Here is a 56280-nt window from a genome sequence, read left to right on the forward strand (position 1 = left end):
GACCCTCAGCACGTGTGACGCACAATGATTCAATATCAGCTCAGCTTTTCCATCAATGAACCCTTGTTGTGATGGTCTGAGAATCAGTGTATGTTATTCACATGGGAGCATATGCTCTATTCTGTGCCCGGGGTGCGCCTGTCAAACACAGTCAATCATGTTCTACCCACTATCAAAGTATTCATCAAAAACTTTTAACATATTGCCATGTTATTGGTAGATGCTCCATGTGTCATTCCTTTTGCTCCAAGGACAGTTGTTTTCAGTTTCCTTGCTGCCACCATGTTGTAAGTGTGTGGGGATTTGGATTTGTACAGGAACAGGCCCATTGGCCCACCATGTCTGTGCTGACCATGTTGCCATTGCAACCGAATCCCATCTGTTGCTTATGGTCCATATTGCTCTATTCCCTGCCTATTCCGGTGTCTATCTAAATGACTTATACTTTTCTAACATATTTGCTTCTACCACCTCCACTGGCAGTACACTCCAGGCAGCCAGCATCCTCCATATAAAAAAACTTTACTTGCAGGTCTCCTATGAACTTCCCATCTCTCCCTTTGAACCTTTCTGCACTAATATTTGATATTTCTACCCTATCCATGCCTCTCAATTTTACCTACTGTGTTTCTATCAGTCTCCGATGCTCTAGAGAAAACAATCTCAGTTTGTTCATTCTCTCCTTATAGCTGGTACACTCCAGTCCAGGCAACATCCTGGTAAACCACTTTTGCATCTTTTCCAAAGGGTCCACATCCTTCCTATCGTGTGGGGACCAGAACTGCAAACAATACTTCAACTGTGGTCGAAATAAAGTCATATAACTGCAGCATACTTGTCAACTTTTATACTCAGTGCCTCAGCTGATGAAGGCAAGCATGTTGTACAGGATAAAATGTGAGGCTGGATGAACACAGCAGGTCAAGCAGCATCTCAGGAGCACAAAAGCTGACGTTTCGGGCCTAGACCCTTCATCAGAGAGGGGGATGGGGAGAGGGAACTGGAATAAATAGGGAGAGAGGGGGAGGCGGACCGAAGATGGAGAGTAAAGAAGATAGGTAGAGAGGAGAGTATAGGTGGGAAGGTAGGGAGGGGATAGGTCAGTCCAGGGAAGACGGACAGGTCAAGGAGGTGGGATGAGGTTAGTAGGTAAATGGGGGTGCGGCTTGGGGTGGGAGGAAGGGATGGGTGAGAGGAAGAACCCGTTAGGGAGGCAGAGACAGGTTGGACTGGTTTTGGGATGCAGTGGGTGGGGGGGATGAGCTGGGCTGGTTGTGTGGTGCAGTGGGGGGAGGGGACAAACTGGGCTGGTTTAGGGATGCAGTAGGGGAAGGGGAGATTTTGAAACTGGTGAAGTCCACATTGATACCATTAGGCTGCAGCATTCCCAAGCGGAATATGCGTTGCTGTTCCTGCAACCTTCGGGTGGCATCATTGTGGCACTGCAGGAGGCCCATGATGGACATGTCATCTAAAGAATGGGAGGGGGAGTGGAAATGGTTTGCGACTGGGAGGTGTAGTTGTCTGTTGCGAACTGAGCGGAGGTGTTCTGCAAAGCGGTCTCCAAGCCTCCGCTTGGTTTCCCCAATGTAGAGGAAGCCACACAGGGTACAGTGGATGCAGATTACCACATTGGCAGATGTGCAGGTGAACCTCTGCTTAATGTGGAATGTCATCTTGGGGCCTGGGATAGGGGTGAGGGAGGAGGTGTGGGGGCAAGTGTAGCATTTCCTGTGGTTGCAGGGGAAGGTGCCGGGTGTGGTGGGGTTGGAGGGCAGTGTGGAGCGAACAAGGGAGTCACGGAGAGAGTGGTCTCTCCGGAAAGCAGACAGGGGTGGGGATGGAAAAATGTCTTGGCTGGTGGGGTCGGATTGTAAATGGCGAAAGTGTCGGAGGATGATGCGTTGTATCCGGAGGTTGGTAGGGTGGTGTGTGAGAACGAGGGGGATCCTCTTAGGGCGGTTGTGGCGGGGGCGGGGTGTGAGGGATGTGTAGCAGGAAATACGGGAGACGCGGTCAAGGGCGTTCTCGATCACATCGTCTCAGCCTGCTCCTGCCCCACCGAACTCATCTCCACCTATCTGGACTCCATTTTCTCCCCTTTGGTCCAGGAACTCCCCACCTACGTCCGTGACACTACCCACGCCCTCCACCTCCTCCAGGACTTCCAATTCCCTGGCCCCCAACACCTCATATTCACCATGGACGTCCAGTCCCTATACACCTGCATTCCGCATGCAGATGGCCTCAAGGCCCTCCGCTTCTTCCTGTCCCGCAGGCCCGACCAGTCCCCCTCCACCGACACTCTCATCCGCCTAGCCGAGCTCGTCCTCACCCTCAACAACCTCTCTTTTGACTCCTCCCACTTCCTACAGACTAAGGGGGTGGCCATGGGCACCCGCATGGGCCCCAGCTATGCCTGCCTCTTTGTAGGTTACGTGGAACAGTCCCTCTTCCGCAGCTACACAGGCCCCAAACCCCACCTCTTCCTCCGGTACATTGATGACTGTATCGGCACTGCCTCTTGCTCCCCAGACAGCTCGAACAGTTCATCCACTTCACCAACACCTTCCACCCCAACCTTCAGTTCACCTGGGCCATCTCCAGCACATGCCTCACCTTCCTGGACCTCTCAGTCTCCATCTCAGGCAACCAGCTTGTAACTGATGTCCATTTCGAGTCCACCGACTCCCACAGCTACCTAGAATACACCTCCTCCCATCCACCCTCCTGCAAAAATTCCATCCCCTATTCCCAATTCCTCCGCCTCCGCCGCATCTGCTCCCACGATAAGACATTCCACTCCCGCACATCCCAGATGTCCAAGTTCTTCAAGGACCGCAACTTTCCCCCCACAGTGATCGAGAACGCCCTTGACCGCGTCTCCCGTATTTTCCGCTACACATCCCTCACACCCCGCCTCCGCCACAACCGCTCTAAGAGGATCCCCCTCGTTCTCACACACCACCCTACCAACCTCCGGATACAACGCATCATCCTCCGACACTTTCGCCATTTACAATCCGACCCCACCAGCCAAGACATTTTTCCATCCCCACCCCTGTCTGCTTTCCGGAGAGACCACTCTCTCCGTGACTCCCTTGTTCGCTCCACACTGCCCTCCAACCCCACCACACCCGGCACCTTCCCCTGCAACCGCAGGAAATGCTACACTTGTCCCCACACCTCCTCCCTCACCCCTATCCTAGGCCCCAAGATGACTTTCCACATTAAGCAGAGGTTCACCTGCACATCTGCCAATGTGGTATACTGCATCCACTGTACCCGGTGTGGCTTCCTCTACATTGGGGAAACCAAGCGGAGGCTTGGAGACCGCTTTGCAGAACACCTCCGCTCAGTTCGCAACAGACAACTACACCTCCCAGTCGCAAACCATTTCCACTCCCCCTCCCATTCTCTTGATGACATGTCCATCATGGGCCTCCTGCATTGCCACAATGATGCCACCCGAAGGTTGCAGGAACAGCAACGCATATTCCGCTTGGGAATGCTGCAGCCTAATGGTATCAATGTGGACTTCACCAGTTTCAAAATCTCCCCTTCCCCTACTGCATCCCTAAACCAGCCCAGTTTGTCCCCTCCCCCCACTGCACCACACAACCAGCCCAGCTCTTCCCCCCCACCCACTGCATCCCAAAACCAGTCCAACCTATCTCTGCCTCCCTAACCGGTTCTTCCTCTCACCCATCCCTTCCTCCCACCCCAAGCCGCACCCCCATCTACCTACTAACCTCATCCCACCTCCTTGACCTGTCCGTCTTCCCTGGACTGACCTATCCCCTCCCTACCTCCCCACCTATACTCTCCTCTCTACCTATCTTCTTTACTCTCCATCTTCGGTCCGCCTCCCCCTCTCTCCCTATTTATTCCAGTTCCCTCTCCCCACCCCCTCTCTGATGAAGGGTCTAGGCCCGAAACGTCAGCTTTTGTGCTCCTGAGATGCTGCTTGGCCTGCTGTGTTCATCCAGCCTCACATTTTATCTTGGAATTCTCCAGCATCTGCAGTTCCCATTATCTCTGAAGCATGTTGTACACCTTCTTTACCACCTTATCCATTTCTGTTGCCACTTTCAGACAGCTGCGGGCTTGCACTCAAAATCCCTCTGTATATACATGCTCCGAAGTATCCTGCAATTTACTATTTGTGTTTTTCTTACATTTGACCTCCCAAAAGGCATCATCACTTCACAGTTGAGCAGATTAAATTGCCAGCTGCTATTTCTCTACCATCATTTTAACTGATCTATATCCCGCTATATTCCTTGATAACCTTTGTCACTATCCATGACTCCACCAACTTTCATGTTGTTTGCAAAGTTGCTAAGCAGACCATCTGCATTTTCATTCAAGCAACAATAGGGGTCCCAGCACTGAACTTTATGAAACAGCATTGGTCACAGATCTCCAGTCAGAACAACACTCTTCCACAGCTACATTTTCTCTTCTGTCACCAAGGCAATTTTGATTCCAACTTGTCAATTCACCATGGATGTTATTCAACTTAATCTTCTGTATCAGCTTACTCTAAGGGTATTTGTCAAATGCTTTAGTAAAATCCGTGCAGATAATATCCAATGTTTTACCCTCATCAATCGTCTTCATCACTGCTTCAAAAATCTGAATCAAGTTTGTGAGACAAGGCCTCCCCTGCATAAAGCCAGGCTGATGATCCCTAATTAAGTCCATTCTTCTCAAAATGTATGTAAATTCTATCCCTAAGAATTTTCTCCAACAAATTCTCCAGCACCCACATGACCTGACATCACTTCCTATGATATCATTAACTAACCTATTGACAGTTGTGTCCACATTCTCCACCTTCAATTTTGACTCTGCCCACCTCCGACGCACAGGGGAAGCAGGATGTACAATCAATGAGGTGTACAGCAGCAACTCACCAAGGCTACTTTTACAGCACATTCCAAACACATCACCTGGACCAGTTCAACAGACAAGGGTAACAGATGCACGGGAATATCACTGCTTGCATGTTCCCCTCCAATAGACAAGACAATAGACAATAGGTGCTGGAGCAGGCCATTCGGCCCTTCAAGCTAGCACCAAATCTTCCAGCTTTTAAGCCATAATGGCTTTCCTTCACTATCGTTGGATCAAAATTCTGGCACTCTCTCTGCAACAGCATTATGGCTGCAAGCACACCCACACATACTGCTGGAGTTCAAGGGCACAACCCATCACCTCCTTCTAGAGATAACTTCACAGAGGCTGGTCTCCTGTCACCAAGTCACCTTTTATTTACACAGGAATAATCATTGACTCTTGGACTGCCTCTTCAGAGTCAGCTATCAGAGTGTCAGTATCTCTGACACTCCCCTTTTATCGGTCAGCCAGGGCTTCCTGATTGGATCAGATTAATAGCCCCAATTAGGGAACTCGTTTTCTATAAGGTCGAGCTGGCTGATCGCACTACAATCGCTCCAACTTTCTGGGGCAACCAGGGATGGACAACACATCCTGCCCGAGTTAGCAACTCCAGTATCACATGTCAAAGTAAGTATAATCAATATAAGCTAGCATTCAGAATTTTATCAAACCTTCCCAGTAACCAATTGTTCATGGGTGTTCCAAAACAGTGAGCACTTTCAATGAACTGGGAAGGGACCACAAAGTAGAAGTGTATTTTAGGGACAGTGGTTTGTGTTTCTATAAAAACATGTCCTGGAGCAGCATAAATAATGGTTTATGAGTGATAATCAAAGCAGTGTAGCCTACTTAGAACCAAAGCACTCATGCACTCTTTGGTGTGCAGATACATAGATCCCTTAAAATGGCCACCCAAGTGGACAGGGTTGTTAAGAAAGCATATGGTGTTTTGGCTTTCATTAACAGGGGGATTGAGTTTAAGAGTCGTGAGATCTTGTTGCAGCTCTATAAAACTTTGGTTAGACCGCACTTGGAATACTGCGTCCAGTTCTGGGCGCCCTATTATAGGAAAGATGTGGATGCTTTGGAGAGGGTTCAGAGGAGGTTTACCAGGATGCTGCCTGGACTGGAGGGCTTATCTTATGAAGAGAGGTTGACTGAGCTCGGTCTCTTTTCATTGGAGAAAAGGAGGAGGAGAGGGGACCTAATTGAGGTATACAAGATAATGAGAGGCATAGATAGAGTCGATAGCCAGAGACTATTTCCCAGGGCAGAAATGGCTAGCACGAGGGGTCATAGTTTTAAGCTGGTTGGTGGAAAGTATAGAGGGGATGTCAGAGGCAGGTTCTTTACGCAGAGAGTTGTGAGAGCATGGAATGCGTTGCCAGCAGCAGTTGTGGAAGCAAGGTCATTGGGGTCATTTAAGAGACTGCTGGACATGCATATGGTCACAGAAATTTGAGGGTGCATCCATGAGGATCAATGGTCGGCACAACATTGTGGGCTGAAGGGCCTGTTCTGTGCTGTACTGTTCTATGTTCTATGTTCTATGTTCTATGCATCTGAGAATTGCCTAGTGAAAGGAGCAGAAATGTTAGGATTTCTCAGCAGATTTCAAGATTGCTTCCATTGAGAGGTGAGGAGTGGAGAAAGAGACAGGAATTTGCTTGGGGGAGCATCTTTCTGCTCTCTCTGTCATTACAATACTGGATGAAAGGACATCAGAACCGAGGGACATGATCACATCATTAAACTAATTTCACATTGATGGATCTGCAACTTTACTCAACTTACACTCTGCAATCTGGACGAGATGGTAGTGTTGGCATAAAGCCATTAGTGTAGGAATCAAGTAGGACTAGATCAATGCTGCCTCACAGCGTGAGGGAGCCAGGTTCAATTCCACCCTTGGGCAATTGTCTGTGTGGAATTTGCACATTCTCCCGGTGTCTGTGTGGGTTTCTATCAGGTACCCTGGTTTTCTCCTAGTGTCCAAAGATGTGCAGGTTAGGTGGATTGGCCATGCTAAATTGCTCATAGTGTTCAGGGATGTGTAGCTTAGCTAGATTAGCCATGGGAAATGCAGGATTGCAGGGATAGGGTAGGGTGCTGTGTCTGGGTGAGATGGTCTTCAGAGGCTCAGTGGTGACTCAATGGGCCAAATGGCCTGCTTCCATTCTGCAGGGATTCTATGATAATGCTCTGAAGACAGTGGTTCAAATCACACCATAGCAACTGGTGGATCTTAAATTCAGCCTGGACTTGACAGAAAGTCTCAGTAATGATGAAACAATGACTGGTTGTATAAAACTCACTAATTTTTTTGCTTGCGGAGACAGTAATGTGTTCAACACTTAACCACAAACTGCCCTATTGCAAGTCAGTCAGTTGAAGATTGCAAATGCGGGGCACTGTCAACATCTTTCATATCCCAGGAAAGAAAAGAATAAAAGAAATGCCTGTCTGCCTGCAACAAAAGAAGAAAAAAACTTTAAATCTTAAACCATTCAATGCTCACAAAGATCCCTGTTATTCAGAGTTGTTTTCTGTTTAATGCATGTGTCTTGGTCAGTAAGTGTTGAAATGGAACATGTCTCTGTCACCAATGCCTATAGATTACAGATAGTCTTCAGGCCTCATTTGATGACTAGATGTGTACTTATTCTAAATCTGTAGATTGATGAAAGACATATAAACATACAAACATGTGAATTAAAAGCAGGAAAAGGCCATTCAGCTCCTGGAGCCTAACAACTATTCAATGAGAGCACTGTTAAACTCCACATGCTCACTTATTCTCAATAAAGATGGATTGCTTTGTTAGTCGAGAATCTTTCTATCCCTGACATAAAAATATTCAATGACTCTGCTTCCTCTACTCTTTGGGAATGGCACTTCTCATACCTTCAGGGATAGCAGCAACGTGTTGCTCCATTAATACTACTTTACAGCCATATGACCACATAAATAATGCTAAAAAGTTGATTTGACAGTGAACAATTTTTACACTTCTTCTCCGTAGAATGGCTCCATATAAACCCAGTGCTCTGTAATCAGATCATGACAATCTTGTTGCTTTCACTTCTTTATTCTAAGTTTCTTTAAAACTAATCTCATTACTAATCTAACCAACATCCCAGTTTAGGTGTTCCACCCTTAACTGTTCTTCCCATTTGTCTCTGGCTGTCACATGCCCTCTGGTCACTAAAGCTGACGTAGCAAATTTGTTTTTATTGCTGGTGCCTATCATTTCCTTTCCCGCTCATGACTCCTTGCTTGTCCAGCAAGTTCCCTCTGCTTCAAATGTTGAAAGCTGCTTTCAGCAGCACTCTTTCAACGTAGCATTCAGCATTTTTGTTCAACTGCGAAACCAATGTTAAATTGCGAGGATGTGGTGAAGTTAGAAACAGGGATTAGATAACTTCAGGAGGAGGAGAAACCAGAATGAGGTAAGGACTTCTCATTGTCAATAAATGTTAAGATGGACAAGCACAGCAGGTCAGACAGCATCCGAGGAGCAGGGAAGTCAGCATTTCAGGCTATCCTGACAAAGGGCTTTGGCCCGGAATGTTGATTTTTCTGCTCTCAGAAGATGTCTGACATGCTGTGCTTGCCCAGCTCCACATTTGTTGATTCTAGCTTCCAGCTTCTGCAGTCCTCATTGTCTCCAAGGGCTTTTCATTTCCTGGGTCAGGAGTTAGCAACCAAGATTGTTGATGGAGAAGGAGGACAAATGATGTCTAGGAGAGGTGGCCTAGTGATCTGATTGCCTACTTTCTGTGTTTTTCAGGTGCTAAATGGCCTCCTAGATGTCATTACAATATGCAAAGAAAGCTATCCACCTTTACTGGTGCAGACAATAAAACGGGAGTCTAGGGCTCCTGTCTGAAATGGGTGAAGGCTCTTTACGTCTCAAATAATAGGCTTACTGCTGAGGATAGTTGACAGTCAACTGCATTGCTGTGGGTCTGGCGTCACATGTAGGTCTGACCGTATGTGGATGGCAGTTTTCCTTCTTTGAAGGGCATTAAAGAGCCAGGTGGGGGTTTCCCCAATAATGTTTTCATGTTCAGCATTAGGTTCTTCATCGCAGATATTCTTTTGTATTGAATTCAAATTCCACAATCTGACGTGGTGTGATTTGAACCCATGTCCCCATGATGTTAGTGAGGTTTCTGGATTAATAGGTCTAGTGATAATTACCACAAGGCCATCACCTCTCTATATGGGTAAATGGTGTTCATTCCCTCAAAAATCTCACTAATCTATTTATTTAATACTCAGAATACAACTTGCAGTTACAAATTACTATGAGTACATCCACACTCTATCTTCCTTCTGTTGAACTGAGAATGGAGTGAATCATGTGGTTTCATCCTGCTCCTTGACTTAATTGGCATATCTAACTCTTAAAGTAACACAGCTCTTAAAATGATAATGCTCCATCCTCCTTTTTCCAATTGCAAATTGTAAGAGTCAATATAACATTCTGGTAAAATCAGTGTATGATGACAAATCTTTGCATGTGCTTGCACCCTTAACATTCACACAAAATGGCATCACTGCTGAAAATTTGAACTCACATGCATATTAGAATCTGCAGAAATTCATGTGAATGTGCATTTAAGTTGCATTAACCATGCATATATAATAAAACCCCTTCTTTGGTGGTATCAGCAGATGGTAACATATATATGGGGTGGCACGGTTGCTCAGCAGTTAGCACTGCTGCATTACAGTGCCAGGGGCCCAGGTTCAATTCCGCCCTTGGGCAACTATCTGTGTAGAGTTTGTACATTCTCCCCATGTCTGTGTGGATTTCCTCCAGGTGCTATGGTTTCCTCCCACAGTCCAAAGATGAGCAGGCTAGGTGGAATGGCCATGCTAAATTGTCCGTAGTGTTCAGGGGTGTGTAGATTAGGTGGGTTACAGTGGGGCGGGTCTGGGTGGGATGATTTGAGATTCAGTGTGGACTTGTCGGGTTAAAGGGCCTGTTTCCACACTGTAGGGATTCTACAATATATAGGTCTAATCAATGATTACTGAATTAATATTTGGATCCCACATCTTTATAACATATCAGTGATGGTCATCACAGTTATCATAACTAAGACTGGCTTAATATTGCAGATTTATAAATTTCATCAACTGTCATGATGGGATCCGACCCATATCCCTAGAGCATTAGTCTGGGTCTTGTAATGACTAATCAAATAATGTTATCACTGTACCACAGAATCTATTTGTGACCATTATTTGAACGCCAGTACCAAGATTGGTTGTGATTTTGCTGTTAAACATTTAACCAGAATTTAATGCCCATTTTCATAGATTTTGTAGAATCCCTACAGTGTGGAAACAGGCCCTTCGGCCCAACAAGTCCGCAATGACCCCACCCAGACCCATCCCCCTATAACCCACCTAATCTATACATCCCTGGGCACTATGGGCAATTTAGCATGGCTAATCCGCCTAGCCTGCACATCTTTGGACTGTGGGAGGAAACGAGCATGTGGAGGAAATCCATGTTGACATGGGGAGAATGTGCAAACTCCACACAAACAGTCACCCAACAGTGGAGCTGAGCCTAGGTCCCTGGTGCAGTGAGGCAGCAGTGCTAACCACTGAGCCATGGTGTCTCCCCTTTTTGTTACCCCTTTGTATCAAGAAACAAATCACTTGTTTTCTGAATGGTGCTGCCTTATCACAAAGTCCAAAATGATCTGGTGGAGAGGCTGAGACCTGAATCTAGATCAGGCCCAGGGAGTTTTGTCGTTTCTGTTTCCATTTCCTTGCAATATCCACCGGAAGCTGGTCCCTGTCATTAAAAGAAAAGATTGTGCAACTCTCCATTATTACTTTCCCCCCATATATTAGCCAAGCAACTCAGTCAGGTTATTCGTGAGGGTTGTTAGGTGGCCATTTTGAAGAGCTGGATCTTTGCTCATTTGGTTGCTATTAAAGTTGCTGATATTCAGGCACTCTTCTACGATTCCCCTAATAAACCCTCCAAAGCACCGGAGTTTTGGTATCCAGACATCATGCTGCAGATGCGTATAAATTCATGCCTCCCTGGTTTAATGTGCTTCACAGGAACATGAGAACATAAGAAATAGGAGCAGGAGTAGGCTGTCTGGCCCATCAAACCTGCTCCGTCATTCAATAAGATCATGGCTGGTCTTTTCGTACACTGAGCTCACTTACCATAACCCGTAATTCCTTTACTGTTCAAAGATCTATCTACTTTTGACATAAAAATATTCAACGAGGTAGCCACAGCTGCTTCATTGGGCAGGGGATCTCACAGCTTCATAAGCCTTTAGGTGAAGAAGTTTCTCCTCAACTCTGTCGCAAATCTGCTCCCCTTTATTTTGAGGCTATGCCCCTTAGTTCTTGTTTCACCCACCAGTGGAAACAACCTCCCTGCTTCTATCTTATCTATTCACTTCATAATTTTATATCTTTCTCTAAGATCCCCCTTAATTCTTCTAACTTCCTGCGAATATAATCCCAGTCCACTCGACTGCTCCTCAGAAGCCAACCCTCTCAACTCTGGACCCAACCGACTGAACTTCCTCTGCACCCCGTCCAGTGCCAGTCCATCCTTTCTCAAGTAAGGAGACAAACACTGCATGCAGCACTCCAGGTATGGCCTCACCAGCACCCTATACAGATGCAGCATAATCTCCCCATTTTTAAGCTCCATTCCTCAGCAATGAGGGACAATATTCTATTTGCCTTCTTAATTACCTGCTGCAGCTGCAAACAAACACTTTGTGATTCATTCACAAGGACACCCAGATCCTTCTACACAACAGCATACTGCAATTTTTCAACACTTAAATAATAGCTCAACATTGTACTCCATTTGCCAGAGGCTTTCCGAATCACTTAACCTGTCTGATGACTTTCACTGTCCTCTGCACACATTGTTCTACAACTCACCTTAGTGTCAGCTGCAAACTCTGACACACTACACTACATCAATTTCACATAGATTCATTGGAACTTCTGGCACAGAAAAAGCCCACACAGCTCAAGTTTCATTGTCATTCCCTCACACTCTAAAACCTCAGGCAGGCAGGCATTGCTAAGAAGGGTAGGCCAATTTCTATCAGGGCTAAAGGTACTTGTGGCGCAGATAGCACCTCCAGGCACTTTGCTAGTAACTTGGGCTCTATGAATAAATATTGTATTATTGCATAGATCTTAGGGCAATGTACCTTTGAAGACAGATCCATACATTGTGACATGCGACTTTTTAGTGTAAAGGTCCATGTCTTCAGTAAATAAATCACTGTTCAATCACTGCAATCAGTTATGTGCCATGTTAGAGTCAGGTAATATAGCTAAAACATCAGTGAGGATAGAACCCAGACCATGAGTAAGTTTGAGATCTATTAGAAGTGTAAATGGTTTGCATTGTTGATAATGTTCAAGACACCTGTTTCAATAAGAACCATGTCCTCGGGGTAAATGCTACATGGGTGAACATGCAGGGAAGTTTACAGACCTTACCACACTGGTAAGAACAAAGAAAAGAACAAAGAAAATTACAGCACAGGAACAGGCCCTTCGGCCCTCCAAGCCTGCGCCAATCGAGATCCTCTGTCTAACCTGTCATCTATTTTCTTAGGGTCTGTGTCCATTTGCTCCCTGCCCATCCATGTACCTGTCCAAATATATCTTAAAAGACGTTAACGTGTCTGCGTCTACCACCTCCACTGGCAACGTGTTCCAGGCACCCACCACCCTCTGTGTAAAGAAGTTTCCACGCATATCTCCCTTAAATTTTCCTCCTCTCACTTTGAACTCATGACCCTTAGTAATTGAGCGCGCCACTCTGGGAAAAAGCTTCTTGCTATCCACCCTGTCTATACCCCTCATGATTTTGTAGAGCTCAATCAGGACCCCCCTCAATCTCCATCTTTCTAATGAAAATAATCCTAATCTACTCAACCTCTCTTCATAGCTAGCACCATCCATACTAGGCAACATCCTGGTGAACCTCCTCTGCACCCTCTCCAAAGCATCCACATCCTTTTGGTAATGTGGCGACCAGAACTGTACACAGTACTCCAAATGTGGCCGAACCAAAGTCCTATACCACTGCAACATGACCTGCCAACTCTGTACTCAATACCCTGCCCAATGAAGGAAAGCATGCCATATGCCTTCTTGACCACCCTATTGACCTGTGTTGTCACCTTCAGGGAACAATGGACCTGAACACCCAGCTCTCTCTGTTCATCAATTTTCCCTAGGACTTTTCCATTTACAGTATAGTTCTCCCGTGAATTTGATCTTCCAAAATGCATCACTTCGCATTTGTCCGGATTGAACTCCATCTGCCATTTACCTGCCGAACTCTCCAGTCTATCTATATTCTGCTGTAATTTCTGACAGTCCCCTTCACTATCAGCTACTCTGCCAATCTTAGTGTCATCTACAAACTTGCTGATCAGACCACCTACACCTTCCTCCAAATCATTTACATATATCACAAACAACAGTGGTCCCAGCACAGATCCCTATGGAACGCCACTGGTCACAGGTCTCCAATTTGAGAAACTCCCTTCTACTACTACTCTCTGTCTCCTGTTGCCTAGCCAGTTTTTTATCCATCTATCTAGCACACCCTGGACCCCATGTGACTTGGTAGAGGTGTATGGCCCAAGAAGTGACACCTTGGTAGCAATAAGAGGGCATTGAAAGCTTGTGGTACCTAGTGGATACTAAAAAAGTGATAGAAGCAGTGGCAGTTGTCAAGAGTTCTTTTTCCAACCATCACTCACCACCTGCCTGAGTTTAGCGATGAACTAACAATCAAGGCTATTATGTTGCGATGCATACTACAGCACAGTAAACCCAAATGAGGAGAAATGCTTGTGAGCTCTCTGTATCAAGGTATCACTGTGTTTGATTCAATAAACAACAGTTTTGCAAAACAACCAGAAGAGCTCTAATCTAGCAAAGCCCCCTTCTCATGGGCAACCAAGAAATGGGCAATGAATGCTGGCCTAACCAGTGACACCCATGTTTCTCAAGTGAATTAAAAAATTCCTATGGTGAAGTATAGCCAAAAACACCATTCTAAAACAAATTAAGGCTAGGCTCATAGATGAGTATTTCTGAAACTCTTAACCAATTTCCAAATTCCTATAGACTTGCAAGTAAATATCATTGAATTTAAGCTGTTCTCATTCACTTTGGTTATAAACAAGCAGAGCAGATTCAGCAAATTGCAGCTGATGATCTCCAAATGGAAAAGCTCACAAAGATCATCATCAATGGATAGCCTGAATACATTCAGCAAGCTAGTAGGTTCTTCCTACTTATTTAGAGGCAAACTGTCCAGGAATGTAATTTTCAAAAGCAAATAAACTACAGGTTTTACACTGGCATACGCTTGACAATATGGGTGCAGAAAAACAAGAGATTGACAATGTAAATCTATCTATTCACCCAGCATCAAAACATCGTGTGGAACATGTCAACTTCACCACCATCAACCTCAACAGGAGAGGATCTCTTATTCTGCATATGATTCCTTCAGAGCTGTGGTGCAAGATGAGAACTGATATTTTCTGTGTCCAAAAACACATTAGCATACTGGTGGCTGACTATCTCACCAAATACCTCGTTGTACAAAAAAAAGTGCCTCTGGCACAACAGTCACTGACACAATAAATATTCAGTGTATTGTTGTTCCTCAGCAAGTTATGTTTCACAGTGCACTAGTGCACCCTTCCCAGACATATACAGGAAATGGGATTTCCAGAACATTGTTTCATTGCCTCATTATCCTCAGCCTAACAGTCTCACCGAATGTACTACTCGTATGGCAAAATCCATGATAGTTAAGTGTGAAGTGCCAAAATTATTGGATAGATGAATTAAATCTATGTGCCTCTCCTCAAATTCACCTCCACTGGCAGCTCTCATATTTGGAAGACAGATCCATAAAATTTTTCCCTCCTATACTCTCACTGTTCAACTGCACACATGTGTTGCATGGTTTTAAGGACAGGAGAAAAAGTTACGACAGCATGCAGACAGCTATCTCAATTTGAACTAGGCAAAGCATAAGACTTCAAGATTTTTCGGTGAAATCATGGTTTCTGGAAAGTTACAACATCATTATGTCCAAGACCTCATATGATGTTGAGATAAACAATGTTTAAATCCTAAAAAGAAACGGAGACATACCTGAACTGTATAAGATCAAACCTCTTTACGTGGGATGGCAACTTGGATACTGAAAGTATCGTACAAGTTGACAACTGTGTGTCTATGACAATGATTCACATCCATCCACAACGACAGCACACCACAGGGTGAAGCTATACAGCTGAGTCATGATAACTGGTCATGTCATACATCTGCCAATAGTTTATCTTAACTTGTAGAGGCGATGTATCTATGTGTATCCCTGTACCTATTTTTTAAAGGGAACTGGGTGATATTGCATTGTTGTGTAGATCCCAGAAAGGCAGTGTAGCTTTAATAAAGTTAGATAACATCTCAACATAGAATCCCTACAGTGCAGAAACAGACCAATCAGCCCAGTAAGTCCACACCACCACTCCAAAGAGCATCCCACCCAGACCACCCCCCATAACCCTGCATTTCCAATGGCTAAACCACCTGACTTACACACCCTTGGATATTACAGGCAATTTAGCATGGCCAAACTACCCAACCTGTTCATTTTTGGACGTGGGAGGAAACCAGAGGACCTGGAGGGAACTCATGCAAACACAGAGAGGATGTGTAAACTCCATACAGAGAGTCACCTAAGGGTGGAATTGAAACCAGGCCCCTGGCACTGTGAGGCAGTGGCCCTAACTGCTGAGCCACCGTGCCATCCACATAAACATCCCCATGTCTCCTTCAATGGACATAGCACTGTACAGCCTGTAGTCATTGCAGTCTGCTCTCGTAGTGTCATAGTCAGGTAACGTAACATCATAGAGCCATAGAGTCAGACACCACAGAAACAGACCCTTCGGTCCAACTTGTCCATGCCAACCAAGTTTCCCAACCTAAACTAACCCCACTTGCTTGTGTTTGGCCCATATCTTCCTGAACCTTTCGTATTCATGTACCTATCCAAATGTCTTTTAAACACTGTACTTGCATCTGCATCTACCACTTCCTCTGGCAGTTCATTCCACACATGAAGCACCAGTCACTTTTAAGTCTTTCTCCTCTCACCTTGTCAGTACACATAGTGCCAACACTGTCTTTAAGTCTTCAATGGTCTAACAGTATAAACAGTTAGTTTTATTTATAAAGTTCAGGACATCTGCTTCAACAAAAATGTGCCTGCCGTAGCTGAATAGCTGGAGGTATGTGGAGAGAATGAGAATTGGATGAGGGTGGCCTTAGTGTGAGAGGGTGAGATGGAGTACCTGGGGTTAATTAGATCAGGGAGTGTTGCTGGGTGAATGATGAGTGCCTGGTGCATTGAGAAGGCTGTCACTGTAGTGGTTAGGAGAGGCCATGAATTCACTGAGGCTACCACCCATGCCCAGTCACGTGACACCTTATGGTTCAGTTTCTCGGGGCCAGACTCAACAGAGTTGACCCTTCTGGACACTTTCTGTTCCCACTCCCCTCTAGAAGAGCCCAGGTACCAGTCTTGATATCTCTCCCTCTACCTAAGACCACAGGTAAAGCTTTCTGCAACTCATCAGTCAATCTGGATTCTTCTTTATGGCCTGGCTTCATTTTATGGTATTTTCCATTGTGACAAACCTTTTCTCCACATTGTCTTTAAGAGGCAGCCCGCCATTAAGAGGAAAGGATCTGTAGCATTTGAATGGGGAGCAATGTTGATATGCTTCATGTGCTGTGTGCAGACCAGACCAGAAGACTCAATCTTCCCATATTCCCTAGTTTTTTTAAAAAAAATCCTATTACATAGGATGTGGGTATTGCTGGCCATTGTCCATTCTTCATTGTCCCAGAGAACGTGGTAGAGAACTAGCTTCCTGATCCATTCAGTCTATCTAATAGCTGAAGCAGTTTTCAGAGGGCAGTTAACAGTCCACCACATTGCTATAACTTTGGAGACACACGAGACCAGGTAATGATGACGGATTTCCTTCCCTGAATGGCACCATGGCTTCTTCATTAAAAAAATAACAAAGCCATCAATAATGCTTTCAGCGTTACTGGGATTAGCTCAATATTGCAGCCGTATCTTGTGAATTAAATTAAATTCCACCAGCTGGTGTGGCAGAATTGGAACCCATGTCCCCATATCATTCAGATGCGGCCAATGCGACAATGTGAACTGTGCCCCCCCCTCCTCCTACCACACCGACTCCCAGAAATCTGGGTAGATAAGTCACTGGCTCAGTTTCAGGAAATAAAAGTAGAAAATATTGGAAATTTCTTGGTATTTGTGGAGAGAGAAAAAAATTAATGCTGCAAAGTCTGTTACCTTGTTTTGGAACCGTGGAGGATTTCCAGCATTTTTAAGTTTTTTTTTCAGATTTCCAGCATCCACATTATTTGGATTCTGCTGGTTTGAAAGTCTAGCTTCAGCGGGCAACTTTGGCCTTAATTGCCGATCTCCATACGTGAATTTGCTGAGAGGTGCAAAACAAGAGAGATCTGCAGATTCAGCTGCCAAGCACCAATTAGGGGCAATTCTCATGGGGCAATATATGCGGGCTCCTCAGTCACTTCTACTGAAGGTGTGGAGTGGCATACAAAAGCTCATGCAGTTGAGGGGTGTGGAGTTCAGGAAGCAAGGGAGACGTTCTGTGTTGCAGTACTGACGGTCCTGGTGCAGAAGGTGCAGAGGAGGGCTGGGATGTCCAGTATTCAGAGAAGAGAAGGAACCCACCTCACCCTCCTGCAGCAGCTGGCTTCCCAACCTCGTCCTGACCAACAGGGAGCTCTTTAGCATGATGTCAATGATTAAGCTCTCTCACTCTGTCTCTGTGAAGTGCTCAGAATGTTGGTGACACTTTCACAATCTCCTAGAAAGTCAAAAGCCTTCTCCAAACCTCCTACAGCAAGCGAGCAGTGAAAGGTGATTGGATTTTTTAACAAAGCTTCCAACCCTCAGCTGCAACAGATTTACTGTACTTAGCGAGACAACTGTTAAGATATGCCATTTGGTGAAACAGTAACTTCCTTAATTCAAGACAATATGAATATCATTCCATCCTGGGCCAGCAGTGGGATGGGGCCTTGGGTAGGGATGCTATGATTCTTACCAAATAAGCTAGAAATCTCAATATGGAAATCCAAGCAAGTATTTGACAAATCTAGCTTGCTGCTTTCTCAGAATGGCATCCATATTGGACATTGGGCACTAAACCCCATCTCATGGCTCACTCCATGGCCATTCATAAGCCACCCCCATCAATATTGGCATCAGATATGGGCCAACCCAGTTATAGGAAAGATATTATCAAGCTGGAGAAGACTTAGAAGAGATTTACCAGGATGTTGCCAAGTATAGAAGGTTTGAGTTATTAAGAAAGGCTGGATAGGCTGAGACTTTTCTCACTGAAGTATAGGAAGTTGAGAGGTGACCTTATAAAACAATGAGGGGTATAGATAGAGTTAATGGCAGTTATCTTTTGCCTAGCATGGTAGATTACAAGACTAGGGGGTATATTTTTAAATTGAGAGGAAGGAGATTTGAAAAAGACATGAGGAGCAAGTTTTTTGCAGGAAAGCAGATCTCCTGACCTAAATCACAGCGGAAAACAGGATTTTTTTTGGACAATCATAAGTTACTCAAACCAGTGTTTTATGCAAGATATATTCAAGTAACTAAATTCAAAGTCTCCAGTTGCTGTGAACTTGTGATCCAAGTCATTAGTCCACACGTTAGGATTATTAGTCTGGCAACATAATCAGTACCTTCCATCCCTTTATGAATGAGAAATACTAGTGCAAACTCAAAATGAAGCACAAATACAGCCATCCATTAGGCTCTCTTCCATTCCCTTGACTTTTTCTGAGTTCAGATCCTGCAATCTTAACTAACTTTCTGGCATTGCCTGCACTTCCAGCCCTTAAAGCATTGTGCCTCCCATTTCAGAATGCTTTATCTAATGTCCCATTTCACAGAAATAATCATAGAATGGTCCCAGCACAGACACTGGCTGTTCAACCCATTGTGTTTGTACTGGTCCTCTGAGAGACCAACTCTGTTTCAATCTGCTGACTCTTTTTTCTGCAGCCCTACAGCATTTCTACTCTTAAAATAATTACGCCATTCTTCATTGAAAGCCACAAAACTGAATCTGCCTTCACCACACTCTCACGCACTATATTCCAGATTCTACCTACATGCTACGTAAAAAGCCTTTTTCCTCATTGTCATGTTTCATTCTGTGATCAATCACTTTGGTGCACTCTACCTCTTGCCACCTCACCAATGGGAAATGTTCCTCTCAGTCCACTCGGTCCAAATTGTTGATAATCAAGAGCTCTATTAAATCTTCTCTCAAACTTCCCCTCTTTAAGACCAACCCTACCGCCTCCCTATTTTCAACCAAGCTTGCCGTGAGGCCCTGTTTATTGAGATCCTTGAAGGCACAGCTGTTTATGAACTGATTTCCTGGGAGAACAGTGTTTGCTCCCTAAGTTAAACTCATTCAGCAAGTATTGGAAATATCTAAAACAACAAATGCATTGCACAGGACATCTGGTGGTTTAGCAAATATCTTGCAGGAGGACTTTTGCGTGCTGTTTTTAACCACTTCCCTTTTAGATCGAGTAACAAATCAGAATAGTTCTAAAATGTGCAGTATCTGCACACCATTGAATAATAATGAAAGCTTCAAAATCACTCAGCAACTATGATAATAAAGTTGTTAAAGACTGAGATCGTTACTTCACATTGATTTACTGTAAAATCTGCAGCGTGGCTACAAGAACTATCATCAGAAACTCAAATACAAATTCAAATGCAGAAATCCTTCCCTTTAAACACCCAGTGTTTGGCTTCCTGTTGTTTTGACACATTGAAAGTTGTGGATAAATTTGTCAAGTGTGTTTGCCAGAGCATGAGAGTGTCAGATAGCGAAAGGGCACACTATATTGGGGAAGGGGGTGGGATGTGGTGGGTGTTGTGGTGGGGAATAGTGGGGTGGTGGGGGAGGGTTGTGGCAGGGAACAGTGTGGTCCCAGTAGCAAAGAATACACCATGAACAGATGTTGGAAGTAAGTTAAGCATTTTGAATATTTATTTCTACTTCCATTCTCTAATATGCCAAGGCTGAAACTAAGAATGTTCTACATATGGAATTGTGAGCTTTAATCAATCAGCAAGGATCACAATATTTTGATAGTTCCCTGTGTGCTTTGTCTGCTTCCCAAAGCTTTCCCCTCCACCTCCAGCCTTATTCAACAGCCTCAGGTCATGCTGGCTAACAGATTCCACAATCAGCTTCCAGCAGCTTCCAAGTGACAGAGCATCAGCAGACAGTGAGCACGCCAGATACTCGAACCTAGAGACAGTTTTGCTGTCCTTACGCACTGCAGAGGCAAGAATTAAACACAAAAGCTTGTCAGTGTTGACTCTGTGAGGAATCTCACTTCTCAGTCAGACGTGCCATGCAGGATTAGGCATTGTTGTTCCTGAGGAACATGCGCGAAGTTAGCCACGACAAACTGGATTTACTGTACATTGAAATAAACAGGTCGCTCACGTTGTGGAAGTGCAGAGAATTCAAAATGCAAGCAGGCCTACTGATAAAAAAATTAGGTGGTCCTCAGGCTGACGGAAGCACACTTAGGGGGAGCGTTCATAATTAGAGAATGGTGCACGGTCGATAGTACTGGTCTTCAGGCTAATGGCTTGGCTGTCCTTCAAGTGAATGATAATGATTCATCAGTATTTTTCGACAAAGGACAGGGCAGTTCCACCCAATGACCTCATCAGTAGTCATTTCTCAACAAACATTGCTGAAGCGGATTGTGTCGCACTGATCTTGAAACCTGGTGGATGGCGGGGGAGGACAGCTGAGAGAGCAAGGTGGTTACTTACGCCTGTTTCTGGAGAGGCAAAGCCAATAAGCACAATGCTGGCAGCCACAATGTCGTTGCAATCCTTTACCCTTCCTCCCACTCTTCTCACCCTGGACCTCGCACTAACTCAGCGGGAGGCACCGGACTGTTTGCGCTCCACCATGGGCGCTCTAAGGTCAAACAGCAGTGCCTGGTCTCTCGTTATCTTGGAGCTCACCCCACCCCCACTGGACCAAGGCTGCTGAGCCAGTGTGGGCAAACAGTGTGCAATAGTTTCCCCACGTTAAGAAAGAACTCTCACACGGGATCCTTCCATACGCTCAGGATAAAGTTCGGAACCCGGAACATCAGGACCCTTATGACTGGTGACACCAGGGGGAGCGCCACGCCGCCACTCTTGCTTAGGAACTCAGGCGCTATGATACTGACATTGAGAGAGCAGCTCCAGTGCTGTACTGTCGCATGTGTTGTCTTGTGAGTGATGTTTGAAGCTAATGCTCCATATCGGCTCTCTTCTGTGAATATAAAAGATTTCATGTTGCATTTTGTAGAAGAGCAGGGAGTTCCCCTAATATAAGCTCTAGTTAGGCCCCATTTAGAATACTGTGTCCAATTTTGGGCCCCACACCTCAGGAAGGACATACTGGCCCTGGAGCATGTCCAGCAGAGATTCACACGGATGATCCCTGGAATGGTAGGTTTAACGTATGATGAACGGCTAAGGATCCTGGGATTGTACTCATTAGAGTTTAGACGGTTGAGGGGAGATCTAATAGAAACTTACAAGATAATGTATGGCTTAGAAAGGGTGGACGCTAGGAAGTTGTTTCCATTAGGCGGGGAAACTAGGACTCGTGGGCACAGCCTTAAAATTAGAGGGGGTAAATTTAAAATTGAAATGAGACGACATTTCTTCAGCCAGAGTGTGGTGGGCTTGTGGAATTCATTGCCATGGAGCGCAGTGGAGGCCGGGACGTTATATGCCTTCAAGGCAGAGATCGACAAATTCTTGATCTCAGAAGGAATCAAGGGCTATGGGGAGAGTGCAGGGAAGTGGAGTTGAAATGCCCATCAGCCATGATTTAAATGGCGGCATGGATTTGATGGGCCAAATGGCCTTACTCCCACTCCTATGTCTTATGCTCTTATATCTTGGCTAATACTTACCTGTTGATTAATACTAATGTTAACCAGATTACCTGACACGTATCACTTTGTTATTCATAGTCATGGAGTCATACAGCATGGAAACAGACCTGTGTCCTCACTGACTCTGCCACAAAAGTAATTGCTTGGCAGAGAATTCCTCCACGGCGTCCAATACTCCTGTAAAGCGCTATAGAAATGCAAGATTTAAAAAAGAAACACGTACATTAAATGAGGGCAACCACACACATTAAATAGGCTGGGTTCAGGACTGATCTAGCAGCTTATAATTGGGCATCTGTGAGATGCTGAGGGTCATCAAAAATGGAATTATATCCACTACAACCTGTTTTCTCAGTCCACCATTTCTGCCAAGGTAGGATACCAATCTATGTTCGGGGAGATGTATGGAACAGAATGCCAAGAACCATATCAGGTATATCACATATTTAGGAGTTAACTTGGCAACAAGGTACTTCATGCATGTTGTCAAAGTGAAAGCAGCATATTGTAGACAAATCTAAATCATCCCATGGGCAACCGGTCACTTCAAATATCTGTAATTCTATCATATTTCACAGCGTTTGATTAAACAGGGCTTGGGAGGGCCGAGGCTCCCTGAATGTCTGCATCTTCAATGATGGCAAAGCCCCGCAGTTGAGTTCAAAAGGCTGGGTGGAAACATTTACCGTCATCTTCAGTCAGTAGTCCCAAATGGATTAATTCCCTGGATTGGGGCCAGGGGTAAAGTGGGGAGAGAGGGAGAGAGAGAGAGAGGGAGATAGCACAATAGGAATGATTCTGTACTTCTTGGAGTTTAGAAGAATGAAGAGTGAAATGAACAGAATTCTGAGAGGCTATTCTACTTGGCTCAAGAGCCCGAAACTGCAAACCATTTTCTGAGAATAAAAGACTACTCATCAAGGACTGAAATGACGAGGGACATGTTTACTCAGATAATTATGAATTCTCTATGCCAGAGGGCTATGAATACTCACTGAGTGCATTCAAGGCCAAGAGCAGCTGATGTTTGCCCTCTAATGAAGTGAAAAGATCTGTGGATTAGGCACCAAAGTGGGTTTGAGATTGAAGGCTCATTCATAACCATATAGAGAGGTTTGAGGAACTGCACAGTCTATTCCTTCCCCTATTTCTCTTTTCATTATCTCAAAAATAGCTGATCACCCTTGATACAGCAAGGCTGTAGAGGTGAAGATTGTGCTCTAGAGCTAGTTACATCTTTCGCCAAGCTGTTCCAAGACAGCTACAAAACTGTTGTGTATCCAAAAATGTTGCCCAGATACATCTATTCATAAAAGGAAGGACCAATGCAATGCAGCCCTCCCATCCGTTTACTTTCAATCATCAGAAAATTGACATACTGCTCCTGCACTGTTTTCAACATTGCTACCAAACACTGTTTCCTCACCAATAACCTGCATACCAGTGCTAAGATTTGGTTTTGCCAGGATCCAGATAGAATCATAGAGTCATAGAGTATCGAAATAGACCCTTTGGTCCAACTATTCCACGCTGACCATGTTTCCAAAATAAACTAGTCCCACGTAAGTGGGTTTGACCCATACCCTTCCAAACCCTGAATAACGGTTCAAAAAGCAGGGATCGTAGATTCAAGCTGAGTCACAGAGCTTTAGAGAGGACGTGAGGACAATCTATTTTCTCCCGTGGACGGTGAGTGCCTGGAATTGACTCCCTAAGTGCTGTAAGCTGCAGGGCTATGTACTCTGTGCAGGAAGATGGGATTAGAAGAGGCCTCTGGGTTGAAATGGACAAGATGAGCCCAAGGCCCCCCCTCTGTGCTGTTTCACTTCTCTGGTTCTATTGGAAAGGAAATGGTAAGCTGGGCATACAGAGGTTTCAAAGGGATACAGGGAAGTTAAGTGAGCGGACAAATGGAATATAGCATGAGTTAAATGTAAACTTTGATGGGAAAAATAAAGAGCAGTGGAGAGCGATTGCTGAACTCTCATGTACAGAGGGATCTGGGTGACTGGGTATGTGCATCACAAATAGCTCTTCTTCTGTTTTGGCCAGCCCAGAGAGAAAAGCAGCAATGTTTGGAAATGAAGGGAATGTTTTGAAGTGTACAGGATGAATTAGATTTCTTTCACACAGTGTGCGGGTTTTACGGTCTGCATTGTTATGGCCCCCCCCACTCTGAGGCTGACGGGTTTGAGGTAGAACCCAGAAACAGGGTTGCTGCAACACAAAAGCAGTTTTAATCGCAAAATGTTGGTATGCAAGTACAGCAAGTAATCAGGAAGGGCAGTGGAATGTTAACATTTATTGCAAAGGGAATGGAATGTAAAGTTTAGGAGTGTTTTGCTTTAGCATTGAGCATGGTGGGGGAGATGATAGAGTTGTAGTAATGTCACTGAAGAAGGGTGACTGGACTCGGATTGTTAACTCTGTTTTCTCTCTCCACAAATGCTGCTGGACCTGCTGTGTTTCGCCAGGAACGTCTGTCCTCCTTTCAGACCCTCAGCACCTGCATTTTTATATTTATCCAAATAATTATAGTAACCCAAAGAGCCAAGCTAATGCTTTGGGGACAGGGGTTCAAATCCTTCTGAGGCAGCTGGTGGAATTTAAATTCAGCTAACAAACCTTAGCTGCTTGGATACAGAATTGGCTGGCCAACAGAAGACAGCGAGTGGTAGTAGAAGGAAAATATTCTGCCTGGAAGTCAGTGGTGAGTGGTGTTCTACAGGGCTCTGTCCTTGGGCCTCTGCTGTTTGTAATTTTTATTAATGACTTGGATGAGGGGATTGAAGGATGGGTCAGCAAGTTTGCAGACGACACAAAGGTTGGAGGTGTCGTTGACAGTATATAGGGCTGTTGTAGGCTGCAGCGGGACATTGACAGGATGCAGAGATGGGCTGAGAGGTGGCAGATGGAGTTCAACCTGGATAAATGTGAGGTGATGCATTTTGGAAGGTCGAATTTGAAAGCTGAGTACAGGATTAAGGATAGGATTCTTGGCAGTGTGGAGGAAGAGAGGGATCTTGGTGTGCAGATACATAGATCCCTTAAAATGGCCACCCAAGTGGACAGGGTTGTTAAGAAAGCATATGGTGTTTTGGCTTTCATTAGCAGGGGGATTGAGTTTAAGAGTCGTGAGATCTTTGTTGCAGCTCTATAAAACTTTGGTTAGACCGCACTTGGAATACTGCGTCTAGTTCTGGTCGCCCCATTATAGGAAAGATGTGGATGCTTTGGAGAGGGTTCAGAGGAGGTTTACCAGGATGCAGCCTGGACTGGAGGGCTTATCTTATGAAGAGAGGTTGACTGAGCTCGGTCTCTTTTCATTGGAGAAAAGGAGGAGGAGAGGGGACCTAATTGAAGTATACAAGATAATGAGAGGCATAGATAGAGTTGATAGTCAGAGACTATTTCCCAGGGCAGAAAAGGTTAACACGAGGGGTCATAGTTTTAAGCTGGTTGGAGGAAAGTATAGAGGGGATGTCAGAGGCGGGTTCGTTACACAGAGAGTTGTGAGAGCATGAAATGCGTTGCCAGCAGCAGTTGTGGAAGCAAGGTCATTGGTGTCATTTAAGAGACTGCTGGACATGCATATGGTCACAGAAATTTGAAGGTGCATACATGAGGATCAATGGACGGCACAACATCGTGGGCTGAAGGGCCTGTTCTGTGCTGTACTGTTCTATGTTCTATGTTCTATGTTCTAACAAGGTATAGACATGGATGAACACAGTAGGCAAAGCAGCATCATAGGAGCAGGAAAGCTTGACATTTAGAAGGGTCTTAGATGTTTCTTAAGAAGTGTCCAGGCCCAAAACGTCAAGCTTTCCTGTTCTTATGATGCTGTTTGGCCTGCTGTGTTCATCCAGCTCTACACCTTCTTATCTCAGATTCTCCAGCATCAGCAGTTCCTACTACTCATTGCACACACTGACCACTTTGTGTGAGAAAAAGCTGCCCCTCATGTGCTTTTTAAATTTTTTTTCTCTCACCTCAGAATATGTCACCTAGTTTTATATTCTTCCACTCCCGGGAAAATGCTCTTGCTATTCATCTTATTTATGCACCTCATGATTTTATAATTCTCTGTAAGGTCACTTCACAACCTCCTACACTCTAGTGAAAAAAATACCAGCTGATCCAGCCTATTTTTATCACTTAAACTCTTCAGTCCTGGCAACATCCTGGTAAATGTTTTCTGAACCCTGGCCAATTTAATACTATCCTTGCTATAACAGGGTGACCATTACTACACTCAGTGTTCCAGAAGAGGCCTCACCAATGCCCTGTACAACCTCAACATCTCCCATACTTAAAGGTCTGAGCAAAAAAAGCAAGAGTGCTCGACACCTTCTCAACCACCATGTCTACATGTGGTGCAAATTACAACAAATTATGTATCTGAACACCTAGGTCTCTCTGTTTTATGACACTACTCAGGGTCAGACCATTAGCTGTATAAGTCACGCCTTTGTTTTACCAAAATGCAATGTCTTGCATTTATCTAAACGGAACTTCATGTGCATCTCTTCAGCCCATTGACCCAATTGATTAAAATTTCTTTGTAATCTTAGATAACCTTCTTTATTGTCTACCGTACTACTAATTTATGTGTAACCCACAAACTTACTCCCAAAATGCCTCCTATATTCTCATCCAAATTGTTTATAGAAATGATAAACAATTGTGCACCCGATGCTGGTCGCTGCAGAAAACCACTGGTCACAGGCCTCCAGTCCAAAAAACAACCCTCCACCATCACCCTCTGTCTCCTACCTTCAAGCCAATTTGTATCCAATTGACACAATCACTCTAAATCCCATGTGATTGAGCTTTACTAATTAATCTACCATGCAGGAACTTGTCAAAGGCTTTATTAAAGTCCAAATAAACAACATCTATGGTTCTGCCCTCATCAATTTCTTTTAATCACTTCTTCAAAAAGCAAAAACCCTGAAACACGATTTACTTGTGCAAAACTCTGCTGACTATCCCTAATTAATTCTTGCCTCTCTAATCCTATCTTTCAGAATCACCTCGAAAACCTGCCCACCACCAACGTCAAACGGACAGGTCTATAGTTCCCAGGCTTCTCTGTAACATCCTTTCTTAAATAAAGGCACAACATTAGCCACCCTCCCGTCCTCTGGTATCTCACCCGCAATTACAGATGGTAAAAATATTTCTGCTAGGGACCTGCAATTTTCTCCCTAACTTCCCAAAATGTCCTGGATACATTTGATGAGATCCCAGAAAATTAGCCACCTTTATGTTTTCTAAGACCTCTAGCAGTTCCTCTTCTGAAATGTGAACTTTTTTCAAAACGTCAATATTTAATTCTCTGGTTCTCTAGCCTCCCTTTCTTTCTCGACAGTAAAAACTGATGTGACATAGTCATTTAATGTCTCTCCCATCTCCTAAAGGTCAACACAAAGATGATCTCGTTGATGTTTAAGGGGCCCTACTCTCTCCAGTTGCTCTTTGGTTCTAAATGTACTCGTAGAATCTCTTTGAATTATTCTTGACTTTATCTACCAGTGCTATCTCATATCCCCTTTTTGTCTTCCTGATTTTCCTCTTAAGAATACCCTAAAACTGTTTATACTGTTCAAGAGATTAATTTGATGCCAGTTGTCTGTATCTAACATATATCTTTTTTTACTCTTGATTAGAACCTTAGTATCTTTATTCATCCATTATTCCCTAATCCTATCAGTCTCTCCCTTCACTCTAACAGGAACATAATGCCTCTGACGTCTTGTTATCACACTTTTGAAAGCCTCCCACTTTTCAGCTGCCTTTTATCTGTGAATAGTCTACTCCAATCAACTTTTGTAAGTTCTTGTCACATACCATCAAAATTCACCTTAATCCAATCAAGAACTTTTACTTTTATGGAAGGTTTATCTTTTTTCCATAACTATTTTAAAACTAGAATTATGATCGCTAGTTTCAAAGTGTTCCCGTACTAACACCTCAGTCACTTGCCCTGCCTTGAATTACAAGAGAAGATCAAGTTTTGCTCTGTCCCTAGGAGGAACATTTACATATTGATAAAAAAATTCCTCCAACACATTTAACAAATTCCTCACCATCTAAAGTTTAATAGAAAGTCAATGTTTGGAAAATTAAAATCCCCCTACTATTTACAACCCTATTATTTCTTCTATAGATCTGAGATATCTCTACATATTTACTCCTCAATTTCCTTCTGATTATTAGGGAGCCTATAGTACAATCCCATCAGTGTGATCATCCCTTTCTTATTTCTAATTTCAACCTACACATTTTCACTGGACAGTACCTCAGAAATTACAATAGTAATATTTCTCTTAATCAAAAATTCCAGTTCCCCACATTTCTTGTCTCCCTTTCTATCATTCTTATAGCATTTAAAACCCAGCCGTGTCCTTCCCTCAGCCAAGTTTCTGGAATAGCTATGACAACCCACATTCCGATATGTGTCCTGACATCGTCAGCCTCCCTTGTAAGACCTCTTGCATTGAAATAAATGCAGTTTAGTTCTTCAGAGTTATCTTCTTGTTACAGCCTTGGTTCTTGTGGGACCAAAAGAGCTAAAGGTACCCATGTCATCAAGACAACATTTGATCGAGTGTAATCATGGGGAAGTAAAACTGGAATCAACAGGAATCAATGGAAAACATCATTTGGTGGCTGAAGCCATACTACAATCTGAACAAAGAATGATGTTTATAGTTCTCGGAAGTCAACCATCTCAGCGCTAGAATGTTAGTGTATTGTCCTGAGTCCAACCGCTTTCAACTGCTGCGCCAATAGCTTTTCTCTCATTATATGGTTAGAAGTGGGGATTTTTGCTAACAATTCAATAGGCATAGAGTCAAAGAGACGTACAACACAGAAACAAACTTAATCCACTCCCATTTACCAGCGTTTGATCCTTATCCCTCTAAACCTTCCCATTCACGTGCCCGTCTAGGTGCTTTTTCAATGTTGTAATTGCACCTGCCTCCACCATCTTCTCTGGCAGCTTTATCCACAAGCGGACCACACCTACATGAAAAAGTTGCCCCTTAGGTCCCTTTTAAATCCTTCCCCTCTCACCTTAAACCTATGACCTCTAGTTTTGAACTCCCTGGGGAAAAGACCTTGACTATTCACCCTATCCATGCCCCTCCTGATTTTTAAAATTTCTATAAAGTCAGCCCTCAGCCTCTGACGCTCCAGGGAAAATAGCCCCAGCCTATTCAGCCTCTCCTTGTAGCTCAAACCCTCCAAACCCAGCAACATCCTTGTAAATCTTTTCTGACCCCTTTTAAGTTTCACAACAATTTTCCTAGGGCAGGGAGGCCAGAATTGAATGCAGTATTCCAAGAGTGGTCTCACCAATGTCCTGTACAACAGCTCCCTTTGCAATGCTTCTTCTATTAGAATTGTGCGTGTGTGTGTGTGTGTGTGTGTGCGTTTGTGTGTGTGTGTGTGTGTGTGTGTGTGTGTGTGTGTGTGTGTGTGTGTGTGTGTGTGTGTGTGTGTGTGTGTGTGTGTGTGTGTGTGTGTGTGTGTGTGCGCGCGTGTGTGTCTTCTGATGAAGGACCACTGGACTCAAACTATTAACCTTGTTTTTCTCTCTACAGATGCTGCTAGACCTGCTGTGTTCTCCAGCACTTTATGTTTTTGACCTGGATAACAATGTGTTGACAAGTGGTGAATTGCATTTGAGCCAGGCTAATACCTTTTTGAACAAGAGCATCGAACCACCTTCCTTTCACTGTCAACAGAAAACCATTGCCGAATTTCCACTATCAAGATACTGGGGCTTACCATTCACCAGAAAACTAACTAAACCAGCCACATATTTGTGACTGGTATAAGAACAGATTAGAGCCTTGATGCTTTGTGGTGAGTGGTTCACATTCTGACTCCTCAAAGCTTTTTTTTCTCATTACACAGTTAAGAAATTTGATAGCATCTCTACTTGCCTAGATGAGTGCAACTCCAACACTTAATAAGGTCAACACCATACAGAACATTGGATTCTGCTTGATCTGCATCTCATCCACCAGATTAAACAACCACTCCCTGTACCACTAATGCACAGTAACAGCAGTGCATACCATCTAAAAAAATTTACTTTCCCACCTGGAAAGACAAAGACAGCAGATACTTGGAAACACCACCACCTGCAAGTTCCCCTCCAAGTCACTCACATCCTGACTTAGAAATATATTGCTGTTCCTTCACTGTCGCTGGGTCAAAATCCTGAAACTCCCTCTCTAAAAGCACTGTGTGTTCATCTATGCCACGTGGACAGCAGCGATTCAAAAAAACAGCTCGCCACACTTTTAGCATGTTGTTTCACAATAAGTTTGGGTTCAGAGTTAAATTGGTGACAAGGCAAAATCAAGGCCATCTTCAGGCTTAGACGTCAATCTGGCACTGTTGTATGTTACCACATATAGCCGTGTTGAATACAAATCATGAGATATATTAGTTTGTAAACAATAGTTAAATAAAAGCACTCAAATGAAAGCAAATTGCTATGAATCCAAGATTTTTAAAAAATGACAAAATGGCAGAGAAAGAAAAACTGAGTTGACATTTTGATTCTGGCATGGCTCTTTCTTTCAGAATTGAGAGGGTGATTTCGGAAACTGGTATTTTCTAGGCTGTTGATAGAGGGAAGGAGGACTGAGTGGAATAGGTTGTGGGGTACCCAGAGCAAAATGAAAAAAAAGGGCGCTATTGGTAGTAAAGGAAACATACGGATATGAATTTAAGAGGATAGATATGAAAAACAAGAGAATAGGCCCACTCTGCTGAAAGCAAAGCCAACAAGACACAAACAGAAAATGGCTGGACAGGTAGGGGTGGTGGTGTATAATCAAAACGGAGGGCACAAGTCCTGCTGTAAAGTCGTTGAACTGAAGGGGAAGTCCTAGAGGCTGTAAAATGCCTGTGCGGAAAGCAAGTAATGTTTCTCAAACTTATGTTGAGCTTCATTGGAAGATTGCTGCTCACAATGTAGCCTTCCCAGGTTGCAGTGTACCTAGGGACTGTTCTAACCCCATCCACATTTGGTATTTATACTCAGAGACTTTGTGACGCCATTGCAAGATTGCTCCAGAGTCCTCACTTAACAACAACCACCTTATCAATGGCAATTAAGGATAAGAACTTAAGAACTAGGAACAGGAGTTGGCAATTCAGCCCCTCAAGCCTGCTCCACCATTTAATATGGTAGTGGCTGATCTCATCTCAATCGCAACTCCTTTTTCCTGTCAGTTCCCCATAACCCTTCAACCCATTTCTGATTAAAAATCTGCCTACCTTTTTCTCAAATTTATTCATTGTCCTGCCATCCACCGTACTCTGGGGTAGTGAATTCCGCAGATTTATTACGATTTGACAAAAATAATTCCCTCTCATCTTCATTTCTAATCTGTCACCTGTTATCCTAAAACCATGGCTTCTCATTCTAGATTGTCCCACAAAGAGAAATCCGTGTTATTTCCGGTATGTCAAACCCTGTTAGCATTTTATAAAACTCAATAGATCTCCTCTCATTCATCTAAACTTGCGTGAGTATAGGCCAAAACTGATCAATTTCTTTTTTCATCTCTGGAATCAATTTAGAGATTTTTTTCTGAGATTGCCACCAATATAATTACGTCCTTCCTCAAGTTTTACAAATGCCCTGTACAGTTGCGTCTACATTTCCTCATTTTTAAATTTCTTTCCGTCAGCAATAAGTGCTAAAATTCTACTTGCGTTTTTTTTATTACCTGCTGTGTCTACGCTCTAGCGTTTTGTAATTCATGCAAAAAAGAAACCCAGATGCCTCCATCAAAGCATTTTGAATTTCTCTACATTTAGGTCAGAAGTCGCCTTTTCATTCTTCGAACCAGAAAGAATAATCTCACACTTATTCAGATGCAACTACACCTGCCAAATTTTGGCTCATTCACCTAACCTATCCATATTCTCTCATAAATTTCTTGATTCTTTGTTACAACTTACTTTCCCATCTATTTTAGTGTCATGTGCAAATTTCACTTTAGTACATTCTACCCCCGCATTCAAGTCATTAATATAGATTACAAATATTTGAGGACCAAACCATGTGATGACCATTACTTACAGCCTGGCAACCTGAAAAGGACCCATTTATGCTTACTTTTTGAATTTCTGATGGTTAGCCAATCCTCCATCCAAACTAATAGATTACCCCTTACCCCATATGAATTTATTTTGCATGTTAACCTATTGTGTGACACCTCAACAAATGTCTTCTAGAAGTCCAGATGTACAACAGTTACAGGACCTCAATTATACAGTTTGCTTTTTATATCTTTGAAAAACTCAAACACAATTTGCCCTTCATAAAACTGCGGTCAACGGACAATAGTTTGTAATATCCCCAGTGAAGTTCCACATTCCAAGAAGATATTTAAAAAAACACCTCTTTATTCATATCTTTTTCTTTAAGTACCTAGCTACGGTGCTGTAAAGATGGGAGCTATAACTTCCCCTCTCTAGCAATAACTGCAATATGTTTATAAAGCTAAGGATTTTTCGTCCATTTCGTTCAACAACCTAACCAAGGTGTTCTGCCTTAAAAGATTGCACACATATATCATTATGTCTCCCTGTTTCTACACTGTTGTACTACTTCAATTATGTTGTTGCTCCTCTTTTTTTTAAACGCCTCTTTCACACTTCTCTGCATTAAATTTCATCTGTTTGTATGTGGGTATTTCTCTAGTCTGTGTCTTCCTGAAATCCATGACTATCTTCACCACTGTTTGCTACATTTCCAAGTCTTAAGTCAGCTGCAAACTTTAAAATATTACCCTATATACTTGAGCCCTGTATAATCTGTCAAAAAGAGCACTCATCCTAATATTTGACCCTTGGGAAACACCAGTGTGTACATCTTTACAATCTGAAAAGACACTGCTCACTACTGGTTACTTTTCTGTCCCTTAACCAACTCCATAGCCGTATTGCCTAGTCCCTTTGATCACGCAAGTTAAATATGTTAAATGCTTTTGAAAGTCCATTTAGGCAACATCATTTGCACCGCCTGAATTAATCCTCTCCCTTATTTTATTGAAAGCTCAATTTAGTCAGACATCGTTTAGCTTATACAAATCCATCCCAGCTTTAATTTATGTCTTTGGTGTAATAATTGATCCTGTCTCAGATTATTGACACTGGAATTTTCCCTGACACTGACGTGAGATTGATTAAATTTCGTCATGTCTTCCTTTTTTGAAAAGGAAGGTATCATTTGTAACTCTTAATGTCGCTCCAACAGCTGAAGAAAATGACAAGATTATGGCTGAAGCTTCCACTGTTCCCAAACCTATTTCCTTCAACCAACTAGCATTCAAATCTGGCCAAGCAACTCTTCTACTTTGAGATAATAAAATGTGAGGCTGGATGAACACAGCAGGCCAAGCAGCATCTCAGGAGCACAAAAGCTGACGTTTCGGGCCTAGACCCTTCATCCTGACCATATTCACCTAGACCATATTCTCCTGAGATGCTGCTTGGCCTGCTGTGTTCATCCAGCCTCACATTTTATTATCTTGGAGGATGAAGGGTCTAGGCCCGAAACGTCAGCTTTTGTGCTCCTGAGATGCTGCTTGGCCTGCTGTGTTCATCCAGCCTCACATTTTATTATCTTGGAATCTCCAGCATCTGCAGTTCCCATTATCTCTTCTACTTTGAGAGCTGACAGCCATTTAAGGACCCACCTACAATCTAGCTGTATCCAACTTCTCTAACTAAAGCTTGACTGTGACATTTGCAGCATTTTATTATTTTGTGAAGACAGATGAAAACCACTCATTGAATAATTTTCACAACAAGAGATGCCTTTTTACTTGCCGTACAACTGTTTTATCCTTCCTTTGAATAGACTTTTACTATTTATTCATTTGTAAAAGGTTCCAGTGTTCATTTTCATGTACCTTCTAACTTTTATGTTAGTCTCTAACCTTTTCATACAGATTTTTTTCCTAGGGCCCTCTTATTTTCTTTACTAGCTGACCAGAATACTTTGTGATAACAAAGTGTAGAGCTGGATGAACATAGCAGGCCAAGCAGCATCAGAAGAGCAGGAAGGCTGACGTTTCGGGCCGAGACCCTTCTTCAGAAATCTTTGTGTCCTGCTTGATTTCCTGCTGTTCTATGAAACTATACATATGTCATAAGCCTACATGCTCTGTTACATGTTGTCAGCCATCCTGGGGGCACCGGCTTTGGAGGTCTTTCCACTTTGTGAGAATATGTCCAGCCTGTTCACAAACAATCTGAAGGCTTCCCTTCATTGCTCATGTACTGTTTTACCTACCAGTCTTTGATTCCAATTCACCTGGGACAGGTCCCTTTCCAACTCACTACAATTAATGCTCTTCTAATTTAGTACTTTCACCTCTCATTATTCCTTGATCTTTTCCATAATTACTCTAAGCATTGTGATTGTTGTTTCCCAAAATTCTGCTCTGAAACATACTCTATACGTTCTCATTACTATTCCTAGAACCAGATCCAACACCATTTCCTTCCTTTTCTGATGAAGGGTCTAGGCCCGAAACGTCAGCTTTTGTGCTCCTAAGATGCTGCTTGGCCTGCTGTGTTCATCCAGCTTCACACTTTGTTATCTTGGATTCTCTAGCATCAGCAGTTCCCATTATCTCTGTTTCCTTCCTCGTTGAACTGGGAGCAGACTGACTGTGAAAGTTCTCTAGTACGCCTTTCAGGAATTCCTCCACCTTCTTTACACTTTGCATTTTTCTCCCTCAGTATGGAAAATTGAAGTCCTCATTTTCCCAACTCTACTGCTTTAACACCTACCTGAAAAGAACACAATTCTAGATTGCAAGTAGATCATTAGTTTGCTTGAAACATGGAAAATATTGGTAACAGTCCGACTATATTTCTTTCCACAGCAGAAAATCAATGAATTCTGCTTTTAATCCCCATTACCATATTTCCAAGGAGTTTCCACATCTGTGTAGGTGTCCTGTGTTGGTTGCTTCTTGAGACGCTGTTAAAATATTCCATTTTACTGGCGCAAATTTGCTTTACTAGTGCTTGCTGTTCCTTTTATGGGCTCAGTCTGAAAGCAGTCAGGCGTAAGCTAGATTTACTTGATGCAGTACTCTGTATTCCTTTTATTCAGTGTCAGCCACAGATTGCTGCTAGTTTCACTGTCTAGTTGGGGCACAATATTCTCAAAATGTTCTTTCGTTTTCAAAGGCTGCTATGACTCTCTTACACCCACATGAAGTCAATCTGTAAACCACTAAGCTTTTCTCAGTCACGCCAGGAATATTACAAGTCCAAGTAAGTCCTGAGCTGGTTAACAGAGAGAATTAAAAATGCCGGGCACAAGAGCTGAGGCTGGTTCTAGCCAAAGATTAATTCTGAACTCAGAATTACTGCAAAATGGACATGATTCAGTGTGCTATGCAGAAGGGAGGATGACGGAAACATTTACAAGAAAATACTATTCAAAAAGACATAGAAATCAGACATTATCTGAAAACGAATCCAGCAGAATGTTGCAGAGAATCACCCTCCTGACTTACGAAGAAGACTTCTGCCAAGAACAACCAAATTCGAAGGGCAAGGCGCAAAAGGATGTGGTTAGAATTTCTAGTGTTATCAAGCGTGTTAGAAGACATATTTATACAAGGCTGGCCGAGGTGTACCCATCCACTTTCTGGCAAGCTTTCCAGTGAGTAATATGCCGTAAGTATACCTATGTATTTAGAAACAATCTTTTCCAATTAAGCACCTGTCTGTGTTTTAGAAGTTGGCTTGACATGCAGGTTTTGAGTGACAGGTTTATCTAGCCCCCATTTTCAGTGAGCTGTAAAGACTCGAGAAGGCCTGGAGAAAATGCATGCACAAAGACGATAAGAGTATCATCGATGTTATGCAATACACACAATTGGCAGTGCCACCTTTTTTGAATTTGTAGATTGAGACATTTTCAGAGGTTTCTGAACAAAAATGGAATTAACTCGAACACAAATGCTGTAAAACTATGACTAATTCAACAGAGTGAAAGAGTTGAATTTCAGGGGATGCCAGGAGCAGAGGAGGTCTGTTAGAGAGATTAAGGCTGGAGAGATGACTGGGAGTAAGAAGCGGTTGGAATGAAATTAAAAGAAAATTAATCCTGAAGTTACATATTTAACTGGACTACCTCAGCAGTGAAACATACAGCTATATCATTAGTAGCATAATTACTTAATTTGTAGCATAAAAATCATGCAAAAACGTATCATTAAAAAGTAGCTGCAAAACAATAGGTTTATCATCTCGGCTGCCCTTTTGTGAGCTACAAAAACAAGACAAACCTTCCACCCACATGCGTTAGGTCAGTTATTCAGGCCATTGAATCTCAAATTGGTCAGATTGGTAGTTTGTCTGATACCAGATTATTTTGCCGAATGAGCTTCAATTTTTACCAGCCTTTCAGACTGTTGGCTTCACTTTGCCTGTTAATCTCACTCGGCTGATCACTCAGTAGGTATTCTGCCTTTGTTGCTGTACTGGATGAAATTAATTCTTAATTTATTACTTGTTACAAAGGACAAACATCCCATTCACACAAAACTACGCATCTAATTGAAGAAGCGGCGGAAGCAATTGCTTAACTATTGTTGATCCACTTGGGTATGGGTTGGGGATGTTGGAGGATAACCTAGATTAAGACAGCTAATTTATACTGTAAAGGAATTAAGCATGGAGTTACAGTAGATAGTTATTTTCCCTGAACAAAGGAATTGTCAAGTTTATTGAAGTGCAATTTATGCAAATAATATCGATTGCTGACCAAGGTTAATTCAACAGATATTTTAGTGTTTGACAGCATCCATCTGTAATGTCTCGGGCTGAAGCTTACAATTCACAATCCCTATAAAAATTGACAGTTGATGAAAAGTGCTGATGGGTGATTATCGACAAATTTTGAATAATTGTTGAGATGGAAATCATTGAATCCTATGGCAAAGAAGGAGCCATTCACACCACAGTGACTCTCCCTGCAGTTTAACAGAGCTAACCAGTAGCTCTTTTCCCCACTCAGGCCTGTAAATTTCTTGTTTTCCAAATCCAACATCCATTTTTTAAAGTTGCTGTAGATTGCGCTTCCACCAGCCTTTTATTCAGTGCAGCCCAGCACACAACATGAGATGTGAAATACAATGGAAAGTAGAAGAAAATGGTATAGATTGAATGCTTCAAGAACCCGTCCCAACGTTCCTATCTTTGCTATTTTAATTAAACTTCTCTCCTGTTTATGAGCACCTGCAAAGGGAGCAATTACATATGTGTAGTGAAGAGATAGCTTCAAGACACTGTGCTATCTGAATATCCAAGCTTATAAGTGATTAAGTAGCCTGTTGGCATAGAGTCATTCAGCATGGAAGCAGGCCATGCTGACCATAATGCCAAACTAAACTAACCCGACTTGCCTGTGCTTGGCCCATATCCCTCCAAATATTTCTTACTCACATACTTATCCAAATGTCTTTTCAATGTTGTAATTGCTCCCACATCTACCACTTCCTCTGGAATCTCACTCCATATATGAATCACTCTTTGTATAAAAAAGTTGCCCCCATGTCTTCTTTAAATCTTTCTCATCTCACCTTAAAAAATGTCCCCTAATCTTGAAATCCTCCACCCTAGGGAAAGACACCTGCCATTCACCTTTTCTATTACTTTCACGATTTTATAAATCTCTATAGAGTCATCTCTCAACTTTCTGTGCTCCAGTGAAAAAAGTAGGAACCTATCCAGCCTTTCTTTATAACTCAAACCCTCAATTCCTGGCAACATTCTGGTAAATCTCTTCTGAATCCTCTCCAGCTTAATAATATCCCTCCCATAGCAGGGTGACCAAAACTGGACACAGAAGAGGCCTTACCAATGTCCTCTATGTCTACATGACATTCCAACTCCTACACTCAAGGTCTGAGCAATGAAAGCAAATGTGCTAAATGCCTTCTCTATCATTCTGTGTACATGTGATACAAACTGCATAGTTTATGTACCTGAATCCTTCGGTCTCTCTGTTTTCTTTGTACAGTAACATCAATTTCGAAGATTTCTAACCTCATGTGATTGAAAGAAAGTGGCTGGACTCTAAGCATTCTTTCCCTTTACAGAATTAACCAAGCCATGGATCTGGACCACCAGAAAAGGTTTAATCTCTGTGAGGTTGACATGAGCGAACAGGAGAATATGATGTCTCTGGCGATCTACATTCCCACCTTCATCCTGGGACTGCCTTTCAACCTCCTGGCACTCCTGATATTTTGCTGCAAGATCAAGAGATGGACTGAAACGACCATTTACATGAGCAACCTTGCCCTGGCAGACATCCTGCTGCTGTTCTCTCTTCCTTTTAAGATGCTTAACCAGGATGAGGGCTGGCCCTTTGACGTGGCCTTCTGCTCCTTTGTGGAGTCACTGTACTTTGTCAACATGTACGCCAGCATCTTCATCATCACCTCCATTAGCATTGATCGCTATGCTGCCATCATTCACCCTTTGAAGGCCAGGGCTTTTCGGTGCCCCCGAAACACCATGCTCATTTGCCTTGTCATTTGGGCCTTTGTGTGGTTGGGGAGCATTCCTGTCTATGGATTCCATGACAGCCCAGAATCCACTAACTCCACCATCATCTGCTTCCATAAATTCTCTGATAAGTCATGGAACCCGGGTCTGATCGCCTTTGTGGAGCTGCTGGGCTTTGTGATCCCAATGGCTGCTATGGTCTTTTGTTCAATCCAAATTGTCAGGAAACTGATGCAGAGGCAAAGTGAGGATTCCGGAAACTGCCAGGCCTGCATCAGAATTATTGTTGCCAACCTGGCTGTCTTCATTTGCTCATTTGTGCCCATCCACATTGGCATCTTTCTTCAGTTTTTAGTGCGGCAGGACATCATTGGTCAAGATTACTGTTCGACACGAAGAAGTATTAGTTTATTTGTTCAAGGAGCCATGTGCTTAGCCAATGTCAACTGTTGCCTAGATGCCATTTGTTACTATTTTGTTGCAAAGGAATTTCGGGACCAAGGCTTACGCACCAAAAGATCATTGGTTTCCCTTTTCTCAGTTAATGATGTGAGTGTTTAGCCAGATGCAGGACATCTTGTATCATGAGATTTGTGTCTTCTTACACACTTTGCCTTTGGCATTTTATTGGACAGTACTCTCATCGATTATGTGGTTAGTTCATTGTACGCTCCAGCCTATTCTGCACTTTCTCAGTGGGAAAAATGGTCATTCACGTAGCACTTTTCATAGTCTTAGGGAGTCCTAAAGTGCTTTACAGCTGACTAAGTCTTGAAATGAATTCAAGATCTGTGATCGAAGACAACCAGTTTGAGTGTTGTTGGTTGTGGGGTAAATATTGCCCAGGAGCTGGAACAATGGGAGAACTACCCTGTTCTTTTTTGATTGCACCATGTGTTAATTTAAGTGTTGATGAGAGACTGGTTTAACATCACAATCTGAAAGATGACACTTTCGGCAGTGCAGAACTCTCTGCGTACCGAGCTGGAATGTCACTCTAGGTTTAATGTTCCAGTCTTTGGATTGGGATTTTCTTGTCAATCTCTTGTGGGATGTGGGCATTGCTGTTAAGGCCACCATTTCCTTCTGATCTCTAATTGCCATTGAGAACAATAGTCGTTCCCAAGAGACAACCTATTGTTGTGCTTCTGGGAATGTGTCACAATGTAAGGCAGTGGGTTTCCTCTCTAAAGGGCATTAGCGAAGCAATTTGGGTTTTTATTGAATCAATTCAATTTATTAATTAGCTGAATTTAAATTCCACTCACTGTCATGGAGGGATTGGGATCTGACCAGATCATTGACCTGGGCTTCTGCATAACTAAATCCAGTGACATTCTTACTATGCCACCATTCTTTGAACTCTTGAACGCAGGAACAAGGGTACTACCTCTTAACCTCGGAATGACATCATAACCCCACAGCTCCAGCTCGCAGCCATGTGGATGGCTATCCCTTGCACTCCTAATCATTTCTGTGTTCTGCACAGTTCTTAACTGTAGGTACAGTGGGCAATGAGGAGGTGGAGTATGAATTTTGTGAAATGGTCAATCCGCTGTGCGTCCAAAGCTTCCCTTGCCCTTGATGCTGTGAATGTCTGTGAAAGACCAATGGAACAAAATTGTATTGTGATGCCATTGTCTCTGAACATTAGTCGACAATAAAGTGACTGTGAATTCAAAACGCGCGTACTAACTTCGTTTGGAGACAGGTGTTAAGTGAGTTCAGACTTTCAATCTGCAAAAATAACAGTAAAGGCAAAGCAGGAAGTACATTAATCTCAATCTATATCTTGTTGAAAGAGTCACAAGAGTTGTTTTAGAAATGAATTTTGCAGATTTGATAAAGTTCCTTCCAAACTGTCTCTGGGGTCAATTTTCTTTAACATTTTATAATCTGCTCCAGCTCCTTTTATTTTGTTCCATCTCTTAATGCTGGCCGTGGGCTTAAAGATTATTCCTAGGGCAACATTTAATATTTGGAGGAAATTCCTTTGGCTCCTTTCAAAGTGAGTTGTTGACCCACTTGCTTTAAATAGGCAGAAGCTTCTATTGACAAACGAGGCCCAAGAATAACAAGTTTCAGTTTTATTTTCTCAAACAAAAAATGCATTTTATTCACAAAGTTTTCCAAATGTACTTTACAGTAACAGTTCAAATTCACTTAACTTAAAGTGCAATGCATTTCAATGTCTTCCAATACAGTGCGAGGAACTCTGAGGTGTTTTATGACACTTACAATTATATTAAACGTGTGATAGGCTATTGTGGCACGGTGGTGGCATCCCTGGGTTGAAATCTGACCTCCCCCAGAGGTCGTCATAACGTGTCTGAAAAGATTGATTCAATGAACAATGTTTCTTGAGAGTGGGGGATTTTACACAGGCCCAAGATCCTTGGTGTACCCTAATGGGAGGCACTTCAAATGTGGCTTTTCCCCATTTAGCCTTTGTGGATGCTGCCCCAGGCTTTAGTATATCCCTCAGCATGTAGTCCTGCACCTTGGAATGCCAAGGGCCCTTTTGACAAATATTATAGGGGAAAATTTCTAAGCATTCAGACGATGTACCAACATTCCTCATTTTAGTGTAATGTTGTGCATTTCATGAAACCATCAGCTGAATCATTTGGTTATTGGTGGAACTATAATCCATTGCCTCCAAAATGCAAATTAGGCATCGGTTCCTAGTTCCTGTTGGAAGAGCTTGTGAATCAGTGTGTACTGGGTTAGGGTGGCATTGAGTTAGCAATGGTACCCCAGATAGTCAACTTGGTTGCCAGTATGCACTCACCCATGTGGACTTGAGCGTTTCAGTGAGGGTCCCAGTAGATGTAGGTTCTGATGGAATCCAGAAATAATACTTGTAAGTGTCAAGTCCTCCTCACCCAGTGAGCAATCTGGCCAGTGGTTTTTGACGGGATTAATCTGTCAGCCAAAATACAGCCAGCTCTGTAGCTGTGATTTGTAGTAACCATATTAGGCAGAGTTCTTGGAATGGTTCAAGCCATCTGATCAGGCCTTTGAGCTGTGAGAGGTCCCACTGCTAAAATTTGCCTCAGTTCCTCCAAGGAGGAGGAGAAAGAAATGGCCAGCAGCTTGCACTTGCACAGCTTCTGTAGTGGAGAGAAATGTTGGGAACTGCTTTGAATTAATCCTGCCAGCGTGTTTATCTTAATGAAGATAGGTTCAGTGAAAATGAGAGGTCTGATTTTACAGTGGGCCTCCACAGAAATAAGTTTGAAAGTGAATCGAGTAGTTAATTGTGAACAGACTCCCAGATCTACATGAAGAAAGTGGGCTGAGGGGTTTAAACTCTGATTCTTAGCAGCTTCCCATAAATTGAATGATAATCAAAGTGTATGACTTTATTGTACACCCATCGATTTACAGCAGATATCAGCAGTTTAGTCCTCACTGAGATCAAATGCACAAGGTGCTGACAATCTAACTTGGCTGTACTTCTGAGAAAGGCCTCTATCCCTCTTCTTTGTAAAGAACATACATGTAAATAATATAGGAATACAGAAATAGGAGTAGGCCATATAGCCTCTTGTGCCTGGTTTAACTTTCAGCTGAGTTACAGCTGATCTGTATCTTAAATTATTTACCCGCCTTAGTTCCCTAACTCTTAGTAACTTAACAAACAAAATTCTTTCAATTTCGGTTTTGAAATGCTAATTTGAATTAAGTAGTAAATACCTGGCAGCAGGATGATTGCAGTTCATTTCTCAATGCAATGAATAGCAGACAGAAAAAGCTACACTTAGCTAATTCTGATACATGGATTGCAGTGGTTCGAGGAGGCAGCTCACCACCATATTCTCAAGGGTAACTAGGGATAGGGAATAAATACTGGCCCAGCTAGTGATGTCCATGTCCCATGGGTGAACAAAAAAAGAAATCCGGTGTCTGGAAAAATAAAACAGATTTAATGTTTTGGATTGTTTGCTTCCTGTTCTGAGGAAGGGTCACTGGACCCGAAAACATTAACTCTGATATTTTCTTCACAGATGCTGCCAGGCCTGCTGAGCTTTTCCAAAAACTTATGTTTTTATTCTTGTTTCTGATTTACAGCATCCACAGTTCTTTCTGTCTTTATTTGGAACATTAATTTGTTTGTGTCATTGAAAATCAGTTATTGCATTATTGCCCTACCTTAGATACTGCCTTCACAGTTTTACTCAGTTTCAAGTGCTATTGACGGAAGAGAGGCAGAAGGCCACAAAATGAGAAATACATAAAAGAATCTGTCTTTTTAAACATTGAACAGCAGCAATGTGAAATTAGTATATAGATCCTTTTTTTAAATTATTAACATTATTTTATCTACACTAGAAGTGATGAAATGTTCAGGCCTACATGAAAGAGGAAAATGACCAAGCTAAGACTTAAAAATGCAAACAAAATAAATCTTGTGCATGTGCAAATTCTGGATGTACCTTTGTGATGGTACCTTGAGTATCATGCACTTGCTGGTATGCAGTGCATACATTGCCATAACAGTAATGGAAAAAGTAAAACTTGTTCTAGCCAGTTGAATTTAAACAAACAGAGCACAAAGCAAAAACAGAGTTTAGTGATTGCCAAACTCAGAGATAGTCATTAATAATGATTCAGTGCTCCTTGCTAGAATTTAAATGGGGAAACTTTTAGAAAGTACTTTAGGAAAGAAATCAAGTCATAATGGCAATAGATCATGGCAACTGTGAATGATCCATTGAGATCTTGTTGATGTTAGTGTTACTAATTCTCAGCACACTGAAGACAAGTAGCTATAGATGATGTCAAGAGTTACTCAAAATCAGCACTCACTTCCCTGAAATACTTTTAAAGCTATCATTTTGATAAAAGCCTTGTTTCTGTCAGACCTAATGTCCTTTTTCTGCGGGTATCACTGGCTGGGCAAAAATTTATTGTCCATCTGTGTTATCCCTGATAAGGTGGCGGTGAGTACTTGACCTAAATGAATCACTGCATGACCATATAGTGTGGGTACACCCATGAATTTTATTTTAGCCCGTTGATGTTTGATGAAACTCAGTGGCTTGCTACTCTTAATGACATCTACCATTTCATTCCACATTTTCAATCAAGTGAATTTAAGTTACCCAACTCCCATGGTGGATTATGAAGACTGAATCTCTTGAGGCAAGGTACAGGAATGCTATAAGTGAAGGTGCTGCATGTATGGAATGAGCTACCAGAGGTAATGGTGGAGGCAGGTACAATTACAATATTTTAAATATGGGTGCGTGAATAGGAAGACTTTAGAGGGATACGGGCCAAATGCTGGAAAATGTGATAAGATTAATTTAGAATATTTGGTCGGCATGGACGAGTTAGACCATAGGGTCTGTTTCCATGCTGTACTTTCCTGAGACACTAAGCGTGCTCTGATCACAGTGCACTTAGGCAGCATTAACAACAAAAGCTGCACCAAGATGCATTCAATTTCCCATGCAATCTCACCAGCAGACTCATGTGCCTTCTTTCAGTGCAGCTGCTCAGTATTTATATGTTAGTAAACTACAGTAGTGAGAGGAATAGTGATGGTCCATGAGATGCGATGATGATCATGGTATAAATTTCAAACGCTTTGGATGAAGTGGAAGTTAAAAATAAACAAAGTAGTAAAATGTGAGGTCAGTAAGAAAAGAACCAAAATAGTCAAGCCTGGAAATGATGAAGATATGGATGTGGTGGCATAAGTGTTGAGATATGCAACGTTATGGGCCTGAAAGCAGCTTATTCCTTTGTTGGAGCAAATGCAGATTTGAAGTTTAAATCAAAGCCTAACAGGGCACCAGATTGCAGAGGTGTTGAATCAGACAATCGTTAACTCACAAAAAGAGGACATTTAGCCTTAGTTCTGAGGAAGGGTCACCGGACCCGAAACGTTAACTCTGTTTTTTTCCTTCACAGATGCTGCCAGACCTTCTGAGCCTTTCCAGCAACTTCTGTTTTTTTTCCTGATTTATGGCATTTGCAGGTCTTTCGGATTTTATTAGGACATTTAGCTCGTCGTGTTTACACTCGCACACTGTAAGAGTAACTTACCTGCCAATTGTTTTCTCTTTAGACGATTATGGAAATTTCCTCTGGAAACTACCAGAGGGGTATAAGCTGCCTCCACCACACTCTCATGCATTCCCTTCAGAACCTAACTACATTCCAGAATCTAACCACTGGCTGCATGAAAACTTTACTTCTCAAGTGTAATTTTTTTTATTCTTCACTGTATATCAGTGCCCTCTGGCTCTCCATTCTTGCTAATGGGATCAACTCGACCAATCTGATCAGTCCTGATGCTTAATTAAATCTCCTCTCAAACTTCTCTTCTCCAAGAAGGAAGGCCCCAGCTTCTCCCTGCATTAATCAGTATGCAATAAGTGTATTGTTTAATCTTTGTTTTATCAGAAGAGAGTACTGTGTATGATCTGGTTTCATGGAGTGTGTGATGAGACGGTTGTTCACTCCCTGAGCTAACCTCATTCAGTAAGCCTTGAAAATATCTAAAACAACAACTGCATTGCACAGAAACTGAAGATGAAGCCTTTGATCTTGCTAACAATTAGTTTGAGAAAGTCATGATACATTGAAGATCAGACGTCAGGAATTGAGAGATGGTGTGCTAAGGCAGATTCCTCAGCAGTCAAAGGAAAAGTAGGATGGATGAGGAACAGGAGAGGACAGAGGATAACTCTTTGGAAAACACCACAAGAAATGTGCATTGATGTGAAGATATGCATTTGCTGCAGGTTCTGGCTGTTATTAGCCTGGTAAGAATGGAACTGACCAAGGTTTAATCCCATGGAGTGAGAAGTAAAAGGCAGCATTCAAGGAAGACGATGAGGACAAATGTGTTAAGAGTGAAGATGAGGAGGTTACATACAGAGCATGTCACAGGCAACTTTAGCTCAGACAGTTTCGACGCTGAGGAAAGGGTCAGAGGTTTTTAAAAAATTTATTCTTCCATGGGATTTTGACATTGCAGGCAAGGCCGCCATTTATTCCTTATTCTTAATTACCCCTTCAGGCCTTCTCAGAGGGCAAATAGGACTCACCCACATTTCCGTTGTCTGGAGTTACATGTAGGTCAGCCCAAGTAAGAACAGGTTTCCTTCCCTAAAGGACATTGTGAAGCAGATTTATTTTTATGTCTATGATCACACAGTCACTATTAGACTAGTTTTTAATTGCAGACATTTCACTAAATTGAAATTTCACCATCTGCTATGTTACGACTCAAATCTATGTCCCCAGGTCATTATTCCAGGCATTTGGATTGCCAGGCCAGAAAAATTGTAAGTGTAGCACCACCTCCCCTACTGATTGACCTGAGTGAAGAAAGTGGGATGGAAGTTTACGCGCAGTGTGTTAGAACTGCATTGCCAGTTCCTGCAGGCATGAGGCTACACCGGCCACACCTTTCACAGCACACAAAGTGCAGCACGAGCATCCCTGATGTTTCCTAAAAGGCTTAGAATCAGCACTATTCTGACAGCACAGAGCCAACCAGCTGATGTAATGCCAAGGATATAAATTTGGGCCGTTGTCCCAGGATCCAGTTTGAAGCTGCAAGGTGCACCCTGCAACTGACAATTCTACTGGGCCAGGCAATGAGCAGTGAGGGCATTTTTTGTTTTGGAAACAATGCCTTTTGTTAACTATCTGGCAGAATTCTGTGGAGTTTCTGGAGGCCTTTTGCATTGAACTCCAGATTGGCTGTAGCTGGTTGCTGCATCTTCACCGAGGGGGCAGAGGAGTAAGTGACCTGTCCATATGAAGGCTGCAGTGCAGTGCCTCTGGGTCTCCAGAGCACAGGAAATGGAGCAGAAGTTGCACTGAGGCCAAATTCTGCACAATGCTCTTTGTTCATGCCGGAATTAGACTCCTTCATGATGCTTGACACGGACACAAGGCTGTTCTGCAGGCTACCCAGTATCTCAGTGTGCATGCCAAGCCACAAAATAACCTTTCATCCCCCAACAGCTCTTGAGATTTCCCAAAGGTCTACTTATTTGAATTTGAGGACAATGTTTTTGTTTTTAGGGGATCTTTTCTCAATCTCACTGGAGGAGGCAGATTCAAATATGACTTTCAAAAGGCAAAAGGAGAAATTGATTGGGCGTCAGGAAAAGGGCATTGCTGAGTTGATATTGCAACTTAACTTTGGATGGCACGTTAGCTTAATGGTTAGCTCTACTCCCTCACAGCACTAGGGACTCGGGTACAATTCCACCCTCAGGTGACTGTGTGCAGTTTGCCTGCTCCCACCAAGTCTGGGTGCGCTGGTTTCCTCCCACAAGCTAAAGATGTACAGATTAGTTTGATTGGCCATGCTAAAATGCCCATAGTGTCCAGGGATGCGCAGGCTAGGTGGATTAGTCATGGGATATACGGGGTTACAAGTCTGGATGGGATACTCTTTGGAGGTTTGGTGTGGACTGAATCAGCCAAATGACCTGCTTCCACACTGGAGGGATTCTATGATTGCACTCAGCGGCGTGTATGTGACAGGCAATATAGCCAATTCTGTGCAGAAATCTTTCTATGATTGTACCAAATACTGATGGCCAAAGGCTTTAAATAAACACTTAAATAAGCTGAGATAACAACGTGTAGAGCTGGATGAATATTCCATGGCCTGCTGTGTTTGTCCAGCTCTACACCTTGTTATCTCAGATACTCCAGCACCTGCAGTTCCAACTATCACTTAAATAAGCTGGAACGCTTTAAAATCTTGCAAAAGCCAGTTGAAAGAACAGTGCAAGTCAAATATGGACTGAGCAGTCTAACAATATCAGTAGTTTAAAGGCTATGAAAATGATGGTGCCCAGTTGCTTACAGTAGGCATAATGTTGGAGCTTGTAATGGCCCACCAACTCTCATTACAATCTGGCTTTCTATCCTAATTCCTGTAAAGGACTCTATTCACTTTTGCAAGTTTCTTCATTTCCATCACATATGTTCTGACAATGCCACATTCCATCGCAGTCCTTCCGAAAAAGTTCCGCTTTTCTTCCTTCTCTCGCATGGTTGAGATGTCCCACATCCAGCCTTTCCACTCTCACCTCTTCATCTTTCATTCATCAAACATGAAAAAGTTCTTCCCGTTTTACCAAAAGCTCCACCAGCTTTCACATTGAATGCATCATCTGTTGGCATTTCAACAATTTGCAGGGTGGTGGCATTGCTATGATGTACATTCAGCTTTCTGGAAGAGGGAGTGGAGCAAGCTTCCTTGTCTTGCAGGTTTTCCATGCTTCCCTACTTGTCTGCTTTTTGACTGGAGAAGTAGAAATGTGCATCTTGTAATGTCTGTCACGTTTATATTGCACATCAATGTTGGTCTCACGCTATCATTGCTGTAAACTGTTGATGCCAAAAAATGGCACGGGCTATGTTTAAATATTATAATTTCACTAAATTATTCTGTTAACTGCTAAAATGATTGTGCGTTTGACACTCTGCAAGACAAGGAAGGTTGCTCCACTCCCTCTTCCAGAAAGCTGAAGGTACATCATAGCAATGCCACCACCCTGCAAATTGTTGAAATGCCAACAGATGATGCATTCAATGTGGAAGCTGGTGGAGCTTTGGGTAAAAAGGGAAGGACTTTTTCATGTTTGATGAATGAAAGACAAAGGGGTGAGAGTGGAAAGGCTAGAAGTGGGAATTCTCAACCATGCTAGATAGGGAAGAAAAGTGGAACTTTTTCGGAAGGACTGCGATGGAATGTGGCATTGTCAGAACAGATGTGATGGAAAGGTTTGATGGAGCTGTTAAAGAGGGAGAGATGTTTTAGTCCTGTTTACAGGTGGGCAGTGAGTAGGTTTCTGACACATTTTCAAGACTAATCCCTGTTTTCTCCAGAACTGTAGTAATTTTTTTTATATGGAGCCTCGATATTTGCTGTGCGGCTGCACACTCAGGTTTATGCACAATGTTAGCAATATAGGAAGGGCTGGGGAAAGGCTGTTTTGCTGATCCAAATGTCCATATCAGCTCAAGGAACTTTACAGCACCGGGATAAAAATTACAAACTGCCATGTTTGGAAAGTAAGTTAGAAACGAATGATGGGGATGTTTCTAAAATGCCTTAAGTACAAAATGCAAATTTTTATTTCTGGGTGCACCCGCGATGTAGTGCTAGTGTCCCTCCCTCTGGAAAGGGAGGTTTGGGTTCAAGTCCTACCTGCTCCAGAGGTCTGTGCTTAACATCTCTGAACAAGTTATATGGTAGCTATCCAAAGTCAATTTCTAATTTTGAGTGATGTGACAAATTGTCACGGGAACTATATTTAATTTGTGAGCGGCTGAGAGGACATATTAGAGGCTCTTCTATGCGGACAATTTTTGTCGGACCTTTATTCTTCAGATAATACTTTTTCAAAGTTTAATCAGAAGTTGGCAGGGTCTCATCGGAGACGCGCTGTATGATTCAACTCTATATTTTGCTGTTGTCAAGCAAATACCACGTCTTGATTCTACACTGGACAAAACAGCCTACTCATGTTCCCAGTAATTAAGTACTTTATCTTTTCTGCGCAAACCTCAGATCTTGCTGACTACCCCGGCCTCACTTTGCACACTTTACCACTGTCAGCATTTACTAAGATTTTAATGGAGACAGGTCACAGAACAGCCATGATCTCATTAAATTGCCGAACAGGTTCAAGGGGGCTGAATGGCCCACTCCTATTCCTCTGTTCCATATGTTAACCACAGTTTAATCAAAGAGTAAGCAGAATTTACTGTCTCACACTATTTAGTGCATTTATATTATCTTCATCCCTGAACATTTTTAAAACAAGCACTTTGGTATTATTTTGCCAATGGGAATTCTGCTGGCTGAGTAAAAACAAAAACTCTGACTTAAGGAGTTTGAGACACAAGGAAGGCTTTGAGACAATTCCAAGTGTTTCTGGAAGAAAATATTGCTTAAAAACACTTTTGTGCTACGGAGGCCTGTTCTGTATCCTTACATCATTCAAATCCATCATATTTAAAAGTAATTGTTTCTGAGACAGTGGGAACTGCAGATGCTGGAGAATCTGAGATAACAAGGTGTAGAGCTGGATGAACACAGCAGGCCAAGCAGCATCGGAGGAGCAGGAAAGCTGACGTTTCGGGCCTAGACCCTTCTTCAGAAAAGGGTCTGAAGAAGGGTCTAGGGCTGAAATGTCAGCCTTCCTGCTCCTCTGATGCTGCCTGACCTGCTGTGTTCATCCAGCTCTACACCTTGTTATCTCAGATTTAAAAGTAACATCATCACCACCACCTACAGGTAAAAATGTGCTACTACAAGCCTACAATTTTTAAAGGGGTTGTAACATACAACAATAAAACAGTTCAAAGACAGCTAGGACACAAAAGCCCTACACCGCAATAAAGATCTTTACACTGGGAGTTTAGACGACAAAAAGATGGAAAGCAACATGTAACAAAGGATTGGCATCCTACTGAAACTTTGTCAGACTTCAGTTCTTTAAAGAAAATACAAATCTTTATTGATCTTCAAATGCCTGGGTAGAGAATGACTTACAGTCAAACTTCATTTTACTCTGGACACTGAAAGATTAAAAAGAATAAAAAATTTTGATATTTCTGACAATGAGTGCAAATATCCTGACCAATATTTTAAAATAAAACAAAAGGTCTGTGGATGCTGATGGGTCACTGGACTCAAAACCTTGACTCTGCTGTCTCTACACAGATGCTACCAAGCCTGCTGAGTTTCGCCAGCAATTTCTGTTTCAGGTTTTAGAAGATCAACTTAATGTTCGAGACAATTTCAGAATATTTGGGCTTGAGTTCATGTCAAACTGCAAACCAGGCAGCTGAAGCAATCTACCAACTTGTAAGCTAATGTTGGTGAATAGATAGGGAATGTGATTTTACTGAACCATACTTAGCTGTAAGGCTGAGATCAGAGATAATGGGAACTGCAGATACTGGAGAATCGAGATAACAAAGTGTGGAGCTGAATGAACACAGCAGGCCAAGCATCATCTTATGTGTTCATCCAGCTCCACACTTTGTTATCCTAGCTGCAAGGCTGATGGGACATGTCATTGCCTCTACACCTGAAAAAAATGCTTCAGTAGTGCACTTCTGAACAAACCTGTATGAAGAACATACCATTGACACTCTGCCAGAAAAATGCAAATTTGAAGCAGTTATAGCAAACCAGCAGGATCTACAAGTTCTTGACTCAAGAATAGTTATTGCAGCCACTTATTCAATAGAACATCCAAATCTTGTGTGAGATGTAGCTTGTCTTCTCCGCACCACAGAGACACTATTGGAGAAGTTGAGGCATTTACCTCCATCGACATGATATACACCCCCCCAAAAATGGGACAACATGCACTACGTGCCAAAATTGATTCTGTTGCAAATTCAAATATCATCTCCTTCACTCATTCCGCAAGACACACTGAGGAAGCTGGCATGATGTGCTGTAGTCCATGCAAAATACACTAATCATTTACAACAGGTCTGATGGCCCTATACATTGTCATTTATAACTTCTGAGATGACAGATATCATCTTACATTGTCAAAATTAATGGACCAGCTACCATTAGTCTGCCGGCATACATTCTATGTTTTGCTGTGTTCTACAAGGTAGCAAATATCAGTTTCAACATGAAAAGATTCCAGACTGCAACATTGAGTTTGCCTATGACCTGGCTAACGTTCAACTCTGCAGGTTTGATTGTATTGGCATTTTGCAAAGTGATGCAGTGTTAGACCTGAAAGATGTGGTCTAACCCAGTACTGACGCTTCTCGTTAGTGCAGCATTCTCATTCAGGAGAAGATTAAACTGGAATTAGATTCTATGGTACAAAACAACATCATTTGGCAAGATGGATATCATATTAATTGTTGCTAGGAAATTGACACATTGTATTGTAGTGCAGGCAAGGTAAGCAAATTGCATTTAACAGAACTGATGTCCCATGTGTTAACATTATCTAACTTATTGCAAATACTCTCCAGGTGAGGTTCCCCAATTTATAATGGCTCCAGTCAGGATACCCCAAAACATTAAGTCCTGGGCGAGATGGAATGATGTGGCTCCCATTCTTTATTCACTCACATCCCGCTTCCCTTTCTCATCACACCCCCACACCCCCAAATACACAAGAGCTCCTTCCCTTATGGACCCTTTCTCTCAGATCCAAATTAATTTTTGTTTTAAAAGGAGCAAATTTATCCAGAGATAACAAGGTGTAGAACTGGATGAACACAGCTGGCCAAGCAGCATTAGAGTGGCAGGAAGGCTGATGTTTCGGTAGGCCTGAAATGTCAGCCTTCCTGCTCCTCTGATGCTGATTGGCCTGTTGTATTCATCCAGCTCTACACCTTGTTATCTCAGGTTCTCCAGCATCTGCAGTTCCGACTATATCTGAAACAAGTTTATCCAGTTTTTTTTAAGTCAACAACAGAGTGAATTTCTTAGTTACTAAATGTAACAAGATCTAATAATGCAACATACCTACCCACATATTTGGAGTAAGAAGTGAGCCCAAAAGTAAAATAAAAGTTATTAGTGTACTGATTAGTCTTTGAGTTTTTGCGAAGAATAGTGAGTAGAAAGTTGTGGCCATCACACTGGATGTTACAAGTTTGTCGGTGATGGTTGAACTGTTGATTTTTAGGTCCTTAACTTATTTGCACATTGACTGAAATTCCTTTGTCCTGGTTCGTTTAGACAGTGGCTGGATGGCAACGCTCAGAATGTGTGTGAGAGAGAAATTTCCTCTTCTAGCTGCAGTGTAAAGTGTTTGATGGCTGTGATAAAGCTGTTATCTTCTCAGCACATGTTAATACATCAGGTCACTGATACACTCAAACCAGCAGCTACATTTGCTTTTTAACCCCTTTTTTAAACCCTACCCTTCATAGGGTAGAAACACAAACATGTTGGTAGAAGATGGCTTTATGAGAGACGGGGCCAGGTACTTAGCTTTTTTGTTTTTTCTTACAAAAATAGAAAGTGCTGGAGAAACTCAGCAGCTCTGGCAGCATCTAAGGAGAATCCCCATCATAGTCCCCATTACCGCCTGTCTTGTCTCTTCTTCCATGGCTTACTATCAATGATTCCTTTGTTCCTCTCTCTCTGAGTTCCATCTCCACCCATCAGCTCACTCCTTTCCCCACCACCTGTGGCCATCGAGATAAACATCACTTTTCCCAGATAAGATCAGTTCTGAAGAAGCATTAGTGGATTTGAAACTCTGCCTTCTTACCACACATGCTGCTACTCTTGCTCTGTCACGATTTCTGTTTTTATTTCAGATTTCCAGCATCCTTAGTTCTTTATTTCATTTTATCATGTTATCTCTTCCTTCTTAGCATTTCTATTTGAAGTTTTCCCGACTCTGCACAGTATAGCACTCTGTACAATCCATGGCCCACCCAGGACTCAGCCAGAGAGTCACTGAATTTACAATCACAGTCCTATTTTGAAAAAAAATTAGGATTAAACTTTCAATATGCACATAGGTACGTTGTGTGCTGATCCATTGTCATGAAAACCTCAAATGCAGATTCTGGAGCTGGGCACCTGAAATCTTTTACATAGGTGAAATAGATGAGCTTTATATTTTCGGTCTGCACACATGCATGGACCATTATATTATAATGACCTGTGAGGTGAAAAATCCATTAGTTGCAACATCAAAGATCAAAGTTGCAACATTGATTTTGTATGTTTTTGCTATTAGTCAAGGACAGTGAATTCAGATGGTGACCAACTACAAAGCTCCAGAAGGTCACTATTGGTGGGTTGTCTGAACACATCTAGCAAGTCATAGATTCACATGGTTGTTCAGAGGTGAACTAGGAGTTTCCATTATTGTAATCTTCAAAAGCAAATGAGTCATAATTCTGCAAACCCAATGTAAAGATGTACTGGACCATATACATATAGGTCACATGGTCACAGAGGACAGCAAGATGTTGGCCTGTCATTAATAGAAAAATCTAACAATAAATCATGTGATACGTTTCAATTGCATCAACCTTAATGAATGAGAGAACCTCTCCTTCCACACGCGATTCCTTCTGAGTCATGGTGCAAGATTGTAACTGACGTTTTCCAAATATATACTTATATTCTGGTGACTGACAATTTCACTAAAGTCCCCTTTGTGCGATAAATCAAAGATACCACTGGTGCAAAAGTTGTTGCTGCATTGACTGGTACATTCAGTATGTTCAGTGTACCTCAGCATATTGTGTCTGACAGTGGTCCACAGTATGCTTGTGCACTTTTTCAAGTCACATATCAAGTTGCATGATCAATCTACAGCCTCTTCCCTCCGCCCTTCTGAGTCAAATAGTCTGGCAGAATGCATTGTTCATATTGTAAAGTTAAAATTGAATGTGAAGCAAATTGCCAAGAGTTTTGAGTACAGATGCTAAATCTACATATTCGACTCTGAGGATGCAATTTACCTCAGTGCCCATGTTTGGAAGACAGATCTACAGAGTTGATCCCCCCACTCTCACCACACAACCATGTGGGCATGATGCTTAGTTGGAAAGGATGGAGAGAAATATGGAAGATCATGATCCAACAAGTATGAAGGCAATTGTGCCAACTTGGAGCATGCCGAAGCTTCAGAGTTTGATATTTTCGTAAGAATGCGCGTGTTGACAGAAAGATGCTAGATCGATGGATCCACCCTCGGTCACATGACATCATAACAAAACAATGGTCAAGTCTTGCAAAGAAATAGACAATGTATCCAAACTGTATGTCTTAAGCATCCTGTCACACAGGATGACAACTGAGATATTGAACCTAGGTAACAAAGTGTGAAGCTGAATGAACACAGCAGGCCAAGCAGCAATTTAGGAGCACAAGATGCTGCTTGGCCTGCTGTGTTCATCCAGCTTCACACTTTGTTATCTTGGATTCTCCAGCATCTGCAGTTCCCATTATCTCAGATATTGAACATATCATTTCAGACAACGACTTCGATGACTATTGATGCCTATCCATCATCAATCTCCAGCCATCCTGCCAACGTACCCCATACACTTACCATACATATTTACCTTTTCTCATTTGCAGACAAGGGGTTTTCAGGACATTTCAACCACAGAATATGACACACTTCTTGCTGAGAAAGGGTGAATAGTGTCAATGCTGATCATTGCTTGCTGCCAACATTCCTGCATTTATAAGTACTGTTTTGTTGCAGGAGGGTCAGGAAATATAGGGGCAGAAACTGACTAAAGTTAGGCTTTTGTTGCCAGATTGGAATTAGGACAGAAACTCTAAGTCAAAAAATACCAAATAGAAAAGGGTATCTTCAGTGGGCAAACTTGTTACCAAGGCTGAAGATTGCTGAAAACTCCAAAAAAACCCCCAAAATCACATCAGCTGGGAGCTCAGCTTTAAAAAGGTAACCAAACAGCTGAAAGCTCACTTTCAAAATGAAACCAGCAGCTAGGAGCTGACTACTGCTTCATCCAGCCCCTTGGCATGAACCGCAGCCCCATCTCTGAGCCATCCAATGGCAGTCCAAAAAATGCCAAGTAATCCCAGATAAGGAATAAAATCCATGCCCACCACCAGCAGGGCTGCAGCAAACCCCAGCCTACCGTGGCAATGTCAGAGTTTAATGCAAAGACTAATCCCTACACATCCACTGTGCTGAATGCACTACAGCATGTGGTTTGAAGCGAGGGTGTGAAGCAGCCTTCATTGTTACACATTTCCTTGCTAATGAGTTGCTTTCCTAGCCACAAACACTGGCTTTTGCCACAGAGCAAACAAAAGTTTGTTTGAGCTATGATAACTAAACATGCCAATCAGCATTAGTGGCAGCATTTGCTTCATTAATCATAGATCTGGTCCAATTGTGAGGATTATGCTGTGATTCAGCCCTGGCACAGGATAACATCATTTGTGCAGATACTTTCAACACATTCCCTGGGGACATCTGTAATGTTGGAAACATGATTAGCTTCTTTTCTTCTCAGGACGATCTGCGATAGATGGTTGATCAATCACATCAGGGTATATATAATTCGTATTTTCAGGGACTAAATGAACAAGAACATTTATTTCTTCAGCTAAAGTCTCAGGATACAATGTTTGTACAATCACTAGCACAATGTTTGTTCATCTTCTTTAGATACTGGTGCTGGCCAAATATATCTGAACAAACATATGAATTAGCAGCAGGCGTGGGCCCCTCAAGCCTGCTTCACCATTCAATAAGATCATGGCTGATTAGATTATGGCCTTAATACCAGTTTTCATCCATCACTGCTCCTAATGTACCAAGAGGCATCCAAGCATTCCTGAAAATGCATGCACATGCAAAGAGCTGATCAGGAGGAGCCCAAAAATTCTCAACTTTGTTTCATGCGCTCAAGAGATCACATTTTTGTGGACTTTTCATCCCTTTATCAGTTCTTTAATGTCAACCTGCATTTAGGGCTAGACGTGGCAGGAATACAGAACTTGGATCTGATCTGTCGGTTGTGGGATTTCTTAGCTTTGAGTATCACTTGCTGCTTATCCTATTCGGTGTGCAAGTAGTCTTGTTTGGTAGTTGACACCTTATTTCAGGGTATGCCTGGTACTGCTGTTGGCATGCCCTCCTGCAG

The 56280-nt window shown here is 42.6% G+C and overlaps 1 protein-coding gene across 3 annotated transcripts; it reads left to right on the forward strand.

The window, feature by feature from the left end:
- The first annotated feature begins 8184 nt into the window (after positions 1–8184).
- On the forward strand, positions 8185–40251 carry LOC125457911 (G-protein coupled receptor 55-like). Of its 3 annotated transcripts, XM_048542696.1 has the most exons (3): positions 8185–8354; positions 29673–29937; positions 38229–40251. In XM_048542696.1, exon 3 carries the CDS (start codon positions 38242–38244, stop codon positions 39199–39201), a length of 960 nt encoding a protein of 319 aa, XP_048398653.1. In that variant the 5' UTR covers positions 8185–8354; positions 29673–29937; positions 38229–38241; the 3' UTR covers positions 39202–40251. The 3 variants fall into 3 exon arrangements, with proteins under 3 accessions (XP_048398653.1, XP_048398652.1, XP_059506840.1); XM_048542695.1 differs by lacking the exons at positions 8185–8354; positions 29673–29937 and adding an exon at positions 35754–35799; XM_059650857.1 differs by lacking the exons at positions 8185–8354; positions 29673–29937 and adding an exon at positions 35773–35785.
- Positions 40252–56280: the final 16029 nt, after the last annotated feature.

Source organism: Stegostoma tigrinum, chromosome 14, assembly GCF_030684315.1.
Source record: "Stegostoma tigrinum isolate sSteTig4 chromosome 14, sSteTig4.hap1, whole genome shotgun sequence".
Classification (NCBI taxonomy): Eukaryota; Metazoa; Chordata; class Chondrichthyes; order Orectolobiformes; family Stegostomatidae; genus Stegostoma; species Stegostoma tigrinum.